The sequence below is a fragment of the Leiobunum rupestre genome, chromosome 7 (genome assembly GCF_980474605.1).
Source record: "Leiobunum rupestre chromosome 7, qqLeiRupe1.1.hap1, whole genome shotgun sequence".
Lineage (NCBI taxonomy): Eukaryota > Metazoa > Arthropoda > Arachnida > Opiliones > Sclerosomatidae > Leiobunum > Leiobunum rupestre.
The window spans coordinates 52482531-52543478 of NC_143390.1; the positions used below are offsets into that span (position 1 = coordinate 52482531).

Here is a 60948-nt window from a genome sequence, read left to right on the forward strand (position 1 = left end):
CGAAGAAATTCTAATTTAGCGTTTCTCTATTGATTAAAAACAAATGCGCCACCCAAGTTTCGAACCCAGACCATTCGGCTTGGCAGTCGAGCGCTCTACCACAGAACCACCGATAGCTGCTTAGATTCACTGAAATTAAGACAGGCATCGTAAGCATAATAGGTAATAAAGTCTTTTTTTATAATTGAATTTATGAAGGCCTAATCTGGTATTTTTTAAAGGTTAAATCTTGTTTTAGCGCAGTCAGCCGAGATTAGAGGGTTAAAGGGTAGACCCTGTGGGTGGTCCACTTTCTTAACGACCTATATATAGTTCTGTTAATTCAAAGGAGATAATTTAACGTTAATTGCTTTAAGAGGTGGCGGTTAATCAAGTGGCTCTCTGTGCTTTGTTGATGGTAAGGTTTTTGCTTCTTGTAAATACATTTGGTGTGGATATTTGGATATCTACGATTTCTAACGCAGTCAATGATTTCTTGGGTGTGCGAGTCATTATATGATATTGGAAATTGGACGGCATTGGTCTTTTTCATGTGGTATGCGTCACAACGTCAACAGGAAGTGAACGAGTCGTCCACTACCAGATATCTACGGTATCTTCATCAAGGGCGAGTGTTGAAATAAAATGAGCGTTAAAGATGCGGCAAGTATTTCGTAAGCGAGTAATTCCAAAAAGCCTCTGTAGATATTTCATTAAAATTTGCTTCGTATTATATTTAACTGATAAACTTGTTCTGTAAAAGGGTTTAATTCAATTGTGCATTGTTATAGTACATCTAACTTACTGTTGTAACTACTTAACTTATGATATTCTGAATAAATTAAAATTGGTCGTTTCGTCTCAATTATTTTAATTATAATTAAAATTTTATACCGGGCGGGATAGAAATGGGTTAATATTTTTAACAAATAACTCTAAATTGCGGAGATATATCTTTAAGGGTTATCTCGAGAAATTAATACCACTAGGGACAATTCTACCGAGGAGAGGTATATTTTGGCTTGCCAACTTGTTTGTGACCGCTATGAGGTATTTGTCGATCAAGTTAAAGTGACCGAAGCGTCAACCTTCCAAATGGCCATGAGCAGCTTGATCGCTGCATACTGGATATTTAATATAGAATATTCCGCGGTTTTGTTTAAAACGTTAAGCCTAATTGAGTCTTTTTTTTTGGGATTAAAACATACTAAATGTGCAGTAAAGGTAAAAAAAATTACCACTGAATTGCAGAAATAAATGTTTAAATATTTGTATTTTGACTCACTTTTTGAATAAGTATTTTTAATTGGTTTCTTTACACTGAAATTCAAACTTTAGACCCTTTACCAGAACTATTTCGAAAAATAACATACCATTAACCGACCCTAAACGGTGTTAAACTAGTCCTTATAGGGTTTGAATTACACCTTAGACGACTGGTCTTTGTACCATTAACCGACCCTAAACGGTGTAAAACTACTAGTTATGGGGTGTTGAATTACACCTTAGACGACTGGTCTTTGTACCATTAACCGACCCTAACGGTGTAAACCTACTCCTTATAGGGTGTTGAATTACACCTTAGACGACTGGTGTTTGTACCATTAACCGGCCCTAAACGGTGTAAAACTACTCCTTATATGGTGTAGAATGACACCTTAGACGACTGGTGTTTGTACCATTAACCGGCCCTAAACGGTGTAAGACTATTCCTTATAGGGTGTAGAATGACACCATAGATGACTGGTATTTGTACCATTAACCGACCCTAAACGGTGTAAAACTACTCCTTATAGGGTGTTGAATTACACCTTAGACGACTGGTCTTTGTACCATTAACCGACCCTAAACGGTGTTAAACTACTAATTATGGGGTGTTGAATTACACCTTAGACGACTGGTCTTTGTACCATTAACCGACCCTAACGGTGTAAACCTACTCCTTATAGGGTGTTGAATTACACCTTAGACGACTGGTCTTTGTACCATTAACCGACCCTAAACGGTGTTAAACTAGTCCTTATAGGGTATTGAATTACACCTTAGACGACTGGTCTTTGTACCATTAACCGACCCTAAACGGTGTAAAACTACTAATTATGGGGTGTTGAATTACACCTTAGACGACTGGTCTTTGTACCATTAACCGACCCTAAACGGTGTTAAACTAGTCCTTATAGGGTATTGAATTACACCTTAGACGACTGGTCTTTGTACCATTAACCGACCCTAAACGGTGTAAAACTACTAATTATGGGGTGTTGAATTACACCTTAGACGACTGGTCTTTGTACCATTAACCGACCCTAAACGGTGTTAAACTACTCCTTATAGGGTGTTGAATTACACCTTAGACGACTGGTGTTTATACCATTAACCGGCCCTAAACGGTGTAAAACTACTAATTATGGGGTGTTGAATTACACCTTAGACGACTGGTATTTGTACCATTAACCGACCAAAAACGGTGTAAAACTACTCCTTATAGGGTGTTGAATTACACCTTAGACGACTGGTCTTTGTACCATTAACCGGCCCTAAACGGTGTAAAACTACTAATTATGGGGTGTTGAATTACACCTAAGACGACTGGTGTTTGTACCATTAACTGACCATAAACGGTGTAAAACTACTACTTATAGGGTGTTGAATTGCACCTTAGACGACTGGTGTTTATACCATTAACCGACCCTAAACGGTGTTAAACTAGTCCTTATAGGGTATTGAATTACACCTTAGACGACTGGTCTTTGTACCATTAACCGACCCTAAACGGTGTAAAACTACTAATTATGGGGTGTTGAATTACACCTTAGACGACTGGTCTTTGTACCATTAATCGACCCTAAACGGTGTTAAACTACTAATTATGGGGTGTTGAATTACACCTTAGACGACTGGTCTTTGTACCATTAACCGACCCTAAACGGTGTAAAACTACTAATTATGGGGTGTTGAATTACACCTTAGACGACTGGTCTTTGTACCATTAACCGACCCTAAACGGTGTTAAACTAGTCCTTATAGGGTATTGAATTACACCTTAGACGACTGGTCTTTGTACCATTAACCGACCCTAAACGGTGTAAAACTACTAATTATGGGGTGTTGAATTACACCTTAGACGACTGGTCTTTGTACCATTAACCGACCCTAAACGGTGTTAAACTAGTCCTTATAGGGTATTGAATTACACCTTAGACGACTGGTCTTTGTACCATTAACCGACCCTAAACGGTGTAAAACTACTAATTATGGGGTGTTGAATTACACCTTAGACGACTGGTCTTTGTACCATTAACCGACCCTAAACGGTGTTAAACTACTCCTTATAGGGTGTTGAATTACACCTTAGACGACTGGTGTTTATACCATTAACCGGCCCTAAACGGTGTAAAACTACTAATTATGGGGTGTTGAATTACACCTTAGACGACTGGTATTTGTACCATTAACCGACCAAAAACGGTGTAAAACTACTCCTTATAGGGTGTTGAATTACACCTTAGACGACTGGTCTTTGTACCATTAACCGGCCCTAAACGGTGTAAAACTACTAATTATGGGGTGTTGAATTACACCTTAGACGACTGGTGTTTGTACCATTAACTGACCATAAACGGTGTAAAACTACTACTTATAGGGTGTTGAATTGCACCTTAGACGACTGATGTTTATACCATTAACCGACCCTAAACGGTGTTAAACTAGTCCTTATAGGGTATTGAATTACACCTTAGACGACTGGTCTTTGTACCATTAACCGACCCTAAACGGTGTAAAACTACTAATTATGGGGTGTTGAATTACACCTTAGACGACTGGTCTTTGTACCATTAACCGACCCTAAACGGTGTTAAACTAGTCCTTATAGGGTATTGAATTACACCTTAGACGACTGGTCTTTGTACCATTAACCGACCCTAAACGGTGTAAAACTACTAATTATGGGGTGTTGAATTACACCTTAGACGACTGGTCTTTGTACCATTAACCGACCCTAAACGGTGTTAAACTAGTCCTTATAGGGTATTGAATTACACCTTAGACGACTGGTCTTTGTACCATTAACCGACCCTAAACGGTGTAAAACTACTAATTATGGGGTGTTGAATTACACCTTAGACGACTGGTCTTTGTACCATTAACCGACCCTAAACGGTGTAAAACTACTCCTTATAGGGTGTTGAATTACACCTTAGACGACTGGTCTTTGTACCATTAACCGGCCCTAAACGGTGTAAAACTACTAATTATGGGGTGTTGAATTACACCTTAGACGACTGGTGTTTGTACCATTAACTGACCATAAACGGTGTAAAACTACTACTTATAGGGTGTTGAATTACACCTTAGACGACTGGTCTTTGTACCATTAACCGACCCTAAACGGTGTAAAACTACTAATTATGGGGTGTTGAATTACACCTTAGACGACTGGTCTTTGTACCATTAACCGACCCTAAACGGTGTTAAACTAGTCCTTATAGGGTATTGAATTACACCTTAGACGACTGGTCTTTGTACCATTAACCGACCCTAAACGGTGTAAAACTACTAATTATGGGGTGTTGAATTACACCTTAGACGACTGGTCTTTGTACCATTAACCGACCCTAAACGGTGTTAAACTACTCCTTATAGGGTGTTGAATTACACCTTAGACGACTGGTGTTTATACCATTAACCGGCCCTAAACGGTGTAAAACTACTAATTATGGGGTGTTGAATTACACCTTAGACGACTGGTATTTGTACCATTAACCGACCAAAAACGGTGTAAAACTACTCCTTATAGGGTGTTGAATTACACCTTAGACGACTGGTCTTTGTACCATTAACCGGCCCTAAACGGTGTAAAACTACTAATTATGGGGTGTTGAATTACACCTTAGACGACTGGTGTTTGTACCATTAACTGACCATAAACGGTGTAAAACTACTACTTATAGGGTGTTGAATTGCACCTTAGACGACTGGTGTTTATACCATTAACCGACCCTAAACGGTGTTAAACTAGTCCTTATAGGGTATTGAATTACACCTTAGACGACTGGTCTTTGTACCATTAACCGACCCTAAACGGTGTAAAACTACTAATTATGGGGTGTTGAATTACACCTTAGACGACTGGTCTTTGTACCATTAACCGACCCTAAACGGTGTTAAACTACTAATTATGGGGTGTTGAATTACACCTTAGACGACTGGTCTTTGTACCATTAACCGACCCTAAACGGTGTAAAACTACTAATTATGGGGTGTTGAATTACACCTTAGACGACTGGTCTTTGTACCATTAACCGACCCTAAACGGTGTTAAACTAGTCCTTATAGGGTATTGAATTACACCTTAGACGACTGGTCTTTGTACCATTAACCGACCCTAAACGGTGTAAAACTACTAATTATGGGGTGTTGAATTACACCTTAGACGACTGGTCTTTGTACCATTAACCGACCCTAAACGGTGTTAAACTAGTCCTTATAGGGTATTGAATTACACCTTAGACGACTGGTCTTTGTACCATTAACCGACCCTAAACGGTGTAAAACTACTAATTATGGGGTGTTGAATTACACCTTAGACGACTGGTCTTTGTACCATTAACCGACCCTAAACGGTGTTAAACTACTCCTTATAGGGTGTTGAATTACACCTTAGACGACTGGTGTTTATACCATTAACCGGCCCTAAACGGTGTAAAACTACTAATTATGGGGTGTTGAATTACACCTTAGACGACTGGTATTTGTACCATTAACCGACCAAAAACGGTGTAAAACTACTCCTTATAGGGTGTTGAATTACACCTTAGACGACTGGTCTTTGTACCATTAACCGGCCCTAAACGGTGTAAAACTACTAATTATGGGGTGTTGAATTACACCTTAGACGACTGGTGTTTGTACCATTAACTGACCATAAACGGTGTAAAACTACTACTTATAGGGTGTTGAATTGCACCTTAGACGACTGGTGTTTATACCATTAACCGACCCTAAACGGTGTTAAACTAGTCCTTATAGGGTATTGAATTACACCTTAGACGACTGGTCTTTGTACCATTAACCGACCCTAAACGGTGTAAAACTACTAATTATGGGGTGTTGAATTACACCTTAGACGACTGGTCTTTGTACCATTAACCGACCCTAAACGGTGTTAAACTAGTCCTTATAGGGTATTGAATTACACCTTAGACGACTGGTCTTTGTACCATTAACCGACCCTAAACGGTGTAAAACTACTAATTATGGGGTGTTGAATTACACCTTAGACGACTGGTCTTTGTACCATTAACCGACCCTAAACGGTGTTAAACTAGTCCTTATAGGGTATTGAATTACACCTTAGACGACTGGTCTTTGTACCATTAACCGACCCTAAACGGTGTAAAACTACTAATTATGGGGTGTTGAATTACACCTTAGACGACTGGTCTTTGTACCATTAACCGACCCTAAACGGTGTAAAACTACTCCTTATAGGGTGTTGAATTACACCTTAGACGACTGGTCTTTGTACCATTAACCGGCCCTAAACGGTGTAAAACTACTAATTATGGGGTGTTGAATTACACCTTAGACGACTGGTGTTTGTACCATTAACTGACCATAAACGGTGTAAAACTACTACTTATAGGGTGTTGAATTACACCTTAGACGACTGGTCTTTGTACCATTAACCGACCCTAAACGGTGTAAAACTACTAATTATGGGGTGTTGAATTACACCTTAGACGACTGGTCTTTGTACCATTAACCGACCCTAAACGGTGTTAAACTAGTCCTTATAGGGTATTGAATTACACCTTAGACGACTGGTCTTTGTACCATTAACCGACCCTAAACGGTGTAAAACTACTAATTATGGGGTGTTGAATTACACCTTAGACGACTGGTCTTTGTACCATTAACCGACCCTAAACGGTGTTAAACTACTCCTTATAGGGTGTTGAATTACACCTTAGACGACTGGTGTTTATACCATTAACCGGCCCTAAACGGTGTAAAACTACTAATTATGGGGTGTTGAATTACACCTTAGACGACTGGTATTTGTACCATTAACCGACCAAAAACGGTGTAAAACTACTCCTTATAGGGTGTTGAATTACACCTTAGACGACTGGTCTTTGTACCATTAACCGGCCCTAAACGGTGTAAAACTACTAATTATGGGGTGTTGAATTACACCTTAGACGACTGGTGTTTGTACCATTAACTGACCATAAACGGTGTAAAACTACTACTTATAGGGTGTTGAATTGCACCTTAGACGACTGGTGTTTATACCATTAACCGGCCCTAAACGGTGTAAAACTACTCCTTATAGGGTGTTGTATTAAACCTTAGACGGTTTACTGTGCGGTGTGTATTTGAACCATTCGCTAACTATGGTTTCTATTAAAACCGTTTAGGGAGTGAATTTCTGACAAAACCGAAATACCCCTAAAGGGTTTATTATCAAACCGTTTTTTTTTACTGTGTGCCAACTCTGCAAATAATTTAATAATAAAATTCAATATAAATTTACATTCCTGTCTGGGCATTATGAAAATTAGCTTTCCACAACGATTATATCTACGAAATTCTGTATTTTTAATCAGTTATAAGCAGGTTTGTATGTTATTTGTAACCCCCTGCTCCACGAGCAAGTAAATAGCTCATACTACAGGGGCACAAGTGACTGGATGGAATGGAGTCCTTATCTATTATTTTAGTGTAAAATGTTGTTGTAGTTCAGTATAAATCGGAACGGGGAAAAATGATGTGCGAGAAAGCACACGGGGGCTAGACCCCGTCAGACAGAGCTACTCAGCAGTGTCGCTAGCACCGGAGTTAGAAGAGTCCGAGGAGACATCAATCGCAGCAGCATGGGTAGAGATGATATCCTCAAAGTTGCAAATTACTCGTCTCATCTGAGAACGAAAATGCTTAAATTTTGTGGTTGTTAGCACCACAGCCCCTTGGGAGCTCAGGATGTGAGTACGGCAGCTCTCAGTGAGAGGTCAAACCTTAAGATAGTGATCCGCGTCAGCAAACTCCGTACCGCAGTAGCAGGAGGGCTCGACACAATGCGAAAGGTTGTAGAGATAGGCCGGAAATTTGCCGTGCCCGCTTAGAATTTGAGTCGTGTAATGGTCGACATTATTGGCAAGAGAGTCAATTCTGGGTAATAGGGCGTGAGTGTACCGACCCTTTTCAGAATGGTCCCATTGCAGTTGCCATTGGTGCTTAGAAAGGTATTTAAAGACCTGGCGATAATAGTTTCTGGTCAGTTGGAGGGAGCTTTGGCCAGAGCGTCAGCGCGTTCATTTCCGCGGAAGCCCGCGTGGGCCTTTATCCAAGAGAGCTTGAAAATGTCAGAGCCAATAACATTGATGAGATGCTTAATTTCGTGACCCAAAGTAACGTCAGAGATTGGGTTACGGAATGACTGAATCGAAGATAGTGAGGCAGTGAAGATTACGACAGGGGCGACGATCATCTCGTCCTTGATCCAAGTCAGTGCCCGAAAAATAGCAAACAATTCGGCCTGAAAGATATCAGTTTGCTTGTTGAGGTGGAACTGGAACGAAGTCTGTTCAAGACCGTTCCAATAAACTACAAACGCACACCCGACGTGAGAATCAGTCTTTGATCCGTCGGTGAAGAGTTCGTAGTGGGTCACAGTAGGGTCGATTGTAGTGAACGGATGGCCGAACCGGCTAGCCGGATGGTCAGCCCAAATGTTATATGGATGGAGTAGGTTGTTAGGGACAACTGTGGTATCGCAGTGAGTCACCGGTGTGTTGATGTGGAAGAGGCGAAAAAGGCAGGCCTCCCTACTGGCAACGAAGTCAACTGGTTCCAAACGGGCAAGCACTAGGAGAGCATCAGTGGAGATGTTGCGATAAGCCTTGGTTTTGCGCAAAGCGAAAATACGCTGAATGGTCCTTAGTTTCTGGATAAGTTTAACATTGCCTGTCTCCTTCCACCAGGCACCGGCTGCCTACACAATTATTCTTTCAATGCCACGCTTGTAAATTTGCCTTAAGGTGGCCCCAGTAATCCCCCAGGTTTCGTGGGCATACTGGGCTATACTTTGGGTAAGGGCCGCCACTTTAGTATGGACTGCCTTGAGGTGAGGCAACCAGCTGAGCTGATTGTCTATAATCACCCAAAGAAGTTTAATTTGACTCATATGGAGAATATGGGTACCGTCTAAACGAAAGATCGGCAAGCGGTCAGGTGCGCCCAGACCATGATAGGTGATGCAGCCGGCCTTTTCCGGGGAAAAGGTTAGCTTGTAGCGTGTGCTACAATTATTGACAAGTGCCAGAGCTTCATTACCTCTGGACTCTAGATCTCGTCTGGACTTGGCACGAATCAACAGAGACGTATCGTCCGCGAAAGCCTGCGAGTCACAGGCGATCGGCAATTGCAGACGGAGTAGGGAATCAATGGCAATGTTCCAAAGCACAGGGCCCGCACAGGAACCCTGGGGAACGCCCCTCGAGACAGGACGCAAAAGAATAGTAGTAGCTGTCGGAACAGCAATGCGACGATCAGTGAGGAAGCTCTCGAGACAGCCGTAAATATTGGCCGGACAGGAAGCTTGCTTAAGGCGGTGCAAAATGCCTGGGATCTACACTCTGTCGAATGCGCCTTTGATATCAAGAGATATAAGGGAGATGTACTCCCCCGACTTGGAACTCGCCCTAATGGAGGTAATAATAGCGTTAAGCGCATGAACAGTCGATTTGCCGTGGCAAAAACCATATTGTGCCTCGTGAATGAGGTTGTGCTTAGACAAGTGAAAGTATAAACGTTGAGTAAAGAACTTGTCAAGGAGTTTACCCAACACACTCAAAAGACTTATCGGCCGATAGGACGACGGGTTCGAGGGATCGCGACCTGGTTTGAGTAGCAAAATTACGTGAGCAATCTTCCATTCGTAAGGGAAGTGCTGAAGCAACAGACAAGCATTGAACAGGTTCAGCAAGAGTAGCGGCATAGCTCGAAAGAGCACCAGTATGATCTCTATGGAAAGCCCGTCGAGGCCAGGAGCTTTATGAGGTGGCATGGAGGAAATAATATTCTCAAGTTCGGGGAGAGTCACGGGAACGTCGTTGAGCGTGGTAGGAGCCGAAGCAGAGTCGTCGCGAATAAAAGTCTGATCATCAGTTTCTTTGCTCAAATCATCATTAATAAACAGGGCATCGAGAATCTCAGCACAAGTTTCATCAGCAGTCTCAGTAAGAGTACCATCGCTTCGTTTCACAGCTTGTAAGGCTTGCTTGCAGCGTAATTTGTGCGAAGCCATTTTATAAGGCATTGACATTAGTACAGAAGGCGCGCCAAGACGCCTGTTTAGAAGTGTTCATTAACTTTTTGTACACAGCTGTTTCTTTGTTATATTGAAGTTTGTTCTGAGCGCGGAGGAGAGGATCATTGATCCGTTGAGCTCTCCGCCGAAGTGCTCGAACCTTGCTTCGTTGAGCAGTTAGTTGAGGGGTCCACCATGGGACAGAGTTGAACCGGCGACCAGTTTTGGGACGCATGTGCGTATCACAAACCTGACGCGCGGTGGCTGTATAGGTAGCTACGAATGAGTCCAGTTCCACCGTAGTGGAAAGAGGCAGGAGATCAAGTGGAAGGAGAGCCTCCTTGGCCGAAGCCTCAAAGGCAATCCAATCCACCCCCTTAAGGTTATATTGATGGTTGCGATATTCAGTAGCGGACGGAACCGTGGAAGCTCCGATTGACCAGGTGATGTAGCGGTGGTCACTGAGAGAGGGCTCATCCAAGACCCCCAAATTAAAAATAAGAGGGGCTAGGTCATTGGACACCATGGTGAGGTCGATCCAACTGGAGCGACCACTGTGGAAAAACGAAGAGATAGAGTTGCGGTCATTGCATATATAGAAGTCCGTTTGATTGATGAACTCTATTACAGAGTCCCTACGATTATCAGTGGTCGGGTAACCCCAAAGAGAATGTTTAGCGTTAAAATCGCCACAAATGCATTGCCTAGAAGTAGCATAAGACTTGGTAAGTTCAGTCAGTTTGTCCAAGATCGGACCAATGTCCTCAGACGGCGGACAGTAAACACTATATACAATGAGAGTGGTAGTACTGGTTGCGATGTGAGCAACAGAAATATATTCATCAGTGTAGAGGACCACTACATCAAAAGCAGGGTTAAAGACTGCTATACCACATTTTGTTACTGGTGCATGACAGAGGCGACAGGCCAGGGGGAAGCCCAAGACCTTCGATTCTCTGACCATTGGTTCCTGGAAAACCAGGATATCAATTTTCTTATTGAGTACGAACTCCCGAGCTGCGGCTGTTGCAGCTCGACAGTGCGCCAAGTTGAGCTGGGCGCAAGAAATCATTGGGAGTGCGGAAGAAAAGACTAATGGAGCCACCTATACGGGGGGTTGTCCATAGTCAGTGCGCAATTTACGGAGTTCTACCTCACGTTTAAACAGTGGGCAGTTAGAATCGATGGACTGATGAGCGGTGCGGAATTTCGTACCATTCTTGGTGTTGTGGTCCGTGCAAGCACGGCAACACTTTGTCTTGGACTTACAGTCCTTGTAGAAGTGTTCCTCCCCACAGTTAGTGCAAAATTGGGTTACAGAACCCTTCAGGGGACAGTCTTTTTTCTGACGACCGACCAAGCAGCATTTAAAGCATTTAGGTACGTAAATGTACTCTTTAATTGAACAGTTGGTCCAACCGATGAAGAGTTTGCCCTTTTCTAAGAGGGCCGTGTAGACTGCAGGAGTGGCTTCCAGTACCCAATTGTTAGAACGTTTACCCTTACCGTAGAAAGGGTATTTAGCAGTCAAATCCTGGGGATCAATGTTGAGTTCAGGGTTTTGTTCGATCAGAGAAGGAAAAATCTCCGGAAGTGGTATGCTGCTTTCCACTCCGAGGAGCAGAAGTTTAGGTTTAGCCAAACTCGGTTTACGTAGTTTGACTACATGCTTGAATGCATTGGATCTCTCCACGGAGTCCTTAAACTTAGTATCGTCTTCTGATGTGGAGCATTGGACGACTAATCCATTGCGGCCCTTGCGGACCGACTTAATGCCAATATGAGCTTTGCGTGGATCAAGCTCTTTACGAATAGTGCTCTCAAGGCTGTCCACAGAGACAGCGGCATCCGTATGAGAGACAAGAATGACATGGTCATTCTGGGCAGTGCGTGGTATGGGCTTTGGCAGGCGGGGAGCACTGCCGGAAGCAAGTTGCTTAGGAGTGGTGTGTAGAGTGGGTACTGCGCCACGTTGGGCGACAGTAGCAAAGTTGGTTTTGGTTGCTAAGAGTTGGGAGAGGAAGTCCGACTTCTCTTCAACTCGGGCTTTAAGTTCAGAAATTTGGCACTGTTGGTTGCCGATGATCTCCCGAAGGACGTTGAACTGATCGCGCAATTCTTTTTGCGCATCCTTGGTAACGCGGCTGTTTGCGTTAGCAAACACCGCCTCAATGGTGTCCGAAACACCACTGACAGCTGCTAAGACAGCCGGATTGAGTGGGAACTCTTCCGCGGCTGGGTTGCCCGAAGGCTGGTTTTGAGGAGTTGATTTATGCATGGTGAAAGTGTAAATTTTCGTCCGCCTCGTCCCTTACCCACCATGGAGCCCAACAAGGGGACCTCAAGTTTGAGGCCAAGGGTACTCGACGAATATACCCGGACCCGACCAACACGAGGCAGCCGGAGCCCAGTTGACCTGACCTAAGAACGCGAGCCGATTGATTACTACCGGTCAGTAGAAACCACCTGACTACCTCAGACGCAGAGGTCAAAGCGACGTATTGTATTAGAAAAGATGGGCCTAGAGCGACCGCAGTCAAAATCCGCAACTCAGCCACCAGAACACCCTTTGCCCGGGTTACAGGACGCCACCTACGGCAAAAAGGTGGGTTGCAATAGCAACTGGCCGCAGCATGCAGCCTGACCCCAACGATAACATGGGTCGACACCGCAAGACTAAAGGAATCCAACTACCATATAGAGTGTTCGGAGAAGTGATGAGTGCATTAGCGGAAAAACTGGCGGACCCCATCTCGAACGGCGTTGGCGGGGCGCCGGGACATCGGATGATGAAATTGACGAGACTAGTAGACTCGAAAGTGTTCTGTGCTAATTTATTTTTTTTTTGGCGCCGGGTGGTAATTTATATTTTTTCAAAAAAGCAATAAACATTTTGGTGGAAAAATTTTCTTCCGGAACCTATCCATCACAATTCCGGGGTAAGGTTAAAGTGATGTGCGTTGTCGAAAATCGGCGGATACGGTTGAATTTAGTCTGATGCCCATAGTGGCCTGTCTGCCTTGGGTGGCCCTACCAGGAGACGAGCTCCGGACAGCGTAGCCCACTATATACGGGCGTACGCAAGCCCCCTCACCACGACAAGGTATCAACCGTGAGGGGGATCAGTTATAAGCAAGTTGCGTTGGACATTTGATTTATTTTCAGCCATGGCCAAATTTTCGTTTGAGATGAGTTCTATTTAATTTTATTGCTCACATTTGCCATTCAAACGCACCTTAACTGGGTTTGAAGGTTTAATCTGACCGTGGCCTTAGAGAGCTCGTTAAGCCCCTATTTCGAACTCATTTATTCGAAACGACCTCGAAAAAATGTCACTTTCATATGTCAATATAAAATTCTAGAAATATTTATTGGCGCTATAGTTTTTAAAAGATTTATTACAAATTCGTTTATTTAACAAATGAATGGGATAAATTTATCTTTCGAATGATGAAGTAGCTGTTACCTTATGAACAGCTGGAAAATAACGCTTAGACTCCCATAAATTATCTTTCGCCATTTTTCATATAAGCCAGCGTAGATGGAAAGCACTACAGTCGCACTCTACGTGCACGGTTTAACACGCTACCATTAGCAGGATTCCGAAGAGTACGGCTTACGAGTAGATAAAGTTCCAATTATTCGTCATGAAATGGTAAAGTAGAATATTTTCCATTTTCTCATTATTATTTTATGAACAATTCAATACAAATGCCAATATATAAGTAAATATCAATTAATTAATTTTTAATCTACATGTTATTTTACGCAATTCAAACATTTGGCTACTTAGTAGGCTGATCAGCAAATAAAATAATACGACCCGCCAGGTTTGAACACACCTGGTCAGCATCCTTTACTTAGAAACGTTTTCCTTCCAATTTAATAGTTACTAAATCGGGTCTATATGTCGATCCCGACCTTGAAAATGGTCATCTTGATCTTCAACGCATTTATATCGAAATTATTCAAAGAAATCATAGTGAAAAAATGGCAATAAATTATATATACATACATTCTTAAAAAAATAAGCAGAATAAGTATGGCGTTACAATGGGAAATATGAGCCGCCCAGAACTTTTATAAGAGCTATGAAGTCCAAAAATGACTGTCCAAATTAAGCGAGATTCATATTTAAGGGTTACAACAACATTCGGAAATTGTCTTTAAATTTTGTCAGCTGATTTCCTAGCTCCGAATGTAAGTCTTAATTTTATGCTCTGTGGGTGTATGTAAGGGCGTTACGTATGTATCTCAACAATAAACACTGCGCAGCGACTACGAGGCAAACGTTGTAGAGGCAATTAAAAATATAATAAATATTACCTCGACTTAATTATGATGGAACTTATACTAAATATTCTATCCCGGCCTTTTCTCGAGATTTAAAAAACCTTAACTCTACGCTATTTCCATCGTGAAACTCCTCGAGAGATTTTGTTCGCTCATCTCTTGGGGTGATTGTTGTGGCACAACTTCTCGGAATATTTCGTAGACTGTTGTGGCGCAACAACTTGGGCGATTTCGGTCGGCCAACTTCTGGGGGGATTGCAGTGCCACAATTTCTCGGGTGATTTGCTTTAAAGCACTCCTCTGAAGATAGTTGTGGCACCACGCCTCGGGATAATTTTGTGGCGTAACACCTCGAAGAATTTTCGACAGGTAATGTCTCAGGAGATTTTAGTTCACTAATTCCTTGGAATACATTTGTGGCGCCACTTCCTTAGAGATTGTTGGGGTGCCACTTTTCGGTTTATGATATTGGAAACACTCCCTTTGAGATGTGGAAGCGTAACACCTTGAGCGGTTTTCGTCTCAGGAGGTTTCAGTGCGCCAAATTCTTTGGAAATATTGGTGGCCCCACTTCTAGGGATATTTTTCTTTCACCACTCCCCGGGTGATTTTTGTGGCTAAATACCTTAAGACATTTTCTTTGGGTATAATCTCAGGAGACTTTAATCCGCACAACTCCATGGGATTCTTTTGAGCCAAACTCCCTTGGAGATTGTTGTGGTTCCACTTCCCAGGGATTTTCATCCGGTTATGTCTTAGGAGATTTAAGTCCGCCAACTCATTGGAAGACATTTGTGGCGCCACTCCCTGGGAGATTGTTTTGATGCCACTTCCAGGGAGATTGTTGAGGTGCCACTCCTCGGGGTCTGACTGTGGTACCACTCCCCTTGAGATTGTTGTAGCGCAACACCTGGAGCGATCTTCGTCGGGTAAAGTCTCAGGAGATTTCAGGGTGCCAGCTCCTTGTGAGACATTTATGGTGCCACTTGCGTGGATATTGTTGTGTCACCAATTTCTAGGAGATTATTATGGCGCAACTACCCGGGAGATTTTTGTGGCGTCAATTTCCGGGAGATTATCGTGGCGCTTCTCACCGGGAGATTGTTGCGGTGCGACACCTCGAGCGATTTTTATTGGGTAACATCTCAGGAGATTTTAGTGCGTTAACTCCCTGGGAGAGATTTGTAACAGAGATTGTTGTGGCATGACTCATCGGGATACTGTTGCGGCGCCACTCCTTGAGATTGTTGTGGCGCCACTCCTTGATATTGCGGTGGCACCAGTCCTTGAGATTGTTGTAGTGCCACTCCCCGTGAGATTGTTTCGGTGCTTATTTCCAGGAGATTGATGTGGCGCGAATCCCCGGGAGATTGTTTTTGTGCCACTCTCCGGGAGATTGCTCTGGCGCCACTACCCGGGAGATTGTTTCGGTGCTTATTTCCAGGAGATTGCTCTGGCGCCACTACCCGGGAGACTGTTGTAGCACCACTACCCGGGAGACTGTTTTGGTGCCAGTCCCTGGGAGATTGTTGTGGAGCCACTACCCAGGAGATTGTTGTTGCGCCACTCCCTGGGAAATTGTTTTTGTGCCACTACCCGGGCGATTGTTGTTGCGTCACTACCCGGCATATTGTTGTTGCGTCACTACCCGGGATATTTTTGTTGCGTCACTACCCGGGAGATTGTTGTTCCACCACTACCCGGAATATGGTTGTGATGCCACTACCCGGGAGATTGTTTTAGCGCCATTCCCCTGGAGGTTGTTGTTTTGCCACTACCCGGGATATTATTTGGCGCCAATCCCCGGGAGATTGTTGTTGCGCCACTACCCGGGAGATTGTTGTTGTGCCAATCCCCGGAAGATTGTTTTGGCGCCGCTACCCGGGTATTGGTTGTGATGCCACTACCCAGGAGATTTTTGTGGTGCCATTCCCCGGGAGATTGTTGTGATGCCATAACCCGGGAGATTGTTATAGCGCCATTCCCCGGGAGGTTGTTGTTGTGCCACTACCCGAGAGATTTTTGGCGCCACTCCCCGGGAGATTGTTGTTGCGCCACTACCCGGGCGATTGTTTTGTGCCACTCCCCGGGAGATTGTTTTGGCGCCACTACCTGGGATATTATTGTGGCGCCACTATCCGGAATATGGTTGTGATGCCACTACCCGGGAGATTGTTTTAGCGCTATTCCCCGGGAGATTGTTGTTGCGCCACTACCCGGGAGATGGTTTTGGCGCCAATCCCTGGAAGATTGTTTTTGCGTCAATCCCCGAGAGATTGTTGTGATGCCACTACCCGGGAGATTGTTATAGCGCCATTCCCCAGGAGGTTGTTGTTGTGCCACTACCCGAGAGATTTTCGGCGCCACTCCCCGGGAGATTGTTGTTGCGCCAATCCCCGGGAGATTGTTGTTGCGCCACTACCCGGGCGATTGTTTTTGTGCCACTCCCCGGGAGATTGTTTTTGCGCCACTACCTGGGATATTATTGTGGCGCCACTATCCGGAATATGGTTATGATGCCACTACCCAGGAGATTGTTTTAGCGCTATTCCCCTGGAGGTTGTTGTTTTGCCACAACCCGGGAGATTGTTTGGCGCCAATCCCCGGAAGATTGTTGTTGCGCCACTACCCTGGAGATTGTTTTGGCGCCAATCCCTGGAAGATTGTTTTTGCGTCAATCCCCGAGAGATTGTTGTGATGCCACTACCCGGGAGATTGTTATAGCGCCATTCCCCAGGAGGTTGTTGTTGTGCCACTACCCGAGAGATTTTTGGCGCCACTCCCCGGGAGATTGTTGTTGCGCCAATCCCCGGGAGATTGTTGTTGCGCCACTACCCGGGCGATTGGTTTTGTGCCACTCCCCGGGAGATTGTTTTTGCGCCACTACCTGGGATATTATTGTGGCGCCACTATCCGGAATATGGTTATGATGCCACTACCCGGGAGATTGTTTTAGCGCTATTCCCCTGGAGGTTGTTGTTTTGCCACTACCCGGGAGGTTGTTGTTTTGCCACTACCCGGGAGATTGTTTGGCGCCAATCCCCGGAAGATTTATGTGGCGCCACTACCCGGGATATGGTTGTGACGCCACTACCCAGGAGATTGTTGTTGCGCCAATCCCCAGGAGATTGTTTTTGCGCCAATCCCCAGGAGATTGTTGTTGCGCCACTACCCGGGAGGTTGTTGTTGTGCCACTACCCGAGAGATTTTTGGCGCCACTCCCCGGGAGATTGTTGTTGCGCCACTACCCGGGCGATTGTTTTTGTGCCACTCCCCGGGAGATTGTTTTGGCGCCACTACCTGGGATATTATTGTTGCGACACTATCCGGAATATGGTTGTGATGCCACTACCCGGGAGATTGTTTTAGCGCTATTCCCCTGGAGGTTGTTGTTTTGCCACTACCCGGGAGATTGTTTTTGTGCCACTCCCCGGGAGATTGTTTTGGCGCCACTACCTGGGATATTATTGTTGCGACACTATCCGGAATATGGTTGTGATGCCACTACCCGGGAGATTGTTTTAGCGCTATTCCCCTGGAGGTTGTTGTTTTGCCACTACCCGGGAGATTGTTTGGCGCCAATCCCCGGGAGATTGTTGTTGCGCCACTACCCGGGAGATTGTTTTGGCGCCAATCCCTGGAAGATTGTTTTTGCGCCACTACCCGGGCGATTGTTTTTGTGCCACTCCCCGGGAGATTGTTTTTGCGCCACTACCTGGGATATTATTGTGGCGCCACTATCCGGAATATGGTTATGATGCCACTACCCAGGAGATTGTTGTTGCGCCACTACCCGGGAGGTTGTTGTTGTGCCACTACCCGAGAGATTTTTGGCGCCACTCCCCGGGAGATTGTTGTTGCGCCACTACCCGGGCGATTGTTTTTATGCCACTCCCCGGGAGATTGTTTTGGCGCCACTACCTGGGATATTATTGTGGCGCCACTATCCGGAATATGGTTGTGATGCCACTACCCGGGAGATTGTTTTAGCGCTATTCCCCTGGAGGTTGTTGTTTTGCCACTACCCGGGAGATTGTTTGGCGCCAATCCCCGGAAGATTGTTGTTGCGCCACTACCCGGGAGATTGTTTTGGCGCCAATCCCTGGAAGATTGTTTTTGCGTCAATCCCCGAGAGATTGTTGTGATGCCACTACCTGGGAGATTGTTATAGCGCCATTCCCCAGGAGGTTGTTGTTGTGCCACTACCCGAGAGATTTTTGGCGCCACTCCCCGGGAGATTGTTGTTGCGCCACTACCCGGGCGATTGTTTTTGTGCCACTCCCCGGGAGATTGTTTTTGCGCCACTACCTGGGATATTATTGTGGCGCCACTATCCGGAATATGGTTATGATGCCACTACCCGGGAGATTGTTTTAGCGCTATTCCCCTGGAGGTTGTTGTTTTGCCACTACCCGGGAGATTGTTTGGCGCCAATCCCCGGAAGATTTATGTGGCGCCACTACCCGGGATATGGTTGTGACGCCACTACCCAGGAGATTGTTGTTGCGCCAATCCCCAGGAGATTGTTTTTGCGCCAATCCCCAGGAGATTGTTGTTGCGCCACTACCCGGGCGATTGTTTTTGTGCCACTCCCCGGGAGATTGTTTGGCGCCAATCCCCGGAAGATTTATGTGGCGCCACTACCCGGGATATGGTTGTGACGCCACTACCCAGGAGATTGTTGTTGCGCCAATCCCCAGGAGATTGTTTTTGCGCCAATCCCCAGGAGATTGTTGTTGCGCCACTACCCGAGAGATTTTTGGCGCCACTCCCCGGGAGATTGTTGTTGCGCCACTACCCGGGCGATTGTTTTTGTGCCACTCCCCGGGAGATTGTTTTGGCGCCACTACCTGGGATATTATTGTGGCGCCACTATCCGGAATATGGTTGTGATGCCACTACCCGGGAGATTGTTTTAGCGCTATTCCCCTGGAGGTTGTTGTTTTGCCACTACCCGGGAGATTGTTTGGCGCCAATCCCCGGGAGATTGTTGTTGCGCCACTACCCGGGAGATTGTTGTTGCGTCAATCCCCGAGAGATTGTTGTGATGCCACTACCCGGGAGATTGTTATAGCGCCATTCCCCAGGAGGTTGTTGTTGTGCCACTACCCGAGAGAATTTTGGCGCCACTCCCCGGGAGATTGTTGTTGCGCCAATCCCCAGGAGATTGTTGTTGCGCCACTACCCGGGCGATTGTTTTTGTGCCACTCCCCGGGAGATTGTTTTTGTGCCACTCCCCGGGAGATTGTTTTTGCGCCACTACCTGGGATATTATTGTGGCGCCACTATCCGGAATATGGTTGTGATGCCACTACCCGGGAGATTGTTTTAGCGCTATTCCCCGGGAGATTGTTGTTGTGCCACTACCCGGGAGATTGTTTTGGCGCCAATCCGAGGAAGATTTATGTGGCGCCACTACCCGGGATATGGTTGTGACGCCACTACCCAGGATATTTTTGTAGCGCCATTCCGCGGGAGATTGTTGTGATGCCATAACCCGGGAGATTGTTATAGCGCCATTCCCCGGGAGGTTGTTGTTGCGCCACTACCCGAGAGATTTTTGGCGCCACTATCCGGAATATGGTTGTGATGCCACTACCCGGGAGATTGTTTTAGCGCTATTCCCCTGGAGGTTGTTGTTTTGCCACTACCCGGGAGATTGTTTGGCGCCAATCCCCGGGAGATTGTTGTTGCGCCACTACCCGGGAGATTGTTATAGCGCCATTCCCCGGGAGGTTGTTGTTGTGCCACTACCCTAGAGATTTTTGGCGCCACTCCCCGGGAGATTGTTGTTGCGCCACTACCCGGGAGATTGTTTTGGCGCCAATCCCTGGAAGATTGTTTTTGCGTCAATCCCCGAGAGATTGTTGTGATGCCACTACCCGGGAGATTGTTATAGCGCCATTCCCCAGGAGGTTGTTGTTGTGCCACTACCCGAGAGATTTTTGGCACCACTCCCTGGGAGATTGTTGTTGCGCCAATTCCCAGGAGATTGTTGTTGCGCCACTACCCGGGCGATTTTTTTTGTGCCACTCCCCGGGAGATTGTTTATGCGCCACTACCTGTGATATTATTGTGGCGCCACTATCCGGAATATGGTTGTGATGCCACTACCCGGGAGATTGTTTTAGCGCTATTCCCCTGGAGGTTGTTGTTTTGCCAATACCCGGGAGATTGTTTGGCGCCAATCCCCGGGAGATTGTTGTTGCGCCACTACTCGGGAGATTGTTTTGGCGCCAATCCCCGGAAGATTTATGTGGCGCCACTACCCGGGATATGGTTGTGACGCCACTACCCAGGAGATTTTTGTGGCGCCATTCCCCGGGAGATTGTTGTGATGCCACTACCCGGGAGATTGTTATCGCGCCATTTCCCGGGAGGTTGTTGTTGTGCCACTACCCGGGAGATTGTTGTTGGGCCACTACCCGGGAGATTGTTTTGGCGCCACTACCCGGGATATGGTTGTGATGCGACTACCCGGGAGATTGTTGTTGCCTCATTCTTCGGGAGATTGTTCTTGCGCCACTCCCCGGGAGATTGTTTTGGCGCCACTACCTGGGAGATTGTTTTGGCACCACTACCTGGGATATGGTTGTGACGCCGCTACCCAGGAGTTTTTTGTAGCGCCATTCCCCAAGAAATTGTTCTTGCGCCACTCCCCGGGAGATGATTTTTGAGCAGCTCCACGGGAGATTGTTTTTGTGCCACTCCCCCAGAGATTGCCACTACCCGGGAGGTTGTTGTTGTGCCACTACCCGGGAGATTGTTCTTGCGCCACTCCCCGGGAGATTGTTTTTGTGCCACTCCCCGGGAGATTTTTGTTGCGCCCATCCCCGAGAGATTGTTGTGGCGCCACTACCCGGGTTATGGTTGTGATGCCACTACCTGGGAGATTGTTGTTGCCTCATTCTTCGGGAGATTGTTGTGGCGTCAATTTCCGGGAGATTATCGTGGCGTTTCTCACCGGGAGATTGTTGTGTTGCGACACCTCGAGCGATTTTTGTCGCAAGGGAAAGTCGCGTTGTTTCTGTCTTTTTTTGCAAAGTAGGTGTTTACTTTGAAACGAAATGCTTTTAAACATTTTGTTATTACAATTAGATATACAATTACTATCGTAGATATTATTTCTTTTTGTTGGAGATTAAATAATATGTTGTTGTTTAGTATTTATCTTTCCATTTTAAATTAATTGTTTTTTACACTGTATATATAAACCAAACTCGTACGTTTGGCTTTATTCAGTTTTTGTCTGACGTTCTACAAATAAAGATTGTTTTACGTAGCTTTCGCTTCTTGTTTAACTTACAATACTTTTTGATGGGTTTTGTAATAAATTAATTGCTACTAAGGGTGTTATTTTTCTTATATTTCTACAGTTGTGCATCACATTTGTGTTTTAACATTGAAAAATTATTTTACTTATACAGGCTTTAATATTAAAGGCCTAGTTTTTCTTCTACCAGTCACTCTGCAAATATTTTACCCTTTATGCTTTGCTTTGCATTTAAACTTCCCGCAAAACATGTTTTTGAAGAAGGTGATTGCGACTAGCACCCCTCTGATTTTCGAAGAATGAAGTTCGCTCGCCTATTCGTTTGACCTGGCTCCCTTTGTCGCACAGTTGACCATTGTAAAACGACCACTTTAGCGTAAAAGTCATATCTAAATAACTAGAGTATAGACTGAAATTTCCTAACTGGTGTCATCACTCATCAGTCACAACTGACAAAACGTTTCTTACCTGCACCTTCGCTACGAGTATACAATATTCAGTATTTTTACAACATTTTACGGTATTTTTATTTGAAAAGTTTATTCCGAGCGACGACAATCATTTCCCAAAACGATTATTTCGAGGATTTTCGATAAAATATGAATTTATTATTTAATTAAAAGAACAATATTAAATATATTAATAGTGATTATCGTTTTCATTTTCTGTCACGATAGCGGACAAGTAATTGAATTGTTCACGATGAAATTTGGACTTAAAATAGGGTTGGCTGATTTAAATAAATTAAATCGTATTTATTTGACGAGGTCTAAGCCGTAAATGCAAGAAGTCGTAAAGTAGGAAGTGATTATATCAAAAATGACTGATTTGTGTGCTGAGCGTTACTTACTATTTTATATGGCTACGGTATCATTAACACAACGTCACTCACACTTCTTCCCACGGAAGTAATACGCTCCTAAATGGCGGCTTTGGTGTTGAAAAGGCGTTCTTTTGCTTCCCCCTCGAAACCCCTCCAATGATAGCGACGCTCAGCTGGCTCTCCTGATCCGTCCATGTCGAAGGATTAAATCCAGCATTGTAAGCGCTGTCAAAATTGTAAGCAGTTATAATGCCCCTGAGAACGGCGAAGTCCGTCCGAATTACACGGTGACCGTCACTTTCAATAGGGAAAAGCAAAAAGATGTTGGAACCCTTTTTCGGTACTGGTGTATGAAATTATCTGAAGTGAGATTACTACTATTAAATATTTCCATGCAGTTTTATTTGAATCGGTAATAATAGAAATGTTTTCTGTAAAATATATGGTATAGGTAGAGAAAACCTTTTCCGCGGAAAAGGTAATAATACTGACTATTGTAACCTCATAGCGAAAGCGAAGGGCAGAAACGTTTTGTCCATTGTGACTAGTGCCATTAGTAAGTAAATGTAAAATATATACCGTTGTTATCTAGACATGGTTCTGACGCTTAGGCGGTCGTATTATAATGGTCAACTGCACGACGAAGAGCGACAAATCGAAAGAATTCGAGCGAGCTTCCACCTTCGAAAATCAGCTGGTAGGCAGAAAATGTCCTGGTCGCAAAGCAGGCAGAAAATGTCCCGGTGGCAAAGCAGGCAGAAAATTTTCTGGTCGCAAAGCAGGCAGAAAATGTCCTGGTCGCAAAGCAGGCAGAAAATGTCCCGGTGGCCAAGCAGGCCGAAAATTTCCTGGTCGCAAAGCAGCCAGAAAATGTCCTGGTCGCAAAGCAGGCAGGTCGCTCGACCTTCTCCAAAAACATATTTTCCGGGAAGCGTAAATGCTAGACAACGCATCGAGAGTAAGAAAATTTCCAGGGTGACTGGCGGAAGAAAAATTAGACCCTTATTCTTACTAATATCCCTATATATCAGGTGTAAATCGCCCTTTAAAAAACCAAAACACCGTCAAACTAAATATAAGTTAACCATCGATTGCAACAGGTTACCTGGACTAGTCGTTGCATTCGCACTTTTGTGTACCGAATTAGCGTTATCTCAAAACTGCGACGAAAATGCGAAGTACAGGACTTTGTCCGGAGAGTGTAACAACGTGAAGAACCCTTACTGGGGCAGCTCTCCTAGAACTCACGACGCTCTCCTTCCACTGGACTACGCTGATGGTATATCTTTTTATTTTACTTTTTTATTAAGTATTTGATATTTGATGTTTAATGTTTGAGGTTTGAGGTTCTACAGGGTGTCCAATAAAAATGAACCAGTGCGAATATCTCAAAATCTGTTTTAGGTACGATTTAGAAATTTTCAAGTCGTATAGAAGATGTAGGGAGAAACCTACTGCGAAAATGTCGATGACCTTGAAGACATGGTTCAAGGTCATTGAAATTTTTCATCTAAAGACCCTCCATCCTGATGAGAATGTGAAGCAAATTTCAGTACTCTAACACGAGTATCGTTAGAGTTATCAGCTCCCGAACCTCGCTTTCGACACGTTATCAACTTAACGATCTTCTTGTTTTTCATCTATCATTTCTCGGCTTCCTATTGGTCAAATCCGATCAGGTCAAAGCTATTTGTTCTTAAAAAGTCACGTGGAACACTTTTCTAATTGGAACCAACTTTCTTACACTTATGGTTCTCGAGTTAGTTTTTGGATGACCTTGAAGACATGGTTCAAGGTCATCGAAATTTTCGCAGTACGTTTTCCCCTACATCTTGTATACGACTTGAAAATTTCAAAATCGTACCTATAACAGATTTTGAGATATTCGCCCTGGTTAATTTTTTAGTGGACACCCTGTATATTAATAGAATCCCATTAAATTGATTACCATTCAAGCAAATACCATTTTATCGAGCACTCCCTTTCTATCGAAGCAATATCGTAAAATTTCTTCATTATCCCAATATTTAAAAAAAGAAAATTATCTATAGCGTAACTAGTTGCGGTAAGAATTACAAACCTAAGCTAAGCTGACACAATATAACCTAAACTAAACAATTTTTTGTTTTTAATAAAAATGATATTGAATTATATTAATTTAATTATTTACATGATTCAATTTATTTTTTAAATAAATATAATTACTGAAATAACTTAACTTATTTTCGAAAAACAAATGTGATCTGACGGTAAAATTTCTAATGGTAATGTACCAATCGGAAATTTCCGATTATAAGGGCTCTTTTCGTATTTCGACGAGAATATGTTAATTTTAACCAACCGCAGGAGGTTCGGTCGCAGATTCGTAGGAACATTGACCGCAGAGCTTAAGCTGCCGCAGAAATTTCTCAAAGGTTCATATTCCACGTAAAAAAATCCATGATTTCGCATAATAAACGGCGGACAAAATTACTTGTTAACCAAAAATAAATTCAAACGGAAAGATTAATATTGAAAGAAGTATTTGGCACTGAGCAATTGTGTTTGAGCCGCACCACGTCACCAACTTCATAAGAATTAAACCACTCCTATGTCTGATATAACATCACCGATGAATATTCAACTCTAATAATTTCCTTTGGTCCCCTCTTCAAAAGCAAAATACGGAACCAGGCGCGAAACAACATTTTGGATTAAGAGGGGTATAGTTTAAATATTGACTTTGGCGCCCCTCTTAATCGTTATTAAAATAAGCTATTGGTGCCTCTTTCCGATTTTATCGTACCATTTAATCCCACCAACCCCCCGCTGCTACGCCACTGTCCAGTCCAATCCCCCGACCATCATACGACACCAAGGGCCCCCAGCTAACAACCGTAGATGCTATTGGTGGATTGGAGACAGAATGATCGCATCTCACGCGGGAGACCGGGATTCAAGACTAGATGTCTTTAGGTAACGTTTTCATAAGTATATTTTTTTTTTTAAAAAAACCCTAACTGTTATAAAACTTTATATCCGTAGTAGTATTTTATAATACAAATAAACAAGTTTTACAAAATATTTTTTAATGAAAATGTTCACTGGAGGTAAGAGGATTCGATCCCCGGCTTCCGGCTTGATTGGAGAACGTGCTACCATTAAGTTAAAACTTCTATGAATTTCTAAGTTTTTGAGGAATTTAAAAATGTTTATGGCACTTTTTTAATTATGAAACCGGTGTTTCCCTTTTACAATAGCAATATGACTGTTTAAATAATATGTATCTAATAGGGTTACAATTTGTAAACGGATTGTGGTCCCCCTCCACGCACAAGCTTATGTTAAAATGGGGGAGATGAAGATGTATACGACATGAAAATATGTAACGAATAAAGCATCAATAAATAAATATTATTAATATTATTATTATTATTATTATCAACCTCTAAATGTGCCTTTATGAATCGGTATACCAATGCCTTACATTAACGAAGTTGCGTTGGTCTCATGGGTGTTAAAAATATACCCAACTTAGACAAATAATTAATAAGATTTAAGAGTTCTAATAGCAAAGAAATTTCAAGAGTTAAAAAAAGCTTGAAACAATGATTAAAAAGATATCACAGAACATAGAAAAACTAAAACTAATTGGAAATTATAAAAGCTCCATGAAGTAGAATTAAAAAGCTTCAAATGAAGTTGGGGGATCCTTTTTAAGCAAAACATGATACATTTCAAGATGTATCTTATGAAAGAAGTGATTATGAGCCATTCTCTAGTTGAGTAATGAAACAACTCGGTTCTTTCAGGGCATGAGGACCTACCTATGTGTTTCTTTTACGTAACGTTAGATGTATTTGCAGGAAACATCTTCAACATCCTTAATATTTATCATAACATAGGTAGATCAATCATTTCTTTTATTTGTTTATTAGACTTTGGAATCCTCACACAATTGTCCACTTTTTTGACACTCTTGAAATTTTCCTCTTATTTCTGCGATAACAATTCAAAAGAAATTAGCTTATTCAATTTTTAGACAATGGCTGACTTCATATTTTTCCCCGATTTTCAATTATTTTAAGGTCACTGGTCTGTAAATATTGCGATTGTTGTTCAATATGGCTAGAGCAACTCTCACTTTAAAAATCCCATACAAGTTTGGGTTATTAATGTTATAGGTAAACTCACGGTAAATTTAATATGTACGTAGCATATTTCAAAATTAAACCATGATATTCCTAAATTTTAAAATATAATTATTAGGAGTTAAAATTAAAATTATTTATAAACAACAAACCTTATGAAAATTCCGATTCAATTCGATTGCTTATTATTCGGGCTTTAGAATCAAATTTTCAACGATTTACCGTAGTTAGAATCGAGTTATTGGATTTAGTAATTAATACGTCTAAAAACTGGTTGGAGTTATAAATTTCAGATTCAAAATAATTTGTTCAGCGATAATTTAAATAGTCCAAAAACATTTTTATATTCCATCTACCATGACACCATAACGCGAGAACATCATCCACACAACGCTCCCAAAAATCAATTTTAAAAGGGGAGTAAAGTAATCAGCTAGGCTAATACCCAAGGCACCACCCTAGGCCTAAGTCATCGAGCGACTTTTAAAGCCTTTTAATTCAGGTGGCCGGGTTACAATGCGTAGGAGGGTGGTGGCAAGCCCTGCAAGCCACGCGAGCCAACAGCTCCCTACACTAACTATTACCGAGCCATTGATCGAGCTTGTGGACGTATTTATCTGATTTCAATTACCAATATCTTTACTTTAAAATGCTAGATCCAGTAGAGCGAGTGTGTTGACTGATTTTAACGTATAACGCCACCATTTTCATAGGTAAAATATGCCCGAGAGAAGCTAAAAAGGGGACCAAGGCTTTGCCACTTGCCCGAGAACTGAGTCTGAATATCTTGTACAAGCCAGACAAGCCGGACGACGAAAATGATTTGTCTGAAATCCACATTTATATTGGCATGTTTCTCGCTCACGACTTCGCGCTTTCATATCCAACCGACACCCCCAGTGTTGCCTGTAAGTATATACGCTATAAACGCAAATTCGCTTAGTGGGAAATCCTTCGCGTTAATGCTTTTATTTTCAAGTTTAAGACGAGAAGGAATACTGATTAACAAATCAAAATTTGTAACAATTTGTTTTACGATTTTTCATGTAAGAACCATTGGCACTTTTTTTTCGGCATAATAAGATGGTCTAAAATTTTCTGGGTTTAAGGCTTTCATTTTTATCAAGTAAGAGTACGGGTATTTAAAACGTGACGTTACCGATGACAAAAGATCTGATCTCTTGTCAAATGTATATAGAACTACGAAAGTCGCAGACTCGCAGCCTACCTTTTACAAAACTATCAGGTCCGGTGTCTTAAGCATTCATTAACTGACGCACAATCGAAAGCTAAGGATTGTTTCGTCTAGCTTTGATAATCATGGATCACATCAACTTCAAAAGCGCATAAGTCGTTAATTCTGGCAAAAAAACAGCAACTTTAATGCTAAATATTTTGTATTTATATCCCTGATACATTTCTTCTTTTGTATTTCATTTTTGTCATCTAAAATTTCATTGTCGCTAATCTATTACTTTTACAACTTTCATACAAACCTCATTTCTCACTTTATATTTGGGAATTATTATGTTTTATAAGTCCTAAATATCTAATAAGTATCTCACAAGCATTAAATCAGAGTTGTGGGCCTTTTCTGAACTGACACTTTTGGATGAAAGATTTACTTAATACCTAAACACTATATATGTATTTTATTGCCCTAACAAAAAGATATCTTTTTTCGTAGATCCTTGTCCAGGCAGAACGTCCCGGTGTCCATTGCACGAACTGTTTATTGGAGACCATGACAAATACTTCAACGCAACTTGCGTCGAGATTGCCATCAACAAAGGAATTTACTGCGACGGTTCGAACCAAAAAGATTGCGGCTGCACGACGTGCACTAAAGGTAAAAAATTCTGCATTCACGACCAAAAGGAGAATGTGAAATCCAGGAATTTCAATATTAGATTCTGAAATTACGCGTAAATCACCAACGTTTAAGAGTCTAATAGGTTTTTGTGATATCCGCGGGGCTAAACTTACGGATAATCAACGTGTGATTATTGAACAAAATAGTTCTAAACATGAATATAAAATACCTCGCACGGTGTATCTGTTGTACAAAAGTCGATTCCTTTAGAAAATCCCTTAGCAGTTTTAGTAAATCTAAATTACGTCTACAGATAAGTAGTAGAAAACGGTTTAAATCAATTTGAATCGATATCAAGGCAAAGTGTGAAGGCAACTTAAGGTTACTATTGACTCTTATTACTCGTTAGATAATGTTAGCTTACGCCATGAGTACTCATGTACAAGTCATTAAATTAAGCTTGGTGTTTTAAAATTTTCTAGGATTGCTGTTACTGGGAGAGCTAATTTTACGTAATGTTGCCTACTGAATAATTATATTAAGGGTTTTTTAAATCAGTTTTAGAGTGTTTACTAAACACGCTCCTTCATTTGTAGTTTGCGGATTTAAAATTTATTAGTGTGAAAGGAAGATACAGTTTTAATTTAAAGGTTATTTTTTCAATCATTCAGTCCAACTTCAAAGGTGATTATCGAGAGAGTGAATAACATTTAACAAATTATAGAGATAACTAAGCTCGCTTTGGACGTTAAATCGACTCAACCTGGAAAATTTGGAGAAATGGACCCAGAGCTCCGAAACACCGTTTGCAAATGGTGGTTCCTATTTCCTTGGCTTCAAAATCCACCCACCGAACGTGTTAGTGTTTTAAAGCTTTTGGGGTTGTACCCCTTTTTACATGAGTGGAAATGAGTCCTCTTTTTTTTTACAATAGTCTAGAATGATAAATATTTTGTTACTTGTGATTATGAACCATTCCATACGGGGCCGTTGCCAAGGATGGACGACCATTAGGATGAATAAAAACGTGGATGGAAAATGTTTCTTATTGGAGCAGTCGTAGGCTGGAAACGGCGTTCGCTGGAACTACATAGCGTTGAATAGGAAGTACCGGCGTATTCTTAAAATGTTGTCAGCTACCAGCGGAATCGAGTGGAAATGGCGTAGGATGGACAATACGTTAGATGGACACAGAGTGGGATAGAAATTTAACTTGGCCCTGAAAAAAATAAGTAGGTGGATTCCTACCACGCTAGCTGGAATCAGCGTAAGATCTGTCACAGCATTGAAGCATCACTAGTTTAAGTTTAGTGGTTCCGATGTCAATAGGTACGATTTAATTAGTTACGATGTCAGTAGGTGGGATTTGTATATTAATGCACGAGTATACTAAAGAATAGGGTTGGGGGCCATACGCGCCGTGTTCATCCAACGCATTGTCCATCTTACGCCGTTTCCACTTGATTGAGTTTGCATCTTACTCCGTTTCCAGACAACGTGGGTTCAACGAATGTCTTTTTCAAATTTTGGGGGCTCGAGCGAGTGCACTTGCCATTCAAAGTAAGTTCCAACGAACAGCATTCCCACCCATCGCTTATGCTATATTCATCCCAATGCGACCATTTCATGCATTTTAGTTTAATCTTTCATTTTACGACATTTAATTTAATTTTAGGAAATTAACATTGCACATTTCTCTTTTTACCTAAAAACTGAGGCAAAATAGTTACAAAACGGGTTTTGAAATTTGAAATATGAGATATTAAGATTGGGATCATAACAGTAAATAATTAAGAAAACCAAGCTACAAATTTCGTTGATTTTACTACTTTCTAACGAAAACTCAAAAACTCGCCGGTCTACTCGGAGCACTTCGCTTCATTGTTGACTTTTCGAGCCCACCTAATGTAGGTATGAGCTCTGGAAGTAAGTTGACTTCTTCCAATTTAGCTAAATAAACGCCTTTTTCCAAGGGATATACACTGTTTATTCTTCTAAGATTCTCGAAAATAATTTTCAAAAACGTCCCAGTGGAATTCTTATGAAAAACACACTTTGTATAACCGAAATATCACAATAATCAATATTCCCTTGTAGGGCAATTCCAACATCAAAACTTCATGACTTCGGCTATTGACTTATCCAACATCTACGCAATAGACCGCAAAAGAAACCAAGAAGTCCGAGTGCAAGGAAGTAAGTCATTTCTATGGTCCAATTAATAGAAAAAGTGAAAGGAGGAGCAAACATTCGTGACAAGCATAAGTGAATAAACGTAGCAACAGTTCCCAATTTCATTGGTTGTGACTTTCATTATTGGCTGGAAAAAGTGAGTTTGCATTGTCAGATATTTTTCTGTCAATAGAAATTTGGAACCGTTGCTACGTTACTCGCAAAGAGGTTACTATAGGAGCTTTACTCGTGACTTTCTTGTTTATACTCTCACCAAATAAAATAATTATTAATCCTTTTGCTTTGATCGAGCAATTTCAAGCGATATATTCAAGCAACGTTCGCCAGGCGTTAGAAATTCTTATGTGCGCCAGTTGTACTCCTAATTCAAATCAACTAGCCTAAAAATGTCCTCCATTTTGTGAATTCTTTGGTTTTTCATAGCCACATACCAGGAACCTTTTATATTTGAAAGGTTTTGTTCTGAAAAGTTCACAAATCAAAACGCCTTACGCCACACAAAATGTTTTAGTAAAGACCGCAGAAGATAAATAGTGACTGCCGTATTGTAATCAAATTTAAGTCCCGGTTCTCGATAAAATTTTGTAGATTGACTGAATTGCCAAATAATGAATACTTGGTACAGATGACGGTGCAGACGGGAAAATATGACTTAAGGGAGTTAAGGTTAATCCTACCCTCAAATATTTTTCGTATAACTTTTTTATGACTGTTTGTTGTTTTTATCGCCAATTGGCGTGTTTGTTACAAGAATTCATGGTTTCAAAAATAAAATGGGACTTTGAAATTCTTGTTTAATAATCCGTGAATACATGAGAGTGAGTGGTACCTAGGAGCAACAAACACAAAGAGAACGCAGCTAGCCTTTAAACACGCTAACGTAGTGTTGTGTACAAATTTCATTGGACGCTGAATCATGCGGCCATGGCTGAAAGTTTTCCCCTTCCGACGGCAGCAGGCGATAATGCGTTAAGCCGAGGGGGAATTAACTTGGTGTACACTCGTTAGGTAATCCCTCGGGTAATTCCAGGATAAAATAGTAATCCAAGGTAATTTGTGAAATCTCAAGTAATATCCGTAATTCAAAAATAATCTCAAGTAATATCCGTTATTCAAAAATAATCTCAAGTAATATCCGTTATTCAAAAATAATCTCAAGTAATATCCGTAATTCTGCTACCTTTTGGTGGAACCAGTTCTGCCTTGAACAATCAAATGTAGCCCGTATTCCCAATATTTTGAAGGAAATTGAAATATTGGGGGTAAAATAGGTACGTGACGACAAAAAGAAACGTAATATCAGAAATCTAAATGAATCTTGCGTAATATCAGTAATCTTACGTAATCTCTAGTAATGTTGCGTTATATCAGTAATCTCACGTAATCTCTAGTAATGTCGCGTTATATCAGTAATCTCACGTAATCTCGAGTAATGTCGCGTTATATCAGTAATTTCACGTAATCTCTAGTAATGTCGCGTTATATCAATAATCTCACGTAATCTCTAGTAATGTCGCGTTATATCAGTAATTTCCAGTTATCTCGTGTAATCTCTAGTTATCTTCAGTAATCTCGTGTAATCTCTAGTAATCTTCAGTAATTTCGCGTAATCTCATTACAATATCTAATAATATTATTTGGATTACTGGAAGTAATCCCGCGTAATTTTTGGTTATCTGTAATTTTTTTTAAGTAATCTCTTGAAATATGTAATGTGGTGTTAAGCCAATGAAAAATGTACACAAGAAAATGCACGACTTTTGACGGGTTACGTTCTCCTTGTGTGGGGTGCTATGTTTGTTGCTCCTAGGTGGCCCCAAGTTTAGTCTACTCAGGCCGACCTTTTATTTCTCTTTGGGGAAAGACTCAAGCCCATAAATACTTAATCTCAAGGATCTCCACGTTTTATAAATATTTATTCCTTATTAACATAATGACAAGTAATTATATTTATATCCAGGTCCCAAATTAAAAACGACCAAGGATGATCTGATACCAATTTCTTCGAGAATGGATACATCCCCCTTTCCTTGTCGACAACCGAATGGCTCACCCGGACCGTGTTTGGAGACTGGTTAGTGAAGCTTTAAATTTGGCTCATTTCGTTCTACAGTTGAAATAAATAACTATTACATGAAAGTATACGTTTAACCTCTAATAACTTAAATATCGTGGTATTGTCGTAAGGGCAAAGATGAGCAACAGGTTTAAACCGGTGGCGCACCTACGGAAGGGGCAAGGCCACCAGGCCCCTACAGATCTTACGGAATGCCAGTTTTTATAAACATTTTTTTTTATTGACCCACGAACCAACCTTTTCAAGATAACGGTGTGCATGCTGATATTATAATTTTAGAGGAAATCTAAAATGATCTTGTATAGTACGAGAGGAAGATAAATCTTGAGTTCATAAAATGCAAAGTTATTTTACACTTCCATTTGAAAAAGTGCTACCTACTACCTAGGTACGGGGAAATTTTTAGATCACTATCTTTAAAGATGACTAGGCTGAAACCTAGTCAGCCGAGGGGTCCGTCACTTAATTAAAATGTGTACAAGATTCGGAATCAAGGAATCTTAGAGTTGATTCTTATTGATTCCAAACATTCGTGATTCCATCTGGATTCCGGGATTCCATGAAGATTCCGTGATTCTACGTTGATTCCGCGATTCTATTACGATTCTATGATTTCGCACTGATTAAGTGATTCCGTGATTCCACACTGATTTGGTATGATTCCATGATTTGGATATGATTCTAGATTCCAGCATGATTTGGTATGATTCCATGATTTGGCTTTGATTCCACAATTCGGGGATGATTCCTGATTCTAGAGGTGATTCCAGGATTCGAAGTTACTTCGACTATGATTCCGTGATTCGAAGTTGATTCCCTGATGATTCCATGATTCGCACACGATTTTTTGATTTTGAAAAATTTATTTATGATTCCCACCTAGATTCCTGCGATTCGGAATCAAGCAATCAGGGTCTGTACATGATTCCTTGACGTGACGGACCCCTCGCTAGCAGCCCACCAAGAGCAAAGGCCCATGCATCACAAGGGAGAGGGGATTGCCGAGAGGCCCAAAGAAGAATGAGCCTAGGGGCCCTCCCATACGCTAATGCGGCACGGCATTGTGAAACACATGAAAATATTTTGTGCTGTCTTAGATGAAACGCTGTCTACTGCACTAGTCAAATTTTTATTTCACAAATTAATTTAGGTAAATTTGCACGATTCTAAGCTGATATTAATACTGATCGTTTTCGTTTACAGCTGACGCACTCGGAAATATTTCGCCGAATTTAGAAGTTGTTCATACCTATTTCATTCGTTTTCACAATTACCTCGTCGATAATTTGAAAGATATTTTCACTGATCAAGAAACCCTGTTCGAAGAAGCTCGTAGAATCAACATCGCCGTTTGGCAGCAGATCGTTTATCGAGAATACCTTCCGACAATATTTGGATCGTGCATGAGCGAAGACTTAAAGGTAAATGCCTTACAGTGCACCTCCGAAACTCCGTCCAGGGTCACGCTTTCTAATCAATCTTGGAAAACAAGGACAGTGCCGTGTCTAGGGGTCAGAGTGCCCCTGCCAAAATAGAATATGCATTCCTTTACTATAAAATTTATATTAGTTAGAACTGTTTAATATCAACAATTTTCATACTTTAAGGAAGCAAAGTCTTTATTTATCCTCTTGAACTCTTTTTTGGAATCCGAAAGTGTTTTTGACAACACAAAGTTTATTTTCTCTATGTAATTTAACATGGGAAAATTATCCTTGTAACCAATTTCAGCGAATTTGTTAAGCTTACTTCATTTTAAACCAATTATTTGGTATTTACTCAAATTAACTTATCTTACCGTATTTTACTCGCATTTATCAGAAGTTATTCCTGTTATCCAAAAATTACCCAATTAACCCACTTCAGCTAACTTTGCCAATTTGGTCGAATGGACCTAAATTAACTTGGATTTAGAAAATTTTATTAGCTTTTATACACATTCTTACCCGGATTTACTAGCATTTACCATAATTTGCTCTATAAAAGAGTAAATTATGGTAAATAGAGCCTCTTTTAATCCCAAAATTAGGTGAATTTACCCAAAAATAGTCTGTCTTACCAAAGATACGTGAAATCATAGTTTTATATTTTAAATATAAATGTCAGTTCTTTAAATTTCTAACATTTTATAGTTTATTTCTTTTTAAATTAAATACATAAGAAGTTGTCAAGCCAAAATATACCTCTCCTCGTTTCCCTTGGGCGTTTTAACTAGTGGATACGGCACTCAACGCAAAACGAAATCCCGGTCCTATCCCAACCACCATATTTTTTTAATATAATTATAATAAATGTGAATCAAATGTTCATTAAAGATTTGTAATTCAATTCTTCGATGTAAAAGTCAACGGCTTAGCGTTGAAATATGACCTGGCCACGACGTTATTTTAAATTAAATCAATTAATTTTAATTTAATTTATAAATAATAGAGAAAAACCAAAAACACCTTACCGTTAACAATTCCCGGCTTATAACGCACACAAAAAATCATTAACTAAATAGTGAAGGCTAAACGACAGCGCGTATATAAATAAAAATAAAACCAATTTAACCAAATGAAAATTTATCAACCATTTAAAGCCGATAGGAAAACACGTAAAATAATTTAGGAAGTTACAAGTAAGGTAAGCAAATTGAAAAGGCATAGGAGCGCGTTGAAATTATTTTCATAAATGGACACTTGAAAAGTAAATACCGATTACGTCACGGCGTCCTGGTGGAGAATAGACAAAAACTAACTATGTAGACCACCCAGGAATTCTACCCTTTATCCCTCTTATATCTGCCGACCGCGCTAAAGCAAGATTTGACCTTCATAATTTCTTACGTAAAAAATACTTTATTAACTATTAATATTTTCTTCCACTTAAGCTAAGTTTCTAATTTTAATGAAGCGTTACATGTATCACTGGTTCTGTTGTAGAAAGCTCACCTGTCATGCAGGAGGGCTAAATGACACCAATCCCTGTAGCACATGAAGTCGTTTTAGGGTCGGGGTACGATCGAAAAGTCGCTTTATAGTCGACGACCAAATGCCGACCTAAAAACGTCCGAATGTTTTTCGACACTTAAACCGTAAATCCTTTTTTGGGACTACTTATGGTCGGTATGCCAACCATTATCCGACTTAAAATAGACCTTACATTTAATTATTACCCCTGTGGCACAAAGGGTCGATTTAAGGTCGCGCTTTGCCAATTAATCGCTCAAAACTGTGAAACTTTGGCGATTTAATAAAACAAATTGAAATATTTTTAAAATAACTTCCTTTCTGTATTATATTTTTTCAAAAAAGATAATATATTCAATCTGAGAATGTTTTCTTATTAAAAATATCTCACCTCAAGTAGGTTACATTCATATAGCTAAATATGTTAGGCTAAGATATTATTAATGAAGATTTAGGCCCCAAGAAACTCTAGAACTCTGTATTCTAGATTCAAGAGATTTCCGATTGACGGAAATAAACTCATTGTTTCACTCGCGTTCATGGGACTTGACCAATTACATACATATGTATATAGCTATTTCTTATAGCTATATTTACGGTTTTGTTGGTCATGTTCAGTCACTTAAAATATCAAAAAGTAAGTCGTAAGACGGGATGACGTCGTTTCGGAGTCGGTTCTTAGGTCTAATAAATGGCGGTAAAGAGTCGACGTTTTGTAGGCGGCCGACGGTCGGCCGACTCTTTTACCCCTAGGACATTTGGACCCAAAATCCAAAGGTCGGCCGACCGTTGGCCGACTTTAGTGTTCAGTACCTTTTGCCGAAGTCGGCCCGACTCTAATTTGCTACATAGGAAGACGTATACCGTAAACATTTGGAGGAAACCCTGCCATTTGGACGTTGAGACGTTAACCGTAAACCTCAGCATTCGGTCCGTCACAAAAGTCAATAACTAGTAGAAGTTGGAGAGTAGCTACCTAGTACATACAAAACACAAACCCACTTATCATTCAAGAACACGATACGAACAAACACACGACACAATACACAAATCGTACACGAATAGTATACGAGAAACCACACGAAAAAGCACAATACACACGAATAGATATCGTATCCAATGAACAATGCGCTTCCGTATTTCCATAACCACATAACTATGTACATAAACCGCAAAAAAGAGATACGTGGCTTTGGAAATAAAGGTGTTTTAGATAACGTTTAACCAAGAATGTATTGAAGTTACTGAGAATATTGGACTACAGGATTCTGATTCCCATCATCGCAGCCTTTGTAGCTTAAATTCGTCCGCTTTCCCATTCAAGTTTGCTATATGGTATGAATTTGAATTCGCCTTAAATGCAGACGAACTTTCTCCACAAAAGCTGTGAGGATGGTATATGGGGTTAATGCTATGCTGAAATATTCTTAGTAACTTCAATACATTCTTGGTTTAACAAAGCCCCAAAAACTGCACTCATAATTTTCGGGGGGCGCCAATGCCTTGATACTAAAAATCGTAATTTTTAACTCCCACTGATGAAATTGGTAAATATACAGAAATTTACTTTATTTTGTTATTATTTTAAATTATGAATTTCGATTTCGTTGAAAACAGAATATTTTATTAAAAATATATAAATTCATTTTAATTAGAAAAATACCGGTAACCGATGTTATGTGTTACTTTTTAATATAATTAAAGAAGCTTTCCTGACTTGTTATTAAGGATAAAGCTTTCGTTTGTTACATTTCGTGATCAAGCAGGTTACGCGAAGAAGAAAGAGTAATTGGGCGTTACTACAACAATGGTAAAAATCCCAAAGCACTAAAGTTTATAGCCACGGTCACACGACCAACTAAATTGGTTCATTACAGCGTTTAAAAATAGCTATCGAAAACGGTTGCAATGGTTGTTTATTTTAAGTAGATAACTCTAGCCTATAAAACTACTAGTAATCGTGAAGCATGAACCGCACGCAGTCCTATGGACGTTTAACCAATGTTATAGAATTTTTTTGGGGTCGGTCATGCTGGGGATGCTCAAGTATTCAATTGGGGGCGCTTAGCTTCCCTCAGCGCCCCCTTCGTATAGGCCTGGTTGCAAAACCACGACGATACCAACGCTGACACCAACAATTTCAGCTACCTATTAAATTGCAATTTTGTAATCAGGTTTTAAATTTATTATTTTAATATTTAAACTCCAAATACTTTTTGGAGGTCACTCACAGATTCCTTTATTCGTCAAACTTTAATCAGATAAACTTTATGTGAGAATTACATATTGAACACATTTGTAGCTCGCTCGTGGGTGTGGCTTGCTTTCGTTGATAATGTAACGCGTGTAGGTCTGGTGATTATTTCGCCACGTGATCTGTGATGCGAAATAATGTCAGGGTGGCCGATTCGAGGCGGGGCTTAGCTACGACGTATGCTTTTGAAGCTACGAGCAAGCACACAGTATGAGAAAATGTTGCCTTCGTCTGTATGACCTATGGAGTGACAAATAACCCGAATTCAAAGTATTGGTCCAGTCAATCTGGCGCTTCTTTCCAATTGGATTATTTTACTTCGTGTTTTGAAGAGCGGACTGAGAATATGAATAATACCAGTATGTAAGATCATGGTGCCATATGAAAGTACATTTGGATGTGTTGCTCTTTTTCAAATCTGCATTTTGGAAAGGAGGTTTTGCTAAGCAGATTTTTGCGCCCTAGCCAAAAGGCATCACTGTCGTTACGAATGTAATGCTAGTATCTTATTGAAAAGTATAAAGTATTACCACATTTCTAGATTTGCTCTTGCACTGTTAGATAAAAATTAAAATATTGGTGCTTAAACTTTATAACAAAGCGTCCAATCGACACCAGAAACTGAATCAAAATTGTTCAAACGGCAATGTGCAGCTGTAAATGATGCAATTGAAATGCACGAACAATGTGATTTTAATGCAAAGATTTACTCAGTCAGGTTTTTTCGATATCTGTACAGCTGTTTTTCAAAATAAAATGGGGAAAACCACCTTTTTCCTTGAGAAAACATATTTTAGAGATTTTTGCTTGGGCCCATGTAGTAGATAAATTATCTATTTAAACATGTTTGTTTAATTTTAGGTTCCATCGACCAATTACAAATACGACCCAAATATCGATTTTACAGTGACCAAAGAATTCATCACTGGTGCCTTCCGATTTGGCCATACCCAGCCCAAGAACTTTGCCACTGTTGGCTATAACAATGAACTTTTGTCCCTTGGTTCAACGTATTCGCTAACGCCATATCAAACATTGGGGCCTAATGTAATTGATAAGATGACATACGGAATGTTAAAAGACCATGCCAAGACAAGTGACCGCTTCTATGTGGAACAGGTGAGATACTCAAATCATTTAGAACTGCCTCGTGAAAGAGTGATACATTTGGTTAAAAGAACATAACAATAAATAAGATATTTACATCTTTTAAACGATTTAATATTAACCTTAGTATGATAAAATAAAATATACTGCTAGATTGGTCACACCACTAGCGGCGATTCGGCGAACCTTCCTTCTTAGATCCCCATTGAATTAGACTAAAAGTGAAGACGTAAAAATATTAACATGTGATTTGTTCTGCAGATTGTAAACAACTTCACGTTCAGCGTCCTCAAACAGCCGAGTGATTTGGCATCTATTGACGTCGAGAGGACCCGCTTACACGGATTGGCAACATACAAGGAAATACGGAAATACGTCTCCTCATCAGCGCCTGAGACCTTCGAAGACTTAAAGAACCTTATTCCCGTGGACGTAGTTGAAAAACTAAATCAAGCTTACGGGTATGCGCACGTTGGTCATTGGTTTATGGGGAGGAAGATTTTAGGTTAGGAAAAATCACGTCGATTCTGTGTAGGCAATTTAATGTATGAGAATCGGAAAAACATAGGTTGATTTCAAAAATCGAAATATTCGCGCCACAAATTCCTAATTTTAATGGTTGAATTATTTGTTTTCGATTTGCTTTTGCGTCTAAAATATATATGGCCAAAGAAAGAAGGCACTTCAGGAAATTTAAAATATTTGGCGCGAATATATTTTTATTTTTAAATTGATATAATTACATCGGGAAAACTCAATCAGGAGCTACGCCGGCTTAGAGTAACGGCTGGTACCGGCTTTCGGAAACTTGTCTACTCAAATGAAACTACGTTGTAAATCTTGAAACTTTTAATTTAATTTTAAATAATAATTTTAAGTTTTATAATATTAGGTTGTCTTGTTGTTTCAATTTGTAAAACTATAAATTGTTTCCAATTTTATCCTAGCTCCGCATGTGGGAATCTCGTCAAGCGTAATTATATTTATTTTAAACGTCTTCCCCAAGATGACACTTTTGCATTTGGAAACGAGGGCTTCTCACCTGATAATAAAAAATTTGACGACCTTTCCCACAACATAAAGACAAGGAATTATGAGATAAACATACAATAATATCAGTAAAAGATTTTAAATATTTTATTCAGAATTTTCAAAAAGGCAATTTTTTAAGTTCCGATGACCTTGGGTAACAATTTACAGACTCAGGGGCGTACCGAAGGGGTCGGATTGGGGGGTTGAGACGTTGATTTCGCTATTATATCCCAGATTTTCCCGAGTCTTAAGGGGGTGGTGCTGGCGAAAAATTAATCCGGTAAAAATTTCGAAGGGAGGGGGTGTTTGTGATACACTCAGTGAAAACTCAAAGGTAGAACACACTTTCAATTTGTCAACTAGCTCTAGATTTCCTAACTTTTTCAAGCTTCGGGGGAGTCTCCCCTCCTGGGGACGCCTCGATTGTAATCGACTGCCTTGTCATTTAGCTAAATTCGTCATTTTCGGTGAATGTGCCATTAGTAAAGGACAAATGGGTGTGCCGATATTACGGTGTACTAAATATGAATCTAATCTAAAACTATCGAACAGCAAAACCTCATTGTCAACCTTTCCTGCTATTCTAATTTGGAGTTTAATATGAAAAAAATCGCAAGAGATTCGGAGACCACTTTCTATTTTGGCCATAAACATATTTGTGTTAATTGTAGAGACGACGGTCTGGAGAATGTGGACATGTTCGTGGCGGGTTTGGCGGAAAACAAAGAGCCCCGCTGCAAAGGAATCCTCTTCGGCGAGACATTCAGAATCATCATCGACGAACAGTTCCAGAAAGCCAAGTTCGGGGACAGATTCTGGTTCGAGAGAATGGATCAACCTTGGTCTTTCACAAAAGGTGAGTTAGTTGCAGTTAGGTCAACAGAACCTTATAATTTTCGCTGTTTATAGTTCTTCCTGCCAAACTCTTTTAGGTGCCTGCGACCCTTAATCTATAGGAATACTATAATCGTGTGTTAAATGAATATTGGGACTTTTTCCCGTCAAGGAATTGGATACTTCAAAAGCTGGCGATTTCGAATGTCAAAGCGCTATTGAAAATTAGTTATTTTAAGGCTTGTTTCGCGCTGATTTCATGATTTTCGGAGTGATATTTAGATTTCCAAATTTATTTTTCTGTGGATTGTAAGGGATTTTGACAACTGTAAGAGCCCTAGTAGTCCGAAAGGGTAATTTAAGTATATTCGTCACTTTTGATGGGATTAGTTTCCTACGCTGGTTAAACAACAAATATTTCACAAAGGAGCATTTATTTTGTTAAGTTTATCGCTGCCCATACTTGTACTTTGAAGTGGGAATGGCCAGATCCGAGTGGTTTAAGCTCGCAAGCAATGTCGGCGCTATGAGTCGCATTTGCCTATTTAATAAAGGGGTTAAGCAGTACACATAGGCTCGATTTCGGGCTCAACTTATGCATTTTCCGTAAGCTCGCTCTCAACTCGTATAGTGCTCCGCAATATTCGGGGGAGAAAGAGCCGGATATAAGCTGCCGGAACCGAGCCGGATTCCGGAGCCGGTTCCGCGTAAAATTTAAAATCTCAACACGAATGAGTACGCCGCCTGGTTGACAGACAACCAAAAGTAAAACCGAAAATAAAAGTTTACTTATCTGTAAACCGAAATTGGTGTTTCCATAAAATGAAAGTTACGAGCATAAGCTTTTTAGTACTTAATTGGCACGAGCGTTCCGCACGTGGCCTTAAAAATCTTTATCGACTCCAGTGCGTGCTTACTATCTTCTGTAGCTCACTAGTGACGTTAAAAATACATTAACACGTGACCTCCGTTATTTTATAGACACACTTATAGATCTTAAAAGAAATTGATTTGAACAACTTCAACGGTTACATTGTATAAATAGGCGCGCGCTGGTTCGTAAGAGATGATCGTATTGTTTAAGACAAATGCAGTTAAATATTGCTAAGCCCGCGTGATTTTATCAGAATGTGTAATTTAACGTGTGACGATAAAATATGTTAGAGATTCACGTGATTTGATTTAAAAAATCATTTCTATTAAAAGGCCACACCGGCGATTAAATTATTCGGCCCGAATTAAGTCATTGTAGCAAATACGACCAATGAAACGGAAGTTTTGATAAAAGGAAAATTTAAACTAATGATAGAGATAAACTAAGTCACTCTTCGACTTCTAAATTATTCACGGTTAACAGTAATGCAGCATATAATGATTGTTTAAAATTTCTAAGAATTGCATATAAAGACCGAATATACAGACGGAAAAAATACAACAAACAAACTTTGACGAAAAGTAAACATTATTAAACGCGAAGTAACTAAAATCCAAACGCTGTTTATTCGCTTAAAAATAATATTATGAAAATTACGTTGGAGTCTGTCTACTCTGAGTGGATCTGCTCCAGTGCCGGCTCTTCAATACCTAGCCGGAGCCGGAGCCGGGCCCGCAGAATGAGCCCGAGACCGTTCATTTATGTAAAGGGATCACCAATTTTCCAAATCAAGATATACTTTTCTTAAGATAATAAAATTAAGTTAAGTCTTGCGAAAACCGTTCATAATAGCAAACGTTAACTTTTTATGTCAACATTTTGTCTTAAAAAGGGTGCTACGGTTAAGTATGTCATACATTTTCGGGCGTGTTCTTTGGGTCATATTGAGTCAAAAATTGTCTATGGACATGGGTCCTAAATTGCTTGGTTTCAGAGTTTTAGGGCTGCAAAAACCGGGCCAGTAACGTGAAATTCCGTATTCCTTGTTGAACCCAATTGTTTCCATTTATTATTAATTTGATATTAAACGCTGAAGCGTAACACCCTCTATGTACTGAATTTTTCAGCTTTGAATTTCCGAACCACAATTAAAAAAATTAACATTTTCACAAACGAATCCTCTTTCGTAAGAAAGTATGGTTTATCCGACCAGCAAACTCGAAATATCGAAAGTACATTTCAATTTGGTGGGTCAAAGCTTTGAAAAAAAATTTATCTAAAATAAAAAAAGTTTTGTATTGTTTCCTTATTAGTAAAAGAACTGTTCAATTTGTAAATTTCCAAAGAATCGGAAAATATTTCATGGTATTGCCAGATTTGTGTTCAGAGGGAGGCTGAAAACAAAAAGCTTGAATGAGAAAGTTTTATAAGCCAATAAATAAGATAACCGAAATTCTCGATTTTATTGACTCTTACTCTCACGTAGCGTACTATTTAAAAGAAGTACTTGAAATGAAAACAAGTCCTTTGCCGCTTGGGAGGTATCAGAGATGGTATTTTCCAGATTTCCACCGTTCCTTCCGAGAACATTATGACACAAATGTTTCGAAAATATTTTCTTAAAGCTGTTCGTTTTCTCGTGTTCTTGCTTTATTGTGTAACGCTAAAATTATTTTATTTGCAATGAAGTCATGATTACGTTAATAAGGATTTATATTTGTTTTAGAGCAACTAGCAGTAATTCGAAAAACCACGCTGAGCGGAGTTCTTTGCGCTACTACCAACTTGAAAACAATACAAGCGGAAGCCTTAAAAATGCAAGTTTCAATATTTCATTTGTTTTTGTGGGTTTACTTTGGCAAAAATGATAAAAAGTTATTGAATCGGAAAATAAATTCTATAATTATAAACACCCCCTTTGTTTCTGAGGCTAATTTTCGAATCTCAGACCGTAACGCATTATGACCCTTATTACTCGAGAGAAAAGGGATGTCCTTCTGGTGAATGAGAATTTCATTCTCAATCACCGGAAGGACACAAAGAGCTTGGCTCCCGCCGTTCACCCGCGCCTCTCCCCCTCAATCACCAGAATTTCTAATCACCAGAATTTCTAATCACCAGAATTTCTAATCACCAGAATTTCTAATCACCAGAATTTCTAATCACCAGAATTTCTAATCACCAGATTCTCGTTCCTCCCTTAATCACCAGAATTTCTAATCACCAGATGCTTTCCCCCATCTCAATCACCAGAATTTCTAATCACCAGAATTTCTATTCACCAGATTCTCGTTCACGGGTTGCTTTCCCCCATCTCAATCACCAGAATTTCTAATCACCAGATTCTCCCGTTCACCGGTTGCTTTCCCCCAAACCCCATTCACTGGATACTTTATCTCTCGTTCACCAGCTCCTTTCCCCCATTGCTTTCACCCCTTCTAATCACCAGTTGCTTTCCCCCATCTCTAGGCAATAAAAACAACCATAATTGTTATCTCTCATACTATCGAACCCAATCGCTAGAAATTGGCTTTTTCCCCATTCGCTATAAATCGCAGCAGTTTGCCAGAATTAGTTTTATCTCTCCGAAATAATTAATGTACCCAAAATTGGACCGCCAGTTTATTATTCTTTTTAGGGGAATCTCTATGGGAGTTTAACATTACAATAAAGCTAAAAGGTCCAGTTTGGGGTACATTTGGTCCGAAATGGGGTACATAGGGCCGAAAATGGTGACTTTGGTCGTTTTTGGGGTACATTTGGTCCATTTTGGTCCATTTTTGGGTACATCCCTGCTTTCCCCCATCCCCATTCTCCAAAATTAGTTTTCCTCGCGCAGATATCTGGAGATTAGATTTTTACCCGTTTGCTTATCGCTTCAGAACTCCTTAATTTTCTAATCTCTAGGCAATAAAAACAAGTTATTTACATTTAATTTTTTATTTTAGAACTTTGTTTTACATGTTAGTAGGTACTATCAGATATTCCATTAGATGGTTATCTTGTACATTACACAATTAAAACAAATTAAAGTAGTTAAGTTTACAGGCATTTAAATGGGGTGAAACGATCTCCTGCAACTTAATTTAATTAAAAGTTCTAACTCACGTATTTGTAGTGTTTAGCAGCAGTATCGTCTTCTTCTTCTTCTTCAGGTACAGGTGAGATGTATTTGTCAGCGACCGTAGTTGCTTTTGGCGTCGGTGGAATGTCCCATTCTAGCGAGATGTACTTTTTTTTCCGATGGTGAATTATCCCTCGACGGACAGTGTGGAAAGAATCTGGCATGTTCCCATTCTGGTACGTCTCCTGATTCCCATCCTTCTAATACGCCGTGGCACTTGTAACATCGTACTTCATCGCCCCGCTGAATATAGTAGAATCCAGCCTTCGCTAGTTGCTCCTTAGTAACGTGGGGATTTTTCCAGTGACGAAAAGTTTCAAGTCGATACACTTCGATGTCCATAGCTGATCTAGACCAAATACGTTCTATAGTTTCAAATGATACATTCTCTAAGCCTACATTTACCCCTAAGTCTACTAAACCTAATTTTATCAATATGGTTTAATTTCTACGCTAAAATTCTCAATATAAACGCTTTTTTCAATATGCAAATTGTTTTAAATATGTCTAAAAATATAGTCTATTACAAAGAAAAAAATAGTTACTTACTTACTTTACGGGTAGAAATCCATTGTCGAGCTGTAGAAAAGACTGAGCGATCCGTCAGCAGGTCTTTACTCGTCAATGCGCCGTAGAGAAATGACGCATGGAAAATTAATTTATTCCTATCTTGTTGAGAATAATTCATCACGTGATCTAAACTTCAAATAACCCTCAAATTCTATTGGCTGTCTCTCTCTGACAGTTTAAACTGCCTCTAATGATTGACGACACATATTAACCCACTTGAGTATTTGGAAAAAACCCTTTGCTACTCGAAGGAGAGTTTTGGAAATACCACGTTGACGATATCAAAATCGAGCTCTCACTTGAAAATGTTTACGGAAAACAATCCTCTTGGAAAATTGAGTTACGTAGAAGATTGCTAAAAAATGGCTAAGTGTTATGTTTTTTTCAATAACGAGTCTTATTTTTTACATTTTAAAGTATTTATTAAGAGTGAAAAATCCCATGACTACACTGACGGCATATCTTAAGTGCCGGTTTAAAAAAAATCCATTGCTCAAAGTTCAGTTATCTTATTAAACGTGCGCGTGCACAGAAAAATGAACGAGTCACGTGATAGTAACTTAATTTCTACGCTAATCTTACCCCTACTAGGCCTAATTTCTGTCTAATACATTTCCAATATATATATATATATAAAAGAATGCCTAAAAATTTCATTTTAAATATAATAAAATAGCCTAGCTGATTATTATTATTATTATTATAACTTACTTTTCAGCGTGACCTTCAATGACTATTCCCAATGCTAAGACTCTTTATTGAGATAACGAAAACTTTTAGTATACTATTAATACCATTTTGCGAACTACAGTGAAAAAAGTTACAATTTTACGGTAGAAACGTTTTCAAAATACCATTCTCATTTTAAACGCTTTTTCAATAACTTAATTGTCTAAAATATATACTCTACAACAAAAACAAAATAGTAAATTACTTTCTACGCTAATCTTGGCCTAAAAAAAAGCAAAATACTAAATTTAATTTTTAACTCTAATTCAGATTCCTACCTGGTAAGCCTAAATTTGATATACTAAGTATAATATGCCTTAAAGTTCAAATACTGTCTAATACAATAAATATTCATGAAAAATTCTTACTTTGTATGTACAATGAACGCTCCAAAAGGCTGAAAATGTAACATGGGACAAGACAGAATTTCTACACAAACCTTTCCGATTGTATCGTCAAATAAAACAAAGTTCAGCTATCTTATCAATGGTACGCGCGCGCTCGCTCGGAAAAATGAACAAGTCACGTGAGAATCGGTACGTCACGAGCCCCTATGCATAAATGTTAGGGCGTCTTACTACCATTAGATCTAATCGCACTAGCACATTCTCGAAAAATAAACCAGTTCTTGGGAATAAGAGACGGTTTTTTTTATCAAAGATAAGCCAATTTATAGTTTATTGTATGAAAATATTAATTAATTCGGAAATATATTCGATGCTTACTGTTTTTTTTTATAAGAATACGCTGAAATACATTTTCCAATACGTAAAAAATTAAAGCTAGACCTAAAAACCTGTAAAGTGTAAATAGTTAAGACTAAATTTCTAACCCTAACCCATGAAAGTGCATTTTCCATAAATCATATCCTAACATGAATGCATTTGTTAAGAATACATGGTTTTTTTTAAAAAATACGCTAATTAATTTCGTAAAACAAGCATAGATTTTAGTTAGCCCTTCCTCCAAAATGTCCAATAGAGCTAGTACATTCTCGATAAATATACATGTTCTTGGGGGAATAAGAGACGTTTTTTATCAAAGTAAGCCAAGTTTAAAGCTTATTGTCATTGGTTCCATAACAAAAACCATATTGTAACGTGATAATGGCTGCTCACTAATCCCAATTCCATGTGAAACTCTTCCAGTTTCTTTAAGTTCCTTTTGAGTTACAAAATAGGGTTTTAGAAATAGATTTTTCCTATTTCATTAAATATAAGTATTAAAATTAGAATTGCTTCATTAAATTATGCATTTGTACTGTACTGTACACAATACCTGCATTTGAAATTGTATAACATAAAAACACAGTTTTTAAAAAAAATATATCAAGGTTTTCAATTCAGTTAAAAATAATTAAATTAGTTGTATTGTGTTTATATTTTTAACTTAATTGCATTGATGTTTTAAAAGCAAACCTCGGGCCTAAGAAACAGGCAAAGTGTAAATTGCTAAGACTAAATTTCTAACTCTAATAATGTGTAAATCAATTATACAATTATCTATTCATAAGTGTTAGAGACTTTATTACAATGAAATAAAAGCATGTAGAAATGTATATGTTATAAATTTAAGAAAACTCAAACATTCTGTTTTAAATCAACAATTTTATTATTCTTTCTTATCATTTTTTTTATACAACCATTTGTTTTTATATAGATAACCTGAGGACGGCTATAATATGAACATATACCTAAAAAAAAATCGGGAATTAAACAAAAACAACCTTAAGTTTACTATTTTTATATATTCACACGTCCTCAATTATGCAAATTTTATATAAACATTTCTACTATACATATTTCATAATTAATATTTACATAAATAATTATTTTTTATATAAAATCGTACAATTCTATCAGAACTTAAACCGGAAGATTCAGGCATATAATTTCCAAAAACACAAACTACATTTGGAGTACTAATATTTATACTCACACAATTATATTTCGTACTAACAATTTCACCATCTTTTAAACTTTCAAATACTGCCAAGTGTTCGTCGCATATTTTTGTACTTCTCAAGGTGTTAAAGAAAAAGTGGTTCACACCAGAGCAAACTTTTTTCAATTGAAAAAGCATTTCACTCCCCGAAACTGTCACTTGCTGACAATGTACAAAATTGGGCTTACGGGATTTCAAGTAATTTAACATCCACGATTTTCCTTCATTTCCATCTTTTCCTATTACAAATATTATTTTTCTGTCTGAGAGAATTAAATGTTCCAATAAACTTTTTTGCCATGGTCTAAGTTCTATATCTTTGTTTATTCGTTTAGGGGTTTTCATTTGTTCCACCCAAGCACTTGTCAAATTTCCAAAGAGATGCGATGGTAGTCCAGATCGAGCAACGGCTTCTGCGCGGACTCGTTGTTTATCAATTTCCGCTTCTACTTTGCCTAAGTTTACTTTGTGTGGGCTTATACTGCAACGTCTAATATGTCGACTCAGTTGTGATTTAAACGATTTATTGCACGTTGTACACGATGTACGTTTACATTTATGGGTTCTTAATCTATAGCTACGTATTCGTTTCTCGCAACTTGGACACTGAATATATTTGTTTCGACCCATTTTGAATATATTCAAAGGAGACAAACACGTACGTTTTACTCGAACCGAGTTTATTCATAAACTGTTATCGATTTTTGTGGGATCTCCGTATATAAAGTATAAAATGTGGGTTCTGAGGGTAGAAATAATATCAGCCCTATTTTGATTTTCTTCCAAATTAAGTGTTTCAGATAACGTTTACTTATTCAACACCTTCATTCCATTTTTTTTACATTAATTTGATATAACCTTGTATCTTCCAACAATTCAGTTTTATGCTATGTACAATTCCCTTATTCATTACATCATTCCAAATTTAGCCTAATTCATACACTGGCGTTGATCTTCTGAAATGGATATTCCAATAAAAACCTTTTCTTATATCATCGCTTCTAATTAATCTGAATGTTGTCAATATAAAAAACATCATATGCTTTATTTAAATATAAAGAATAAACACTGGTTAGGTTAAGGTTAGAGTGAAATGGAATAATTAAGTAAATAAGCATAAATTTTAGATCGCCTTTCCTCCAAAATATCTAATAGCTCTAGTACATTCTCGATAAATATACAAGTTCTTGTGAATAAGAGACGTTTTTTATCAAATAATCATAGACTAAAAACTTTGCTCAACGAAAAACTAAATAACGATAAATAATGTACAATTAATTTATTAAATAACGAGAAAATGTCTTATGGTAATAAAAAAAATAAAACAAGCGATTAATTAAAAGTAAATTATTATCAATTTGATGATTGTTTAAGGATATCGATTATGATCAATGTTTGTACTACAGTGTTCATATCCGAAATGAAGTTAAATGAAATAATTTCGTAAACAAGCATAAATGTTAGATCGCCCTTCCTCCAAAATGTCCAATAGAGCTAGTACATTCTCGATAAATATACATGTTCTTGGAGGAATAAGAGACGTTTTTTTTCAAAGTAAGCCAAGTTTAAAGCTTATTGTCATTGGTTCCATAACAAAAACCACATTATAACGTAATAATGGTTACCTCTATCTGTAAACTTATCAAGATAAGAAATGGCATATAACTAGATAATTATGTATTAATTTTTTAATTAGTTAAGAATCATTAATTTTAGTTGGTCTATATTTATTATGCAATAATAAAATATATTTATTTATTTTTCAAATTATTAAGGATATATTTAATCATAGACTAATGTTGACTTATAACCCTAACTTAATAATTTAAGCAATTCTTTCTCTCTCTCTCTCTCTCTCTCTCTCTCTCTCTCTCTTAAAGAAATCTTATTGTAATAAGCTTAAAAATTTAGGAATAAACTTATATTATAGGATGAAGAAAAGTCAATAGACATTTATTTGTAAATTATTCGCAATTTTATTTATTTATTTATTTATAAAACGAACTACAGTTCGGTCTCTGGGAGGCTTAGGGTAATGACAGCATCCCATGAAATCGAACTCCACGCACTCCTCCTGTCGATGGCTGCTCTTTAGCCCTCTTCTTCCACAGTACGTACAACGAAGATGGGGCGGGAAATCCGTTATCAGATGCCCGGGGATGTGTTTGGAATAGACATTACCATGACGAAAAATTACACTCCTTTGATAATGCTAGCACTCTCTGCCCCAGCAAAGGAAGAGTCCTCCGCCTCTTACAGTCAATTCTTCTGTACATTCGTCACAATGAAAGCAAATCATAGTTTCAGTTGTCGTACCGACGTACTCTTCTCCGGATGCCAATTTTATGGAAATATGGTCCATTTACTATACAAATAGAAAAAATAAAATATAGAAAAAAGGCAAATTTTACATATATGGAAATATGGTCCATTTACTATACAAATAGAAAAAAGGCAAATTTTACATAAATTAATTCAAATTTAAATTCATGGTTTTAATTTTTAATTCTACCATAAATTATACTGCCAAGAAAAAAGAGAGAGATAAAAGTATATTTACCAAGTTTTGTTTTTACGTTTCTAGAGAGACTAGAAGAATGAATAAATTTGGAGAGCAGTATCGGTTTTTATACTAATTCATAAACACATTTCATAACTTGAGAAATATATTTAAAAAAAGTTTCCAATCATCTCAATACCAATTTTATAAATAAAAACATTCACAAAAACATCTCTTCTCCTGTTTTATTTATAAAATTGGTATTGAGATGATTGGAAACTTTTTTTAAATATATTTCTCAAGTTATGAAATGTGTTTATGAATTAGTATAAAAACCGATACTGCTCTCCAAATTTATTCATTCTTCTAGTCTCTCTAGAAACGTAGAAACAAAACTTGGTAAATATACTTTTATCCCTCTCTTTTTTCTTGGCAGTATAATTTATGGTAGAATTAAAAATTAAAACCATGAATTTAAATTTGAATTAATTTATGTAAAATTTGCCTTTTTTCTATTTGTATAGTAAATGGACCATATTTCCATATATGTAAAATTTGCCTTTTTTCTATATTTTATTTTTTCTATTTGTATAGTAAATGGACCATATTTCCATAAAATTGGCATCCGGAGAAGAGTACGTCGGTACGACAACTGAAACTATGATTTGCTTTCATTGTGACGAATGTACAGAAGAATTGACTGTAAGAGGCGGAGGACTCTTCCTTTGCTGGGGCAGAGAGTGCTAGCATTATCAAAGGAGTGTAATTTTTCGTCATGGTAATGTCTATTCCAAACACATCCCCGGGCATCTGATAACGGATTTCCCGCCCCATCTTCGTTGTACGTACTGTGGAAGAAGAGGGCTAAAGAGCGGCCATCGACAGGAGGAGTGCGTGGAGTTCGATTTCATGGGATGCTGTCATTACCCTAAGCCTCCCAGAGACCGAACTGTAGTTCGTTTTATAAATAAATAAATAAATAAAATTGCGAATAATTTACAAATAAATGTCTATTGACTTTTCTTCATCCTATAATATAAGTTTATTCCTAAATTTTTAAGCTTATTACAATAAGATTTCTTTAAGAGAGAGAGAGAGAGAGAGAGAGAGAGAGAGAGAAAGAATTGCTTAAATTATTAAGTTAGGGTTATAAGTCAACATTAGTCTATGATTAAATATATCCTTAATAATTTGAAAAATAAATAAATATATTTTATTATTGCATAATAAATATAGACCAACTAAAATTAATGATTCTTAACTAATTAAAAAATTAATACATAATTATCTAGTTATATGCCATTTCTTATCTTGATAAGTTTACAGATAGAGGTAACCATTATTACGTTATAATGTGGTTTTTGTTATGGAACCAATGACAATAAGCTTTAAACTTGGCTTACTTTGAAAAAAAACGTCTCTTATTCCTCCAAGAACATGTATATTTATCGAGAATGTACTAGCTCTATTGGACATTTTGGAGGAAGGGCGATCTAACATTTATGCTTGTTTACGAAATTATTTCATTTAACTTCATTTCGGATATGAACACTGTAGTACAAACATTGATCATAATCGATATCCTTAAACAATCATCAAATTGATAATAATTTACTTTTAATTAATCGCTTGTTTTATTTTTTTTATTACCATAAGACATTTTCTCGTTATTTAATAAATTAATTGTACATTATTTATCGTTATTTAGTTTTTCGTTGAGCAAAGTTTTTAGTCTATGATTATTTGATAAAAAACGTCTCTTATTCACAAGAACTTGTATATTTATCGAGAATGTACTAGAGCTATTAGATATTTTGGAGGAAAGGCGATCTAAAATTTATGCTTATTTACTTAATTATTCCATTTCACTCTAACCTTAACCTAACCAGTGTTTATTCTTTATATTTAAATAAAGCATATGATGTTTTTTATATTGACAACATTCAGATTAATTAGAAGCGATGATATAAGAAAAGGTTTTTATTGGAATATCCATTTCAGAAGATCAACGCCAGTGTATGAATTAGGCTAAATTTGGAATGATGTAATGAATAAGGGAATTGTACATAGCATAAAACTGAATTGTTGGAAGATACAAGGTTATATCAAATTAATGTAAAAAAAATGGAATGAAGGTGTTGAATAAGTAAACGTTATCTGAAACACTTAATTTGGAAGAAAATCAAAATAGGGCTGATATTATTTCTACCCTCAGAACCCACATTTTATACTTTATATACGGAGATCCCACAAAAATCGATAACAGTTTATGAATAAACTCGGTTCGAGTAAAACGTACGTGTTTGTCTCCTTTGAATATATTCAAAATGGGTCGAAACAAATATATTCAGTGTCCAAGTTGCGAGAAACGAATACGTAGCTATAGATTAAGAACCCATAAATGTAAACGTACATCGTGTACAACGTGCAATAAATCGTTTAAATCACAACTGAGTCGACATATTAGACGTTGCAGTATAAGCCCACACAAAGTAAACTTAGGCAAAGTAGAAGCGGAAATTGATAAACAACGAGTCCGCGCAGAAGCCGTTGCTCGATCTGGACTACCATCGCATCTCTTTGGAAATTTGACAAGTGCTTGGGTGGAACAAATGAAAACCCCTAAACGAATAAACAAAGATATAGAACTTAGACCATGGCAAAAAAGTTTATTGGAACATTTAATTCTCTCAGACAGAAAAATAATATTTGTAATAGGAAAAGATGGAAATGAAGGAAAATCGTGGATGTTAAATTACTTGAAATCCCGTAAGCCCAATTTTGTACATTGTCAGCAAGTGACAGTTTCGGGGAGTGAAATGCTTTTTCAATTGAAAAAAGTTTGCTCTGGTGTGAACCACTTTTTCTTTAACACCTTGAGAAGTACAAAAATATGCGACGAACACTTGGCAGTATTTGAAAGTTTAAAAGATGGTGAAATTGTTAGTACGAAATATAATTGTGTGAGTATAAATATTAGTACTCCAAATGTAGTTTGTGTTTTTGGAAATTATATGCCTGAATCTTCCGGTTTAAGTTCTGATAGAATTGTACGATTTTATATAAAAAATAATTATTTATGTAAATATTAATTATGAAATATGTATAGTAGAAATGTTTATATAAAATTTGCATAATTGAGGACGTGTGAATATATAAAAATAGTAAACTTAAGGTTGTTTTTGTTTAATTCCCGATTTTTTTTTAGGTATATGTTCATATTATAGCCGTCCTCAGGTTATCTATATAAAAACAAATGGTTGTATAAAAAAAATGATAAGAAAGAATAATAAAATTGTTGATTTAAAACAGAATGTTTGAGTTTTCTTAAATTTATAACATATACATTTCTACATGCTTTTATTTCATTGTAATAAAGTCTCTAACACTTATGAATAGATAATTGTATAATTGATTTACACATTATTAGAGTTAGAAATTTAGTCTTAGCAATTTACACTTTGCCTGTTTCTTAGGCCCGAGGTTTGCTTTTAAAACATCAATGCAATTAAGTTAAAAATATAAACACAATACAACTAATTTAATTATTTTTAACTGAATTGAAAACCTTGATATATTTTTTTTAAAAACTGTGTTTTTATGTTATACAATTTCAAATGCAGGTATTGTGTACAGTACAGTACAAATGCATAATTTAATGAAGCAATTCTAATTTTAATACTTATATTTAATGAAATAGGAAAAATCTATTTCTAAAACCCTATTTTGTAACTCAAAAGGAACTTAAAGAAACTGGAAGAGTTTCACATGGAATTGGGATTAGTGAGCAGCCATTATCACGTTACAATATGGTTTTTGTTATGGAACCAATGACAATAAGCTTTAAACTTGGCTTACTTTGATAAAAAACGTCTCTTATTCCCCCAAGAACATGTATATTTATCGAGAATGTACTAGCTCTATTGGACATTTTGGAGGAAGGGCTAACTAAAATCTATGCTTGTTTTACGAAATTAATTAGCGTATTTTTTAAAAAAAACCATGTATTCTTAACAAATGCATTCATGTTAGGATATGATTTATGGAAAATGCACTTTCATGGGTTAGGGTTAGAAATTTAGTCTTAACTATTTACACTTTACAGGTTTTTAGGTCTAGCTTTAATTTTTTACGTATTGGAAAATGTATTTCAGCGTATTCTTATAAAAAAAAACAGTAAGCATCGAATATATTTCCGAATTAATTAATATTTTCATACAATAAACTATAAATTGGCTTATCTTTGATAAAAAAAACCGTCTCTTATTCCCAAGAACTGGTTTATTTTTCGAGAATGTGCTAGTGCGATTAGATCTAATGGTAGTAAGACGCCCTAACATTTATGCATAGGGGCTCGTGACGTACCGATTCTCACGTGACTTGTTCATTTTTCCGAGCGAGCGCGCGCGTACCATTGATAAGATAGCTGAACTTTGTTTTATTTGACGATACAATCGGAAAGGTTTGTGTAGAAATTCTGTCTTGTCCCATGTTACATTTTCAGCCTTTTGGAGCGTTCATTGTACATACAAAGTAAGAATTTTTCATGAATATTTATTGTATTAGACAGTATTTGAACTTTAAGGCATATTATACTTAGTATATCAAATTTAGGCTTACCAGGTAGGAATCTGAATTAGAGTTAAAAATTAAATTTAGTATTTTGCTTTTTTTTAGGCCAAGATTAGCGTAGAAAGTAATTTACTATTTTGTTTTTGTTGTAGAGTATATATTTTAGACAATTAAGTTATTGAAAAAGCGTTTAAAATGAGAATGGTATTTTGAAAACGTTTCTACCGTAAAATTGTAACTTTTTTCACTGTAGTTCGCAAAATGGTATTAATAGTATACTAAAAGTTTTCGTTATCTCAATAAAGAGTCTTAGCATTGGGAATAGTCATTGAAGGTCACGCTGAAAAGTAAGTTATAATAATAATAATAATAATCAGCTAGGCTATTTTATTATATTTAAAATGAAATTTTTAGGCATTCTTTTATATATATATATATATTGGAAATGTATTAGACAGAAATTAGGCCTAGTAGGGGTAAGATTAGCGTAGAAATTAAGTTACTATCACGTGACTCGTTCATTTTTCTGTGCACGCGCACGTTTAATAAGATAACTGAACTTTGAGCAATGGATTTTTTTTAAACCGGCACTTAAGATATGCCGTCAGTGTAGTCATGGGATTTTTCACTCTTAATAAATACTTTAAAATGTAAAAAATAAGACTCGTTATTGAAAAAAACATAACACTTAGCCATTTTTTAGCAATCTTCTACGTAACTCAATTTTCCAAGAGGATTGTTTTCCGTAAACATTTTCAAGTGAGAGCTCGATTTTGATATCGTCAACGTGGTATTTCCAAAACTCTCCTTCGAGTAGCAAAGGGTTTTTTCCAAATACTCAAGTGGGTTAATATGTGTCGTCAATCATTAGAGGCAGTTTAAACTGTCAGAGAGAGACAGCCAATAGAATTTGAGGGTTATTTGAAGTTTAGATCACGTGATGAATTATTCTCAACAAGATAGGAATAAATTAATTTTCCATGCGTCATTTCTCTACGGCGCATTGACGAGTAAAGACCTGCTGACGGATCGCTCAGTCTTTTCTACAGCTCGACAATGGATTTCTACCCGTAAAGTAAGTAAGTAACTATTTTTTTCTTTGTAATAGACTATATTTTTAGACATATTTAAAACAATTTGCATATTGAAAAAAGCGTTTATATTGAGAATTTTAGCGTAGAAATTAAACCATATTGATAAAATTAGGTTTAGTAGACTTAGGGGTAAATGTAGGCTTAGAGAATGTATCATTTGAAACTATAGAACGTATTTGGTCTAGATCAGCTATGGACATCGAAGTGTATCGACTTGAAACTTTTCGTCACTGGAAAAATCCCCACGTTACTAAGGAGCAACTAGCGAAGGCTGGATTCTACTATATTCAGCGGGGCGATGAAGTACGATGTTACAAGTGCCACGGCGTATTAGAAGGATGGGAATCAGGAGACGTACCAGAATGGGAACATGCCAGATTCTTTCCACACTGTCCGTCGAGGGATAATTCACCATCGGAAAAAAAAGTACATCTCGCTAGAATGGGACATTCCACCGACGCCAAAAGCAACTACGGTCGCTGACAAATACATCTCACCTGTACCTGAAGAAGAAGAAGAAGACGATACTGCTGCTAAACACTACAAATACGTGAGTTAGAACTTTTAATTAAATTAAGTTGCAGGAGATCGTTTCACCCCATTTAAATGCCTGTAAACTTAACTACTTTAATTTGTTTTAATTGTGTAATGTACAAGATAACCATCTAATGGAATATCTGATAGTACCTACTAACATGTAAAACAAAGTTCTAAAATAAAAAATTAAATGTAAATAACTTGTTTTTATTGCCTAGAGATTAGAAAATTAAGGAGTTCTGAAGCGATAAGCAAACGGGTAAAAATCTAATCTCCAGATATCTGCGCGAGGAAAACTAATTTTGGAGAATGGGGATGGGGGAAAGCAGGGATGTACCCAAAAATGGACCAAAATGGACCAAATGTACCCCAAAAACGACCAAAGTCACCATTTTCGGCCCTATGTACCCCATTTCGGACCAAATGTACCCCAAACTGGACCTTTTAGCTTTATTGTAATGTTAAACTCCCATAGAGATTCCCCTAAAAAGAATAATAAACTGGCGGTCCAATTTTGGGTACATTAATTATTTCGGAGAGATAAAACTAATTCTGGCAAACTGCTGCGATTTATAGCGAATGGGGAAAAAGCCAATTTCTAGCGATTGGGTTCGATAGTATGAGAGATAACAATTATGGTTGTTTTTATTGCCTAGAGATGGGGGAAAGCAACTGGTGATTAGAAGGGGTGAAAGCAATGGGGGAAAGGAGCTGGTGAACGAGAGATAAAGTATCCAGTGAATGGGGTTTGGGGGAAAGCAACCGGTGAACGGGAGAATCTGGTGATTAGAAATTCTGGTGATTGAGATGGGGGAAAGCAACCCGTGAACGAGAATCTGGTGAATAGAAATTCTGGTGATTAGAAATTCTGGTGATTGAGATGGGGGAAAGCATCTGGTGATTAGAAATTCTGGTGATTAAGGGAGGAACGAGAATCTGGTGATTAGAAATTCTGGTGATTAGAAATTCTGGTGATTAGAAATTCTGGTGATTAGAAATTCTGGTGATTAGAAATTCTGGTGATTAGAAATTCTGGTGATTGAGGGGGAGAGGCGCGGGTGAACGGCGGGAGCCAAGCTCTTTGTGTCCTTCCGGTGATTGAGAATGAAATTCTCATTCACCAGAAGGACATCCCTTTTCTCTTACTCGCCATCACACGAACCTGTAATGTTGCCAACAGAGAGTTTCATCGTCCCAAACTCGTCATTACGCACTATCTTCGCGATAGACTACCATTAATTGAAATCTCCAGTGTCATTCTTGCATTTTCTTACGCTAAGAAGGGCCTACCACCACCCTCGACAAAGTAACCTGGTCAATTGCTCAAAGACATTAAAAGTCGTGAGATAACTTGGGCCCAAGGTGGTGCCTTGGGTTTTGGCCTAGTTGATTATTATTATGTTATTAAACTTAATACCTCGATATTATAACTTATTTTCCACCTTTGCAGATCAAGTCCGAAGATGTCGTGCAATAAGATAAAGGAAGAAACGAAAATAAATTTTGAGCCCTGGAGAGTAAGCGCAAAAAGCGATTCGAAGACATGTTCAATTCTTGATGTTTGGTGCCACTTTACTTCTTGGGCAAACTAATCAAACATATTAAAAGTTCCGAAAATGGTTCATTGTCAATCTGATTTGAATACGCTTTAATTCATTGGAGTAGCCTGGATTTTGCTTCGGGAGGGGGGGGGGGGGACACATAATTGAAAAAAATATATAAAAAAGAATTGTACATACAACCATACCATTACTTGTTCAAAATTTGTTTTCAGCGGCTAAAAAGGGGACGAATGTTCGTAAGAATTATAGGTAACCTATCAAAGACTCAAACGTTTCATCACCGTTATAATTTTAGAAGCATTCCGACAATTAATAATAAATCAGCTAGGCTAATACCCAAGGGCCTAAGTCACCAAGCGACTTTTTAGAAAGGCTTAACCCCTTGGCAAATTTTGAAGTTGGAACAAGTTATAAATAACAAAATTCAAAAACCCGTTATAAAATACTCAGCTGACCCATCAATAAAAATACTCCTCCCCAACCCGCTAAAATCGATAGCCATAGTCCACCCACATATGTATACGACCGATTTCTACACACAACCCGCAAGGGATTTATGTGTACTCTTCACTTGGTACGTAGCCGCCTATGGAACGCCAAAAGTGCCACAAGCAACGCTTTTGGACATATCAAACGTTTTTTGACAAGTGCTTTTCCGTTACCATTCATTGGCTTTTAATTAACCGAATCCCATCGAAGCTGCAACGTTTCCACCAATATAGTGAGAGCGCATGGTTACAAAATATACCCGAATTGTTCGAAATTGGTATACAGCTCTGAACATTGATATACACGTGCCTTGAACTATACTCTCGACTACCTAAATTTTATTTTTCACAGTGCTACTTAAAACCTGATATGGAACCACATCGAGGTATTTTTTTACTTGACGTTTTTTACCATTTTCATTTTTATTCAAGAAATGTACGAAGTAATAGGGAAATATTATGGGAAAATTGAAATCCAATGCAGAGTTGCCAAGTCAAGAGATGAAATCTTAAACAACAACGCATTATTAACTAAGTGGAGGTCTTTTTTTCAATTTGATAGTACAGAAAAACAGCAAATGCTCATGCTTAGCGATTGTGTTTAAATTTTCACAAACATTATTGCAAATGGTCATTTGAAGAAGTTAAAGGATAACTTCAAAACAAAAGCTCGCTTAAAAAGCAATCAATCCAAAGCCAATTCGAAAGATCGTCAACGAAAACAGCTACAACAATTATCAAGCACATTCAATAAATAATTAAGTTTAGAGTATACGTTTAATATTGATTTATTCCAAGAGTCCTTCCTCAGAACCTACTGATGTGTTTCCTAGAATGCTATGACACGGGATTTTATAATTCTTCAACATCCATAGCGTTTCTCGGTTATTTCCAATAGTGTCCACCGTAGGGTTTTCGTTAGAACCATAAGCTCCCCGTTGACTTGAAATCTCTAGTTCTAGAGGGTCTTGGTTGAAATTGGCAGTGAGTATGAATTTCGCATTTTTACTGAAAAGGAATTTAATCATTCCTATCATGGCTAGGGCTGTAAAAAAATATTTTGATTGACAAATTTTTATATAAGCACTGAGAAAAATACGTACTGGTTTGCCTTAATCCAGAAAGAGTTTCTTGTGACAAAAGCATTTTTTTCTTTCTTCTGGTTCAAAATTTCCGGGACGTTGATCTACATCCCGCTCCCATTCGTGTAAGCATCCTAAAAAGTCACTTTCAAGCCACTGAAACAGTTAATATAGAAATAGGTGATTACAACAAATATTTTTTGTTTTTAATTTATCAATTTTACCTTTAGATGACTATCATTAAGTGTACAAAACGGTCTTTTGTTTTGCTTCCTCTTATGGAAAGCCTCGTTGAAGTTTGTTGTATTGAAAATATCGACACATTTATCAAATATTTTTATGAATTTCACAGTTTCACTATATTGTTCACTGTCTTTACCAAATTCTGCATTTATAGCATTTGCAACAGACAAGCTGAGCACTTTAGTAGCAAAGCGAACTTTCATCTTGCTGTATGAATTTAGAAATATATGATCTATTGTCAGCTTATGAGCCTTTCTTAAATTTCCAGGATTTAGCATTTCTCGCCTGTATAGCTCGCTTACAGGGTACCAGGTAAGGTTTTGACCATTTTTAAACATTAGCCGCGTTTTGCAAACCTCTCGGCTGGCATGCAGACAGTTTTATGTGGTTTTTAGTAAATGCGGTGGCTCAAACGTGAAGAAAATAGACCTTTCCTCATCCAAGCTGTAAGGATTGCTACAGAAGTGGTGAATTTTATTTGTAGAATCCATGTTCATGTTGACGAACTTGCGGTTTGTTGCTGCTCTGTCTCCAATTATAAGTATAATTTTGAAG

The 60948-nt window shown here is 38.6% G+C and overlaps 1 protein-coding gene across 2 annotated transcripts; it reads left to right on the forward strand.

Moving 5' to 3' along the window:
• Positions 1-13841: 13841 nt before the first annotated feature.
• On the forward strand, positions 13842-58654 carry LOC149937220 (salivary peroxidase/catechol oxidase-like). 2 transcript variants are annotated; one of them, XM_090181407.1, is made up of 12 exons: positions 13842-13949; positions 23784-23962; positions 27527-27721; positions 28501-28662; positions 30724-30822; positions 32780-32893; positions 34100-34317; positions 38963-39220; positions 39470-39669; positions 40912-41096; positions 43675-43765; positions 58469-58654. In XM_090181407.1, the coding sequence occupies exons 1-12, from the start codon at positions 13942-13944 to the stop codon at positions 58608-58610; spliced, it is 1851 nt and encodes a 616-aa protein (XP_090037533.1). In that variant the 5' UTR covers positions 13842-13941; the 3' UTR covers positions 58611-58654. The 2 variants fall into 2 exon arrangements, with proteins under 2 accessions (XP_090037533.1, XP_090037534.1); XM_090181408.1 differs by having other exon boundaries at positions 13849-13954.
• Positions 58655-60948: the final 2294 nt, after the last annotated feature.

What these genes read in the sequence shown, in the direction of transcription:
- LOC149937220 (XM_090181407.1), top strand. An exon ending in ACCGCTTCTATGTGGAACAG is followed by an intron (nt 39,221 to 39,469) that starts GTGAGATACTCA and finishes TTTGTTCTGCAG; the next exon opens with ATTGTAAACAACTTCACGTT. An exon ending in CAAGCGGAAGCCTTAAAAAT is followed by an intron (nt 43,766 to 58,468) that starts GCAAGTTTCAAT and finishes CCACCTTTGCAG; the next exon opens with ATCAAGTCCGAAGATGTCGT.